Genomic DNA, 72,089 nt, shown 5'->3' with positions numbered 1-72,089 from the left:
CAATCAATAGACACCAGATGATGTGTCAAATATCCGTGTGAAAATCAATGCCAAGCCGCAAGAATGCGATACGCGAACTCATAAAAAATGTGATGAGGCCAACCGCGGTACAAAAAGTAGGGAAAACCAGCCACAGGCCTGCAAATCCCATGCATCTGGTGAGACAATGCACAATAAAAACCACAGAAAAAACACACCAGAAACAAGCCAAAGCACGTAGCAACATGGATGCACCCTGACCCAGCACAGAGGCCAACTCGAACCCCAAAACCCACACAAACTACCAGCAAGGAACAACGGGGTCGGGGAAGGCCAAGGAAAAGAGGGAAAGGAAGACGGGGTGCAGACCGCAGGAAAACCAGATCAGCGTCACAGAGTTCACAGAACACTACCAGCAACTGACCCACTAGCATACCACCTGGATTGCAGTCGGAGTGCCGAGGAGGCCAATCGAGGAGACCAATAGGTGCCGGAATGACGTGACAACCTAAACCAGGCACCAACCCGCTGCCAACAGGAAGGCAGCAATGGCGACAGGAGGTGGCAGTCCAGCACCACTGGGGGAGCTGGAGGAACCCAGGCCACAGTCATCAGTGTGGAGACGGTGCAAGGAGTAGGGAGTACGGACACAGCTCGAGAGGACCTGACACAACAACAACAGGGAGTGCTACGAACAGGGACTGGGGGGATGGGGGAGATGGGCAAAATGGCATACATGCATAACGAGGTGTAGAGCACTGCACACCCACAATCACCCAGGATCACCTTGGCACACTGCAGCACACACACATAGCAAGAACAGCACAGCCACATTGATGACAACGCAGTACTATGTGCATAACTGACACTACAGAACAGAGGACACAACTGGCTCCGCACATGCACAGAAACATGCCTGTTACATCTGACAGAGCCGGAAACTGTGAAATGGAAATGTACGTGTACAATCTCACATCCGTCATGTAGTCCAAATGTACACTGTCCCACAGAAGAATCCAGCCCCCCCAAACAGTCACAATGTACATTGTCATACAGTCTGCAGCACAATGCGCCAACATACATGTCAACACAAAGTCAACATGCATCTCCCCTTCACATCGCATAGGGGTACACAACACCTTCAGCAGAGCACAGCATACAACACATCTGTGTTGGCTGAGAGGACCACCACATTGTCGACACTGATGCCCTACAACAACCCATGGATGTCCAACGCAACCCTCCACCAGGAACCGGCCAGCCCAGCAACTAAGAGGAGTACACCAAGTCTGCAACAGACCACACAGCAGGAAGCACCCGCAAGCACAGCTGGCTCTCAATACTTCACCCACCCACACATGGCACCCCAATGTCATGTGCCAGCATGCCAAAAGGAGGTGGCCCAACAGGTGTTGGTGGCTGCCAAAGTCATGGAATGCGAACCAGGACATATACGTAGGTGTCCATCACCCTTCATTGACTACTCACACCCCACTAAGGAGACCCACACTGCCATAGAGACACATGCAGATGCACATTCACAGTACAGAACCACACCCAGGGGCACTGTAATAGCAGTCACACACCCATGTTGGCTCTGCGTACGACAGCCCTGGCCACTCCCCTTATGAATTGGGTGGGTGACGGCAAAGCTCCAACCTGCTGCCTGCAGTGACATGCATCCAATGTACACAGCACAATGTAATGTCGTAGGGCCGAGGGCCCCCATGCATACAACAAGACCACAGGGACACACGCAGATATGTTGAACTGGCTACGGGCACATGCGCCCGGCCCCTTTATTGACAGGGCCACATGTACAGTGACGCCGGTGCTGGATGTGTGTGTGATGAGTGTAAACCATTACGCACGGAATGTCTGGTGCTGGCAACCACTTGAACATTGGACACCAGTGCAATGGAAACAGAAAACACATGCATAACAGAGTCAACTGCTGAGCAACATGGAGTGAGCTGGAGGAAGTCCAGAGGACAGCCAACATGCAAATAGATATGTCCTTGAGTTGCAGTGCACTGGGGTTGGTACACTAGAGACGAGCACCCTCATGTGAAGAAAAAAGTCTCGGATTGTGTCCCTTTGATATATTCCTGATGCAGATGCAGTGGGGTGAGTTAGACCTGCATCATCTTCCCCATCAACATCCCAGGGCCTCCACACTGTTTCAATCAGCAACGGACAATGGCACCTGGAGTGCTGAGCAGGGTAGCAGGCTGATGATGGCAACTCCGTAAGTCTGTCAGGACCACCGTTTCGACTCTGGCAGATGGCGGTTGGAGGTCGTCCTTGTGGTGGTGGCATGTGCCCATTGCGGTGATGCGACGTCCGGGCCGGTCAGGACTTGCTTTGGTGTGTGAGCCCTGGTGAGACGCATTCGGGCTGGAGGCTGCGTACAGCGCAACGCCACAGAGAAAAAACGCTGATGACTCCAAGTCCAACACTTCAGGGGCCATCGAATATCTCATGAGAAGGGGTCCCTGCCCGGACCAGCACAGAGTTAGTAGCCCCAGATGCACTGCGGCCGGCACAGGCACCCAGCCACGGGATGGTGACTTGCAGTGCAGTCAGATGGGGCATGCGACCTGAGCGGGTCCCCATCAATGTTTGAGGTGTTTCTTGCGGAGGGTTGCGGGGGACAGTGGAAAGTGTCCTCCAGGGCATGATGCGGAAGGTTTGATTTTATCTGGAAGCAGCAAATGGAGGAGTGGAATGCTACAGTATTGCTGCCACCACCAATTCGGTATCAGCTACATGAGGATGAAAACTACCCCCTAGTCCGTAGACTCAAATGCCACCAAAGTATGACCAGAGAGTGTCCATGAATGTCAGGGAACGGACTTAGTGGCACCGGGGCTGAGAGGGGATGCAGTCTGCGATGATGCCGGTACACTGATATGAACTTCGCCATTGCAGTATCAAGACTCTGTGACCTACTCGAGCGCAGCCTAGGCCGAGAGCAGTGTAGGCCGGAGGCAACAGTCAGCACTGGCCATTCACCGAGTGTCACCGGCATAGGTTGGTGGCACCAGCGGCCTGCGTAGTTCAGGTTCAGTGGCACCTCGTGTTCGGTCACCTCTGTGACTTTGACCAGGCTTTCATCTGGACTGAGCTGCCCCTTCCTCTTACTCCTCTCCGTGTGACCACTGGTGTGGACTCCGCCATTCGTGATTCATGACTAGGTGCTGGATGTGAGACCTACTGGTCCGCAGGATAGTCCTGATCCCTCATCCACCTGTCGCCGGCTGGCGTTGAACAGGGTTGTGGCAGCACGTGTTACCGGCTGACGTTGAACAGGGTTTGTGGCACCACGTGCGCAAGATGCCCATATGAAACTATGCCTCATGGATCGGGGAGGGTCTGGTGCTGTGGCCACTGGACCGGTTTGGGGTCACTGCCATTCGGGAACCAGGACACAGTTTCACATATGAGACCTACTGGGCCGCAGAGGATGCCAGTGTAGTACGTAAATGAGGAAGGAGTAATGTGGGCCGACATTGTGGGGCCAGCATTAGTCTGAGAGGCTGGCAGGGTTGCGGGCCTCGAGCTTGGAGCTTACAAAGGCACGTGGTGGGCCCTCATTGAAAACACGCCTGTGTCGGCTGGTGATCAGTGTTGTCTGGCTGGGCAGGGTCGGGCCAGATGGGTTTGTGGTCCAGCAGGCCAGGGTACGGAAGGATACGGCAGGAGCAGAGGATCGCACGCAACTCCACTAACGAGGACGGCGTCTGCCTCGTTGCAGGGTGGGAAGCGCTGTCCTGGCAGAGACGTTGGGCTTTCCAGAAGAGGACCACGCCCAGGGCTACTTTCTTTTTATTCATACCCCTACGCTGGCCTGGTGTATGCCGGCCCACCTCACTCTGCTCCCGCTTACATGGGGGGCGTAACAGGCACATTTCCGCAAGGACCCCCACTGGCTGGGATGACATGGTTGCGTCCACTGTCCACTAAACTTCATACACCAGAGATATTTGTCGCCATGGATATGGGTGTGTTCTGCATACTGCAGTCTGTCCAGCACCTCGTCGCCACTCTTGGCATTGTGTACTTTTACAATCATGGTTCTACTGCATCCTTCACATATGCCTGGTTGCTACCTCTCCCCACATTTGGCTATTGTGTAGCTGAGGTGCCATGCCGTTGATTGGTCATGTTCACAGCTTGCCCAGGTTACCATTGTAAGTTGTTCTGTCGTGTCTTTGTGGGTGGGCATGTTGTTGTGCATGTTGGCTGTGATTTTGTGACGTGTGCATTGCCAGAGTTGTGGATTGCATAGTTGTGGAGTTTAGGTGAGTGGGGTGTTAATTTAGTGTAGTGTAGTTCCTATTTTCCCAATAGGCTCTGTGCATTGGAATAAGATAAACAGCAGTGTAGACGTAGGACTGAGGTAATCTAGGTCTCTACTGACTATCTTAACCTTAATTTAAGTTTGCGCCAGCTAGCTCAGAGGTCACTGGAAACTTTCTTGAATGAATAGGGAGGGACAAGCTCCCCTGGCTCAGGCAAGAAGGGATTCAGTTTCCGACAACCGCATAAACATACAACTTTGCTCCCTCAGAATAAGAGTATATCTCTAGAGTCGTGTGAAAACAATAGACAGCTATTTCACTCAGTCAGCAGTGCATACTTAGTTTCACCAGAATGCAGAGAAATAGAGAGACGGGCGTTTTCAATAAAAAGGTGTTATTTATTGAGCAGTCTTCTTTCTCATGCAAGAGAAATGAATTACCACAATTGCAATACTTAAAGTAAATTAAAGTGCGTACAGTAAAAGAAGTATTATGAAATAATACTGTAAAAGCATTGATATGGTTTCTTAGCCATATGATACTTTAAAAAGGATAAAATATATACATAATCAATCAATCAATCAATCATGGCATTTATATCGCGCACTACTCACCCGGAAGGGTCTCAAGGCGCGTGGGGAGGGGGGTCTGCTACTGCTCGAACAGCCAGGTCTTGAGCTGTTTCCTGAAGGCGAGGTGGTCCTGGGTCAGCCGCAGGTGGACGGGCAGGGAGTTCCATGTCTTAGCCGCTAGGTAGGAGAAGGATCTTCCTCCGGCGGTGGCTCTCTGGATGCGAGGCACGACGGCGAGGGCGAGGTTCGCCGATCGCAGCTGGCGGGTGGGCGTGTAGAAGGTCAGGCGGTCGTTGAGGTACCTAGGGCCCAGGTCGTGGAGGGATTTGTGTGCGTGGGTGAGGAGTCTGAACGTGATCCTCTTGTTGACAGGGAGCCAGTGTAGGTCTCTCAGGTGGCTCGAGATGTGGCTGCGTCGGGGGACGTCCAGGATGAGTCGGGCGGAGGCGTTCTGGATGCGCTGGAGTCTCTTCTGAAGCTTGGCTGTTGTTCCGGCATAGAGGGTGTTTCCATAGTCCAGTCTGCTGGTGATGAGGGCCTGGGTGACCATCTTCCTTGTCTCGGTCGGAATCCATTGGAAGATCTTGTGGAGCATGCGGAGTGTGTGGAAGCAAGATGAGGAGACGGCGTTGACTTGTCTGGTCATCGATAGGGAGGAGTCCAGGATGATGTACCCAGGATGAGGACTTCTGTCTTGTCCGTGTTCAACTTTTGGCGGCTGTTGTTCATCCATTAGGCGACGTCTTTCATCCCTTCGTGGAGGCTCGCTTTGGCGGTGTCGGGGTCTTTGGTGAGGGAGAGGATCAGCTGGGTGTCATCAGCGTAGGAAATGATGTTCAGGTTGTGATTGCGAGCGATGGCAGCTTGTGGTTTCATGTAGATGTTAAAGAGAGTGAGGCTGAGCGATGATCCTTGCGGGACGCCGCAGATGACTTCGGTGGCCTCCGAGCGGAACGGCGGGAGGCGTACTCTCTGTGTTCTTCCGGAGAGGTATGAGGTGATCCAGTCCAGGGCCTTCCCTTGGATGCCGGTGTCGTTGAGTCATTGGACTAGGGTGCGGTGGCAAACAGTATCGAATGCAGCGGAGTGGTCTAGGAGGATGAGTGCCGCTGTTTCACCGTTGTCGAGCAGGGCTCGGATGTCGCCAGTGGCTGCGATGAGGGCGGTCTCGGTGCTGTGATTGGCTCTGAATCCGGACTGCGATGGGTCGAGGGATACGTTGGTCTCGAGGAAGGCGGCCAGTTGCTTGTTGACGACCTTTTCGATGACTTTGGCCAGGAAGGGAAGGAGCGAGAAGGGGCAGAAGTTCTTGAGGTCGGTCGGATCCGCTGTTGGCTTCTTCAGTAGTGCGCTGAGCTCGGCGTGCTTCCAGCTCTCGGGGAAGGTGGCTGTGTTGAAGGAGGTGTTGATGATGTCTCGGAGATGGGGTGCGATGGTGGGGGCCGCTTTGTTGAAGATGTGGTGGGGGCACGGGTCGGTCGGCGATCCAGAGTGGATGGTGTTCATCACGCTTGTCGTGTCTTCGGGGGTCACCTCGGTCCATGTCTGGAGGATGGCGGCTGGGTGCGTAGGTTCAATCGATGGGTGCGGGGGTTGAGCGCCGAAACTGTTGTGGATGTCGGAGATCTTGCGGTGGAAGTACGAGGCGAGGGAGTCGCAGAGGTCCTATGAGGGGGTGATGTCGTTGTTGCCGGTGCTGGGGTTGGAGAATTCCTTGACGATGTTGAAGAGCTCCTTGCTGTCATGGGCGTTCTTGTCCAGTCGTTCCTTCAGAGATTTCTTCTTTGTGGTGCGGATGAGCTGGTGATGTCTGCGGGTGGCGAGTTTGAGGGCGGTCATGTTGTCGGTGGTCTTGTCGAGGAGCCAGGTCTTCTCGAGGGTGCGGCAGGCCTTCTTGGAGTCCTTGAGTTCGTCGGTGAACCCGGGAGCCTTCTTGCTTCTGGGTCTGGTGAGTGGGTCCTTCAGTGGGGCGAGGTCATCAGCACTTGTGGTCAGCCACTGCGTGAGGTTGCAGGCTGCTGTGTTAGGGTCCGTTGTCCTGACGGGGGGGTTCTGGCTGAGGGAGGTGGCGAGCTGATCGGCGGTGATCTTGCTCCAGTTCCTGTGGGGAACCTGCTTCGGGTGGTGGTGGACCGTGTTCTTTGCGAAGCTAAAATGGACGCAGCTGTGGTCGGTCCAGTTGAGTCCGGTGGAGTGACTGAAGGAGACGTGCTTGCTGGAGGAGAAGATAGGATCGACCATGTGGCCGGCGTAGTGGGTGGGGGTGTTGACCAGCTGCTTGAGTCCGAGGTTGGCGAGGTTGTCCAGCAGGGTGGTGGTGTTGCGGTCGTTGTAAAAGCATTGATATGGTTTCTTAGCCATATGATACTTTAAAAAGGATAAAATATATACATACATAAATACATTGACTAACGTACTAAACTGGTGCTTCTAACTAAGCCTACCCCGGTGTACCTGACCTAAGCCTAATACGTGGGAAAGGATAAGTAAGTAGCAATTTAAGTTAAATTGGTTAAGATTATTTTGCCAAGAATCTGCATCAAGAATTCTCTCAAGGGTTTAGTCAGCTCTGTACCTGGGTAATAGAATGTGGGAGGTCTGGTATCCCTTTCCTCAGGACTCGAAATCCCAGCAACCCTCAAGGGTAGGCTGGATATACCGGAGCTGGATTTTCTCGGCTGGAGAAAAAGACAGCATCTCTCTCAGTGCGTCAATCGGGAGGGGCGGCTTCCGCGGGCTCTCACATCAGCTGGGCTCTCGGGCAAGTAGATAGCCGCTCTGCTCCAAACCACTGTGTGTTTGCTTAAGGCAACTGATGGTATTTTATACCTGGAAGGTGCCGGGTTTGACGTAAGGTTGGACACTAAGAACTAACAGTTCTTTCTGGACTCCAGGAGTTCTTGTTCAAATCAAAACAAAAGCAGGGGGGATTTCCCGGGCTGCTGGAGGCTTAGTTTGTTTAAAGAACGCATTGTACTTTCTAGGAGTCTAAGGGGAGTAGCCATGCCGTATACGGGCTGTAAGGGCTATTACTATATTTGGATATGATTCTTATGCCTTTATAAGGATATAGTTTATTATAACCACATAAGGGCATAAATCGGGAATATCGAATTAGGGTCCTAGATAGAAACACAACACCCACTCCACAGATTAATGTCCGTTATTACTAAAAAACTAAGCAATAGTAAACATATAACGATGTATGTGTGCTTTCCAACCAACCCCAAAATTCATAGTTCACATTTGAAATGGTATATGGTAAATACACAAAAAATGAGTATTGGTACTGTATGCTTTTTTAAGCAGTATCATCATTCAGTTAAAATGCATATATTTATCAGCTGAACGAATTGCGAAAATTACACATGAAATGGCTCCGAATGCAGAAAAGAAAGTCGAGAACATTTCATCACATATTTTTTTTTTTTTTTTAATTGCTGTACATGTGCTAGAGGCTGAGGTAAAATATTGTCTCTAGTATCCTAAGAATAGAAGCTCTGTTCTCTAAGAATAGTTCTACTTAAAGCAAAGTACCCTGTGCCTAAAAAAAGTAAATATTTTGGAAGTGGAAAAAAAAATAATTTCATTTTCAGGGGAAAAATAGTTCCAAATGTTTTCAGTAGCTTTGTTTTAACAAACTGAAGGCCAAATTCAGAGTTCAGGGAACGCTGTGTGCTTATTGTTTTTAAAAGTTATTCTCGTTGGTTGTAGAGAACATCATATCAGACAGGCTTGCAAAAAATTGGTCTACAACATCAGGTGAAAGTTCGACCAAGTTCGAAAATACTGCAACAGTGCAATTCTGTGCGTGATTGCTATCATTGGTGTTTGGATCATTAATGCTCACAGAAGGTTGTACCTGTTCGGTGCTGCTTTCCTCTCATACCTCACCACCACCTACTCGTAGTGGTGAAGTCTCAATGAATGCCGTCATCAGAATCATTAGTCGCTGGGGACAACACGATGCATGAGTCGTTACAGGACCTAGCAAAGTATCGATATCCATTGGTACTGCTGATTGTAGTGTAAGACAGACGTCCAACACGCATTCTTCTCCGCATAGCAGACATCGAAGCACAGGTAAAATGCAAGCTTGCCAGATTGGTCTGAATGAAAGAAACCAAGTTGCACTCAAATCTCTTAGCCGGGCCAATCCGAGGACCTTAGTGATATGGTCTTGGTATCGTATTGCTAGGATCGTTTCTTCCATCGTTGCTAGAGTCTTGTCTGTGGATTGGCTTGACATATCGGTGCAGAAGGAGTAAAAATAAAATTCCTGCCACGAGTCCCAAGATTAAGGGAAGACAGAATGGACAAAATTTGGGAAAATGCCCAGAACTGCTTCAAAGGGTGCTAACAGTCCCGAAAAAATTGTCTTAAATACATGTGTGATGCCACTGGTATCAGACATGTTTAAAATTTGGCTTAACACTTCTACAAAATGTACAGGGGGCAATTTGTCGATAAAAGGGTATGTATCTCTGCTGCTGTCCTTGCAACTTGCAGATCATATGTTTCTTTGGATGACGTTAAAGGCACAGTTGTCTGTAAAAGAATAAACTTCATTCTGCTTAAAGTATCAATTCGAATAGAAGAGATATTCAACCGAGGCCATAACGCAGCCTCCATGTCTGTATTGCTGTGTGGATACAATACTTGCATACAGCAAACGGCCCTGGAAGTTACAGTTGTCAGATAGGCTTTTTCTGGCAGCATGCCACAACAGCTGTGGTCACTTATTAAAACGTAACTACCGTTAGAAAGTGGTCTAAAAAATGGCTCCATCCGTTTTGCAGGCGGGCCATGCAGGTGACATGAAAGGTTATTTGAAGACCCTTCGCAGGCTCCATGCAAATTAATACCTTGACACACAGGTGTACCGCTTAGTGATTTTTTACAATTTTTCCACTAAGAAATACCTCCTTGTTCCCTTCACTATAACATCTGTGTATATAAGGTAAATCCCAGGTTGATTTGATGTATTCTTTACCCAACCTTTCATACTGGCCTGCTGGTATATACTCTTGGCAGTACTTAAACTGGAAAAGTGTCATCGGAATTGTACTCGTTCCACGTATTATCCATTCAATGACAGGTCTCTCTGACATTGTCAATGGTAATCTCTTGAGTTTTTCAATGCTCAGAATCGTATAGTCTGCTCCTTTTTGTGCCAAACTGATTTGTTTATCAGTAAGGTTAAAGATACCGAATAATGACGTTGTGTTGATTAAACGCCATGGTACGTAGCCTGAACGCAGATTTTGCAACGTCCAACCAAGCTGTACAATAGAACGTAATTGAGACTGACCATGTTGTAACATTAGTAAGTCCTGCTCTATTATATCAAAAGCAGATGATACAATGCTGTCCAGTGAATATATTCTGGAGGACAGAGTCGTTAACCCATTGTCCACAACAGAAAGTGATTTTTCCAAATTTATACGATCAATTTCTCGTATTTTTCTGCTGTCTCAATTTGCATTACTTTCCATGCTTCATTGTACGCAGCATATATACCGGCCACTATGAAACATTTTTGACGCTGTTTGTGTGGTCCCATTATGAAATGTCAGCACCGTCTTTAAGTAAAGTCAAGTGTTGCTTAATTTCAGCCAGTGTGGATTTCTGTAGCCACTCAAGGCATAGTTTCCCTACACTGCACGTTGTAACTATCCCTGGATGTTGTCTCTGGGAGTATCTAGGGTCTGGTCTGGTCATTTTGAACCCCAGTGTTTTGTTCAGGAGTCTATCTTGACAGTTATTTGTGTCTGTTGGCCAGATGAACCACTTTTTCCAATCAGTATGTGTTCTGTTTTGGTGTAAAATATGAGATACGTCTATCTCCTCATCAGTAGTGCTGTCACTATCAGGTATGGGTTTCGGAATAGACGGTGTATTTAAATCTTTTATCTTAGCTAGGCCAAGACAAGTAGTTTGTTGAATTGTGTCATTCAAGAATATTATTTTTCTGGGATCCTGAAAGCCCTAAATAGTGCTTCTAGGCCTTGTACTTGCCAATCTTTGGAACCCCAGATTGGTTTTGTTTCAATGGTGTTTTTCCAAAGTTAGAAACCAAATGTAGACATTTTGTCATAACATTTTTCAGAATAAATCAGTTTAGTATTTGTCAACATAGTTTTCATTCCTGTCCTATTTAACATTTTGAAATAAAATGTTCCTGGATCACTGTTATTAAACCCTGAGAAGTATTGGAATTTCTCATAAAATATTTTCAAACTGCCTTTTGGTGGAGTTGGACAGTGTTCCCACTGGTTATAAGATAAAACATTTCTAGGCTGGGCAGTTTTATGCAAATAGTGATCACCATAATGGTTGTAACAGTATAACTCTTCATAATTCGATGAACCCTGCAAGTAATCATGTTCAGTAAATATGGCTGACATTACTAAATCTGACATCATATTATTATTTTTCAAAGTCCCAGTCATCAGAGATGGTACTCGGTGTCATAAAGTCATGTCGCAGGGTTTCCGTTCTCCCACAGAACTGTGCACAGAGATCTAGAACCTGGGTGAGTTAGGATGCCCCAAAACTCACCTTTGTTTCAGAAATCCCCTTACCAAGCTAGCTACAGTGTCTCATCGGTAGTAATAACTTACCAATGACTTAGACAATCCAGAACATGAACTTAGGGTACCTCAGGTATCGTGGAACACATGAACACTCTTTCGTTATATAATCATTACAAACCGAAACTGGGAGGCAAAGAACACACGTGCAAGTTTGAAATGTTTATTTTTCAATGCAGCATTCTCAAACGCAGTATCTTGTATAATATCAACATACATATTATAAAAATCAGAGTCAGCAGCATAGTCACTAATCCATAATAAGCAAAAGGTGATAGCATGTTATGATGCAAAAATCTATAGAATTCTGTATCACCTATATTTCGCGCACCCTATTCAATATATTATATTATATCTAAGAAGGTCTCATCTGGGTTCTAGCAGGGCGGGCCCATACCTCTAATTCTCAGTAGGAGGAGATCACATCAACAGCTACCAGCTCTCTGCATGCGAAGCATCAAGTGTGTTTTTCCTTCTCTGTAACTCTATCTTAAACCCACGTAGAGCCCAATGTTGGCAGCAACATTATTTGTGTTATGTCTAACGTGGTGCGAGGATCAGGCCTTCAGCAACCTTGTGTTAGGTTATTCTTAGAGTGCGCAGTTCTCGGTGTGCAGACAGTTGTACCAAGTGTACCAAGCACGACTGATACCAGAGCAATAACATATTATTCTCAAATAAATCACATCTTTCGTCTAGGTTGAAAACTATAATAACAATTAGGTGTCGTGTGCAAACTGAAGCAGAAAGAAAATATGGCGTTTAAACATTTAATAAGCTCATGCTAACTTAACACAATATATAGAAACGTAGTAACCATATGACACCCCCCCAATGATCCGAGGACGGTTAAAAAAGAAAAAATATAAACTAATACTCTATGAGAGGCAAAACATGAAAGCAGAGTTCAATGATATTGAGCCAAGCTAAATGTATGTAAATGTATATAAGATTTTAATAACAAAAATATGTATGAATGCCTATAGTGGCCACACAAAATATAAAAAGTCTAACTTAAGGCCTACTCCCAGTTCATAGGCCCAGAACATATGAAAGTCGAATGTTCGTGTTAAAAAAGGCACCATTCAGAATTACTAAAAAGTCACGTGCCATAATAATGAAAGTCTTCAAAGTCACTCATGGGTTGAATTAATATGCAAAATAGGTAGCTACAGCTTCCAACATGAAATCACTGTCATCATCCGAAAACAGCTCAGCCATCCAATTAAGCAATGGGAAAGAACATACGTGCTCCTCCAACACCGATTCCTCTAGCAACATCAGAGGACAACTCAGTGGGTTCTCGAGTACGCTATGCGCCAGAAAGTCATGTGCCGCTGCGAATATGTCCCACTGACCCATTAGTCCATGCATCGCTGCCACAGCCATAACCCTTTCGCCAGAACAAACAGACTCGTGAGCAACTACGGGGCTCATCAGCTGATCAAAATTGACGTCAGGAGAAGTCGGTAAGCAGAGACACAAATCAATAGCCCAGTCGAAATCACAGCTCAGGCAATGAAACACGGGCTGGACACATGTGAAATAGGAAAATCTGAACGATAATCCAAAAGCTGTGCTTAAAGTCGCAAGCGGCAAGGAGCCATAGTAATCAAACATCCGGTTGCGAAACTGCATCAGTAGGGGCTGAGCGTTTCCTTGCGCAGGATGGGCATCCATGTTTTAGAAAGCAAAATAACACCAGAACGCCTGCAGCCAAAGCCAGCAAATCCGCCAAACAGGCTAGCGAATATAGAATGAAAGAACGCAGGGATAATACCAAATACTTTTTCAAATGTAGTCACGAGACCACTGCTAACCATTTTAAAAAAATGAGCCAGGCCTGTTGTGGAGGAGGCATTGAAGATTTGATGAACCAGCTCGGAGAAATGAAACGGCAAATCAGTACTTAAAAGTGCCTGCACCTCTGTGCGTGTGTTAGCTATGTGAAGGACATAAGTTTCGCGGGCAGAGCTCAGGGCCACCTGCTTTTGAGACAATAGGGCTCTTATACGGCTTAAACCATTGAACTCAGCTTTCAAGGTTGGTATTCGTGGCCAAATTGAAACATCTGAATTCCCATGCTTGGGTCGATATAACACATTCTTGCAACAAACCACCCTCTCTGAAACGGTTACCACATAAGCGATACCGACCTGTAACCCACAACACAGTTCGTTATTCAAAAGTAAATAACTACCGTTGGACAATAAAGTGAACGTGGGAACTATTGCAGGAACCGGTGTCCCTTTCAAAACACAGGCCAAATTAGGCTTGTCCTGATTACAAGAACCATGCAACTGGATGTGTCTGCATATTAGTGAGCGGTCAGGTGACTGTGTACATTCTTCACCATTCAGATTCACTTCATTCCCCTCTTTTAGGCATCTGTAAGTGTATGGTAAAGACCATGTCTCATGGAGGAAAGTACTGCCTAATGGTTCATATCGCCCTATAGCCATATATTTCATACAATTTGTAAATTTATACAGAGCAAAAGGTAAGGTAATAACACCATGGATAAGCCATGTAGCAGCAGTTACCTCAGCCACAGAAAAGGGCAAGGATTCCAATTTTTCAATGTGTAACATAGAAAATGATGCATCTCTCATTGAAAGCATGCGCTGTTTTTCAGTCAAATTAAATGGGGCATATAGTGATGAGACGTTCATAAAATTCCAAGGCACTCGACCAGACTTCAGAGTCTGTAGTGTCCAAACAAACTGCATCACAGAACGCAATTGATTTTGACCATGATATAACACGGACACTTCATCATGTACAATGTCAACAACAGAAGACACAATATTGTTCAACGTGTAAATTCGGGAAGAAAGCGTATTAATACTGTTATCGACAACTGCAAGCACCTTTTCTGAATTTGCTTGATCAATAGCTCTCAGGCGTTTAGCAGCCTCAATTTGGGAAACTTTCCAAATTTCATTGTAAATCGCATACAGCCAACGTTTAGTTCTACCTTTAGCTGGGCCTTTTATGAAATCGTTCAAATCCACATTATCATTCAATTGAGACAGATGTAGCTTGACTGCAGCTAATGTGGAATGTTGCAACCAATTCTGACACAGCTTTCCCACAGAATAAGTTGTGACAGTATAATCTTCTTCAAAACGGGGATCGGGTCTGACTTCTGTGAACCCTTCAGCCAAACCCAGAAAACGACGTTGGCAAGAATCAGCACTCCTATGCCACATCAGCCATCCCTTGGAATCCAAACTGGAAACGTTAAAGAATGAATTGTGCAATAGAGCTTGCAACTCATGAATGGACAATTCAGTAAAATTACCCCAACCTGAATATTCTTCTAAATCTGGAATGGTAGGTGTATTTAGTTTTTTAGAAGTAGCCAATCCAAAGCATGTTGTTTGGAAAATGGACGAATTTAAAAGCAACATGTGATTCGGGATGAGACATGCACGGTGCAAAGCCTCAGTGCCTTGTACCTGCCAATCCTTGGTACCCCAAACCGATTTAAGGTCAATTGTTCCTTTCCAAAACTCGTAGCCATCTACAGCCAACCTGTCTAGAAAGGACTTCGAATACAGTAATTTTGTATTGGTAAGTCTAACTTTGGACATGGACTTTTGTGTCAATTTAAAATAAAATGACTCGGGATTAGATTGATTAAAGTCTGTGAAATAAGTGTATTTTTTCAGAAACGTATTGGAGCTGCCACCTAATGGAGCAGGGCAATGTTCCCATTGTGTATAATTTACAGCAACCCTCCTTGAATTTGTCTCATGCAAAAAATGATTACCATAGTGTTGAAAACAAAACAAAACACCATAATTAATAGAATCTAAATACAGATCCTCAGCATCGAAGGCAGCATAATATTTCAAATCAGAGAATAATGCTTCTACGGCCTGAATATCCCAATCATCAGAACGTACATTTTGTTTAATCACATCTCCCATGTTTACTCTAAGCACATTTGGAACATTAATCACTTCAGTGGGCCCATGTATCTGAAACCTTACTGCATCCCACACAATCCCATCAAGGACAGGCCAAGCAGTAATGTTAACTGTATTCAAGTTTCGTTTCAGTCTGTGTGCTGAATGTGAAGAGGAAAGGGGGGCCAATGTTCCATTAAGGTACCGAATTCCTTTTCTTTCTTTAACGTAGTGACCATCGATCAGGCGGAAAAAATAAAACACAAAACCAATAGACATAAAAAGGTAAAATGAAAATAATATTAACCAAATGTATGTCCAAGGGGGAATTAAAAAATGTTTTTTAAACAACGTGGCACATTTTGCAATAGTTGAGGGTTTCTTTGAAAGTTCCGAAACAGAGTCAAAAGAGAATCTGGACTGGTCAGCCAAACGAGTTTGTAAATCGGGCATCGATAAATCTGCAGGATAGGTGTAGTTCAGCTCCTCAATGTTAGTAACAGGAATAGTATTTAATAAAGGACTGGATATGGCAGGCATCTCGAGGGACACCTCCTGTTCTGCACCAGATGTAATAGCAAGCACAGAGTGCCTCACCATGGAAGGACAGGATACAGCCGGTGTCATGCTATGAAGAATCAGCCACCCTGTGTGTCTTGACATTGTCAATAGAAATAAATCTGTTTTCTTTACGACCTGGAAGTGGTGGTAAAATGACTGTTCTTGTGCCCTTCACTCCAAGAACTCGAACCGGTGCACGATATGAGGGACCAAACTCTTTCTTGTTATCGATCTTCTCTCGAACCAGTTCTCCAACTTGGGGTAGCCAGCCAACTACCGGGATCTGCAGCGCATCATCCGATGTGGAGGGCAAATGTTCCTTTGCAAGACTGTCTCTGGTCTTTTGTAGATTCTGTAAAACATTGCAATGTTCATCTACGTCAAAGGCCGTGGCCTGGGCCTTGCAGTCTAGCCCATCGAGGTCAGGGACATACATCTTGATACCAAAGAGCATTTCATACGGGGTCCGCCCACCCAGAGACCTTCTAGGGAGATTATTAAGCGCACGCTGCATGCCCATGAGGTGGGCTAACCAGTTTCTGCCAGTGCCTATAACTCGAGCTGTCAAAGATTGCTTTAAGTCGCGGTTTATTCGTTCAACTACACTATTGCCCTCGGGTCTGTAGGGACTCGAAAACTTGACTTGGACCCCCATCGAAACCATAGCATCCTTATACGCCTTAGAGGCGAAAGCCGGACCCTGATCCGAATGGAAGGTACCACAGGCAAAAATTCCCACAAAGGCTCGCAAATCCTTAAAAACAGTACGTGAATCAGCGCTCCGATGTGGCCATACCCACACAAAGCGTGTGCATGAGTCAACTGCTACTAAGATATATTTGTATGCAGTATCAGAAGAAAATGGACCGCAGTGATCCAAATAAACGCATCCAAGCGGTTTATTCGAGATGTACAACTGTGTCTGAGGCGGACGCGCAGCAGTTGAAGGCTTAATCTGCTGGCAAATGTCACATTGAAGAACATAAATGTCTGACATATTATCGACAGACAGAATATCGACAGGCAAAAATATCGGAGCAAAAATATCGACAGCAAAAATATCGGAATCCTATCTTCATTAAGGTAAGTACAAAAATATCGAAAAAATAATATCGAAGTACAAAAATATCGGAATCAAAAATATAGTTTTTTTAAATGTATTAATAATAATGTAAAAATAATATTTAAATACATATAATTTTACAACTATTAAATAAAAATATTAAAACAAAATTAAAACTAATACATATACATTTAAAATAAATAAAACACTTAAAAATTTAAAGTAATTTTAATTTTTTTCATCTAATTTATTTGATTTAATGTAATGTTTTTTTGTTTTTACCCTGTACGCCTGTACCCCAAAAACCCAAAACTGACCCTGAACCCTAAAAATATCCCTGTACCCCAAAAACCTAAAACTGACCCAGAACCCTAAAAATACCCCTTTACCCAAATACTGAAAACTGACCCTGAACCCTAAAAATACCCCTTTACCCTGAAACTGAAAACTGACCCTAAACCCTAAAAATACCCCTTTACCCAAAAACTGAAAACTGACCCTGAACCCTAAAAATACCCCTTTACCCAAAAACTGAAAACTGACCCTAAACCCTAAAAATACCCCTTTACCCAAAAACTGGAAACTGACCCTGAACCCTAAAAATACCCCTTGACCCATGAACTGAAAACTGACCCAGAACCCTAAAAATACCCCTTTACCCAAAAACTGAAAACTGACCCAGAACCCTAAAAATACCCCTTTACACAAAAACTGAAAACTGACCCTGAACCCTAAAAATACCCCTTTACCCAAAAACTGAAAACTGACCCTGAACCCTAAAAATACCCCTTTACCCATGAACTGAAAACTGACCCTGAACCCTAAAAATACCCCTGTACCCAAAATTAATTAATATTATTTAATTACCAATTAATTATTAATTAACAATAACAATAAAGTAAATATATTAGCACATTTGCTGTAATTAATTTAATTTAATAATTAATATTATTTTGCCCAATTAATTAATTAAGAATAACAATAAATTATATATAAAAAAATTACTATCATTAATGTAATTAAATAATTAATATTAATTAATTACCAACTAATTAATAATTATAAATATGTAAACAATTATAATAATTAATTAACTAATTAATAGAAATTAATTACCAATTAATTATTAATTAAAATATGTACAAACATATATCAATTAATTAATTATTATTAAATTACTTCCCACCCTATTCCCCTATAAACCCACAACCCGCTACAGAACATATTTATCAATTAATCAATTAATTAAAAATAATTAAAAAATAATTCTCAATTAATTAATAATTCCTACTAATTAATAATTAATTTAACATAATTAAATTACTTCCCACCCTATTCCCCTATAAACCCACAACCCGCTACAGTAGTAAAAGACAATATTTAATTAAATTACATTAAAAATAAATAATAAAACATAATAAATACAATATAATATACACTAAATTTATTTAAAAATTGATATTAGTAACATCAAAGTTATTAATTTCGATATTATTGACATCGATATTTACAACTTCGATATTACTGATATCATACCAATATCGATATTTAGACTGTCGATATTACTTACCTTCGATATTTTTGTATATCGATATTTAAACTTCGATATTTTTGTTATATCGATATTTAAAAATCAATATTTTGTCTGTGTACCAAGAACATAATCGCGCGTCTGTTTGTACAGTCCCCGCCACCAGAACCTTTGTTGTAGCTGAGTTACAGTGGCTGAGACGCCCGCATGCGCAGACGCCACACCTTCATGAGCCGCTGTAATCAAAGTAGCCCTGCGATCCGAGTTGGGAACTAGACGTTCGCCAACATCAGGGATTTTCACATAAGGAACCTTATCGGGACTTAAGTGGTATGTGTATTTAGAAGGGAACCCCGCAGGATATTTACTTCCCTTCTCCGTTGCAGCAACAGCTGCCAAGATGTCATCATCTATTTTGCTTTTGGACCTCGTGACCGGTGCAACTAAGTATTTTGATACCGCTGACTTCGCTGCTTCATCAGCAAGCGAATTGCCAACAGCGTGGACCCCCACGCGCTGATGACCGAGAGTATGAATCACAAACACGAGCGGCAGCTTCTCTTTAAGTTCCGCCACTCGGACCCAGATCATTTTATGTTTTATTGTGCTACCTTTGGAGTCACGAAATTCATTCTGAATCCAAAAGAACAAGTTCTCATTGTAAGACTGGACACAGTAGTAAGAATCACTTACGATTAAAGTCGTCACACCAGGACCTGCGTATTCCAATGCAAGCATCAGAGCACGAAGCTCTGCTAATTGTGCAGTGCAGTCCCCAAGCGCCTGCGTGTGCACGACACTGGACTTGAACTCATCGTTCACCATGGCACCAACCACAATGGCGCAAGCGGAAACGTAGGCATGTTTAGAGCCATGCGCAACCTGCGCCGATCCATCAGTGTAAATGATGCAATGGAAATCCTCCAACGGCCGCATTGCTAATGGAGCAGGATGAACAAATTCATACTGTAAATACTCCTGCGACCGTAAAGTGGCGTCAAAAATAAACGTGACATCCTGGGACGTCAAGGACGCAGCCCATTGAATCCACCGAGGGTGCAAAGCTTTGGAATTAGGTACACTGGCTTTCGTAACCGCCTCTAAGGCAGGACACGGGGTAACAACCAACATGCGTTTTCCTTGTGACAGGGCACGTTCCTTAAGAATCACCATCTGCACTGCCGTTAAAACTTTCTCCACAGTGGAAAATCGCAGTTTAGCCGAAGTGTACAAGTGTGAATTGTAAGCAATAGGTACTGTATCTCCTTCATTAAAAGTCAGGTACGTGAAACCCACCGCCCCAGGGATAATTCTTATCACGAGGTTGGTCTGGTTATCACGAGTCTGTAAGTATTCAGAAGCGAGCATGTCGGCCTGCAAAGACTGCAAAAGGGCCGAATGCTCAGGCAGCCAGCATGATTTGGACAAAGATGGTTGTATCAAAGCATACAAAGGCTTGATACACTGGGCATATTCCGGAATGTAAGTCCTCCCGAAAATCAAAAAGCCCAGTAGAGATTGTAATTTTTTCAGTGTTGTCGGAGAGCGCAATTGTGCGCACTTCTCCAGGAAGTGGGGTGCTAAACCCTTCCCTTCGTTGTTAAGCTCGTAACCTAGAAACAACACTGTGTACTCTGCAATGTGCGACTTTGCAAAGTTAAACTTGTAACCTATGTCAGCAAAGTTACAAATTATGCTATTTACTCGACACAGATGCTCCCAAAGATCGTCGTCTGTGAGATAAATGTCATCCACATACGAACAAGCAACTGGGTCGATGCCCTCCAGAAGAGAGACAATGCGGGCGGAGAATACTCCAGGACTGTTCTTATAGCCCATTGGGAGACGCCGAAACATTTTTTGCACACCGCCGCATGTAAAACTGGTCCATTGGGAACTTAGACCGTCTAATCTATGGCATAAAAACCATTGGAAATGTCAAGCGTGGTTTTGAACCGTTTACGCTCAAACTATTCACTAACGCAGAGCCATGAGTATTCTGTACTGCGCAGTTATGGCAATGCGAGTTCAAATGCCTATAATCCAAAACCAAACGATATGAGCCGTCCGGCTTGTTTACAGTAAAAAGGGGGTTATTCATCGGTGACACACACGTTTCAATTACACCTTGATATTCTAATTGTTCAAGGATAGCCGCGACCGAAGCTTTTGCTTCACGCCGTATGGGATATTGAGGTTGAGGCTGCGGCTGAGACCGTAAAGGAATCTCGTGGCTTGGTGACAATTTATCCCAGCCACACTGATTGCGGTACACAGCCGGCGCAAGCGCCAGAGCCCACTCTTCTGCAAAATGCAGCGCTTCCACTCTCGGTACAGTGTGCGCGAAACTGGGTAGGATTACCTCCTCCCCTCGCGGAGCTGCGAGAACAAAAGGTGGGGGCCAGTCAGCCTCCGAAAGCAAAATGTCATACGTAGACGAGAGACTTTCCCAAAATACCCCTTTTACAGTTCGCTGCATGTCACCTTCAATTAACAGGACAATTTCAAAAAGACGTTCAGGGGGAGCAACATGCGTATCAGCAGTTTCAATCACAACATAAGTATCAGTCGCTGTCACCCACAACAGTGGACGGAGGGCCTCTCTCACTATGGTAATCTCTGCTGCGCTGTCCAGCAAGGTCAGAGCCCACGTCAGATTCCGAAGCCGCGTTCTCACTATCTGGGGCATAACGATGCGCTGTCAGGGCGGCGACTTTCTTCGTGGCAAACTGTGGTCTCTTGGGCGTAGAGCCTTCCTGCTGCTCTCCACTGTTACGCGGGCGGGGCTGACCATGTCCTTGCTGGCCACCCCGGCCCCTGCCGCTCCCTCCTCCACCGGTTGACGGAGCCGATGAGTCCTGAAAGGAACGAGGAGAGCGTTGGTCAGAAGCCTGAAACCTCTCAGGCGATTTAATCATTGCGCGGTCGCACAAATCATAAACACGATCCGACTGCGCAGGCAACGGAGACGCAGGAGCAGAAACCTGAGTTTGTTGTTGTTGTTGCTTACCCTGATTCTGCTTTTTAGGCCAATTTTGTTTCTTGGACTTTTGTTGACCACTAGTTTCCGATGTCTGACTCTGGGGCTGCTTTTTCTCTTTATCAGGAAAAGCTTTAAGCCCCTTTGCATTGCGGCCAACCGTTTTATAAGCAGCCACAATTATCCTTGCCAACCGTCGGGGTCTCTCGGCCTCGGGAACCAACGCCAATGCGTTAGCAACCTGAAAGTTCACTGCATCCCCCTTGACATTCGCAAGGATCAGATCGCAAACTACATCAAAGGTGCCACACAGGCGCATACCCAATTCAACCGCCGACTCCGGTCCGTGTTCGTCTTGAACACGTTTAAGGACCGCACCCAGATTGGTCACAGACAGGGTGCCATAGCACCTCGAATAGAGCACTGCAAAAGTATTACCCCAGGTCTCACAGTCAACAAGTTCAGGTGCCAAATCTTTCGGTAAACTTAGTGTAAGAATCCGGTGTTTATCACCCGGACTCGTGTTGGGAAACACAGCTTCCAGTTGGCCGAATTTCTCAGCAAGCCAGAACGGAAAATCATCCTTGTCCTGGGGCTTTTTACCCATCACGGAATTCACCATGACCGGATTGATTTTCAGACCAGCATGTTCTGCACGAAGCTGTGCACCCCTAGGGGCTACGTCCTGAACATTACGGCTAGTGTAATGAACAAGCGTTCTAATCACTTCCACCGCGACTTCATGAAGCCGCCGCAGATCCGCCACGTTACAAGTGGCGCGATTAGGGTGAGGAGTGAATCCAGCCAAAGCGGGCCAAGGTGTGCCCGGAATGGACAAAGGACCTAACCTCGGAGCGGTTAAAGCGTGTGGTAGGGCGCCACCAAACCAAACTCCATGCTGCCAAGTATCAATAGGAACCTCCAGTGCTCTGTACGGAGCATACGCAGCCGGTACAGCTGAAGCAGTGTAAGAATGGAACACTCCAGAATTAGCGTCCACCGGCGGAAATGTCACCCACGAATAAAACAGTTCGTACGGGTAAGCATGTTCCGCCCTCACTACCAGAACAACAGCCAAGCCTTCCACAGGAACATCATAAGCCAGCAAATGGTCACGCACCGCAATGCGACTATGCTGCGGGATGTCCACGGCTTGTGCCATGTCAGCATAGGAAAGTGAAAAAACAAAGATTACTTTGTAGCACAACTGGGTAGTAATTCAAAGAAACCGTTTACAGATAGATTCAAGCTTGAAAAAGACCTATTTAAAAATAGGTAGGTTTTTCCGACACTGCCGTTTTCCGGAAACGGGAATGAAGGCGTTAAGGTTTGAATGATATACTACTCGAGTGTCATGATATAAGGCCAACAACGTATGGGCGCCATGTCGCAGGGTTTCCGTTCTCCCACAGAACTGTGCACAGAGATCTAGAACCTGGTTGAGTTAGGATGACCCAAAACTCACCTTTGTTTCAGAAATCCCCTTACCAAGCTAGCTACAGTGTCTCATCGGTAGTAATAACTTACCAATGACTTAGACAATCCAGAACATGAACTTAGGGTTCCTCAGGTATCGTGGAACACATGAACACTCTTTCGTTATATAATCATTACAAACCGAAACTGGGAGGCAAAGAACACACGTGCAAGTTTGAAATGTTTATTTTTCAATGCAGCATTCTCGAACGCAGTATCTTGTATAATATCAACATACATATTATAAAAATCAGAGTCAGCAGCATAGTCACTAATCCATAATAAGCAAAAGGTGATAGCATGTTATGATGCAAAAATCTATAGAATTCTGTATCACCTATATTTCGCGCACCCTAGTCAGTATATTATATTATATCTAAGAAGGTCTCATCTGGGTTCTAGCAGGGCGGGCCCATACCTCTAATTCTCAGTAGGAGGAGATCACATCAACAGCTACCAGCTCTCTGCATGCGAAGCATCAAGTGTGTTTTTCCTTCTCTGTAACTCTATCTTAAACCCACGTAGAGCCCAATGTTGGCAGCAACATTATTTGTGTTATGTCTAACGTGGTGCGAGGATCAGGCCTTCAGCAACCTTGTGTTAGGTTATTCTTAGAGTGCGCAGTTCTCGGTGTGCAGACAGTTGTACCAAGTGTACCAAGCACGACTGATATAAGAGCAATAACATATTATTCTCAAATAAATCACATCTTTCGTCTAGGTTGAAAGCTATAATAACAATTAGGTGTCGTGTGCAAACTGAAGCAGAAAGAAAATATGGCGTTTAAACATTTAATAAGCTCATGCTAACTTAACACAATATATAGAAACGTAGTAACCATATGACAGTCACTTAATGAAATCTTGAACTGGTGGAGATACTTCAAGAGCTCGACCGGGCCAAAAATGTCATAATCAGTTCTGTCCCATGCTACCCCACCGGGTATTGGATTGGCTGTGATGTTCACTGATGACAGTTCTCTTTTCTCGATGTGAGAGGATGTGTGAGGTTTTAGGACCAAGTTGATGTTCTGACTTGCTGTGTCCATTGTACTATATTTTCCATCAATGAATTGTCCCAAACATAGAACCATGATGAGCCAAAGCAGGAGGAAAAGTACACCTAACACAATCCAAAATTCAATCCATGGTGAAATTAGATATGTTTCTTTTAGTTGGTAAAAAAGTTCAATTACTTTGTCTTTGAAAGTTTTTGTTGGAGGCGTTTCTTCATGCTCGCTTTGATCTTCAGAGAAGTCGTCGAAATTGATGAAGTAGCCAGATGCAGTTCTGTCAATTGTTGGAATTGCTTCCGGATTTTCATTTGCTTTTGCATTTTTATTTGTTTCATTTGCATAGTCTGAGGTTACATCGTTGTAGACAGGTGTTTCCTGACGAACTGGTGAGATTTGGGTTTCAAGAGGCACAAGTTCCATGGCTTTGTTGCATAGTCCTTTTTTATTCACTGCAGGTTTATCAAATGTGATTAGTCTCTCAGTTTGAACCTCTTGGATCATTGCAAATTTTGGTATTCTGCTATTTCTTGGGAGTCCACTGGGCCTACTACTTATTTTTGGCCACATGATTGTGGTTTTACCAGGTCGATGGATACAACTCGGTTCTCCTTTTTACCAGCAAGTGGCGGTAGTACAACTGATCCTGTTCCGCTGATAGCTAAGACAGGTACTGCTTTTCTGTAAGAAGGCCCAAATTCCTTCTTTACCACAATCTTTTCTCTGACCAGATCCCCAATCTTTGGAATCCAGACAGGTCTTGCTGGGACAGGTGGTTTTTCTTCAGTGGCTGTCGGCTGTTGTTTCAACTTTATGTTACTCAGGTTTTTTCTTGTTTCATTTAAATCCTGTAAAACAGCCAAACGATCTTTGATATCAAAGGATTTTTCATCTACCACTGAAGTGTGACTATCAAGGTCTTGAATAAGCATTCTAGTTCCGAACAATAGTTCGTATGGAGTGAGACCTTTTAGAGAATTTCTTGGCAGATTATTAGGACTACGTTGGACACTTGTTAAATGTTTGACCCACCCATCACCCGAACCTAATACCCTCGCTGTTATAGATTGCTTTATGTCCCGGTTTTTTCTTTCCACAACCGCATTTCCCTCAGGATGGAAGGGAGAAGAGTGCCCCAATGCAATGCCCATGCAGCTCATGGCCTCTTTGTAAGCTTGAGAGCTAAACGCAGGACCCTGATCAGAATGTAGAATGCCTATTGCGTATGTGCCGATATAGACTCGCAAATCTTTTAAAACAGTTCTGGTGTCAGCCGAGTGGTGGGGCCACATTTTTAAGTGAATTAAGTCTTTATTAATTATGGGACGCACTTCTCCGACTTGATTTCTGCGCTATAGATAGCCTCATGCTATCTAATAGTGGTATCTGGGCTACAGGCTGGTCCGGTTCACAACTGCGATCTCTGTTGCAGTCATTGCAATTTTTTGCAAAATAGTAGATGTCTACGCTCATTCCTGTCCACCAGTACTCCGATTGTAGTTCCATCAGAGATTTCAGGATCCCTTGGTGCCTCAGACCCAACCCCATATGTGCTTCTTGTAGTAAGAAGATTCTCCGGTTCGTGTTTGGAATTACCCTATCCCCCACTCCAGGGATTTGAGCAAAAGGAACCGAGTTTGCATCAATTATGTATGTATTACTGAGTGGATAGTTCAGAGGTAATGCTCCGTAGTCGCCTTTTAAAGACGCTTTTATCGCAAGCATAGTTCCTCCGTCTATGTGTTTTTCTGAACGCTTTTTAGTGGCTACGGAAGCCGGTTGATCCGCTTCCGCTGTGGCTGTGTTAGCCAATGAATTCCCTGCAACATGAACGCCATCACGTCGATGACTCAGTGCGTGTATCACGTGAGTCTTTCGTTGTTCTTTCTGCAAAAGAACTACCTGTTTCCAAAGCGTTTTATGCTTTATTGTAGCACCTGTGTCATCTTTGTAACCGTTTTTGATCCATGTCTGCATGTCACTGTTGTATGATTTGACGCAGAAATACGAATTGCACACTATTAGTGTGGAGAATTCGCGATCGGCATTTTCAAGCGCCATCTTTAAAGTTCTTATTTCAGCTCGCTGAGCTGAACATTTCCTTAGTGATTCAGTTTTGATAATCATTGGTTTGAATTTACCAGAGCGCCAGCGACCTTTAACAATCGCGCACGCTGCATCGTAGGATTTATTTTCTATATCGTAGTGTTGTGCGAATCTGTCCATATAGATTACATAGGTATATTGTTCTAGAAGCAGAATTTCAGCTGGCAGAGGATATTCTCGTTCATATACTAGATCATCTCGTTTTTTCAGTATTTGGTCAAAATAGAATTTCACGTCTTCTGTAGCAAAAGAATTTTCCCATGCTATCCATTTTGGATCTAAGGCCACTTTAATCAGATTACATGGACTTAACGCCTCAAGGACTGGTTCTGATGAGAAAACAGCTATTCTTCTGCCTTGGGCTAGGACTCTTTCTTTTGCTACAGCAGTTTGAACCGCAGTTATAACTTTTTCTGTAGAGCTGAATTTCATTTCAGCTTCAGTGTACAAATGAGATTTGTAAGCTATAGGTACCATTTCTCCCTCATTAGAGGTCAGGTATGTGAATCCGTATTTTCCTGGGATGACTCGAATTACAAGATTGCGTGTGTTTTCGCGAGTTTGTAATTTTGTTTTAGCTAACATGTCTGTTTGCAATGATCTCAAAATCTCTGTGTGTTTCTGAGTCCAATTAGTTTGTTTGAAATCTGGTTTTATTAATTCATAGAGAGGTTTAACCCTCTCGGCATAATTTAGAATGTATGTTCTTCCGAAATTCAGGAAACCTAATATTGATTGTAAATTCTTCAGCATTTTTGGTGCTTGGAGTACAGCACATTTCTCTAAGAAATTGTCTGCCAGGCTTTTGCCTTCACTTGATAATTCATATCCTAAAAATAGGACAGTTAGACGGGCAATTCGTGACTTTTTGAAGTTGAATTTGTAACCCTCTGACGCGAATCCAAGTATTATGGTGTTCACCCTTTTTAAGTGAGTCTCCAGGTCATCATCTGTGAGATAGATGTCATCGACATATGATAATGCTTCATCATCATATATTTGTAGTAACTCTGTTACCCTATCTGAGAATAATCCTGGGCTATTCTTGAATCCCTGTGGGAGTCGACAGAAGTGTTTTTGTGACCCCATTATTGAGAAAGCGGTCAAATACCTGCTTTCAGGTGCAATGTTTTGACAAAAGAATCCATTAGAGATGTCTAATGTCGTTTTATATTTTTTGGGCACAATGTTATTCATTAGTGCTGCACTAAGTGAGTTTTGTACTGCAAATGTTTTACAACAGCAGTTAAGGGGTCTGTAGTCCAAAACTAGGGCGATATGAATCGTCTGGCTTGGAGACAGGAAGCAAAGGATTGTTCATTTGAGAGGTGCATGTTTCGATCACCCCTTGATATTCAAGTTGATCTAAGATCTCCCTGACTTGATTTTTAGCTTCCTGTTTAACTGGATACTGCCTTTGTGCAGTGGGCTGATTTTTTAACTGGATCTTGTGGTGAGGTGAGTCCTCATCCCATCCTACATGATTTTTGTATAAAGCAGGAGCTTGGGCCACTGCCCATTTTCTTGCCAATGTGTATTTTTTATGAATCGGGATATGATTCGAGAAGGCAGGCATAATCATTTCTTCGCCATGAGGGCACTACCTGACAAACTCCGGTGGCCAGTCTTTCTCAGCTAACAGAATATCATAGCCTTTTGAAAGTTTTTCCCAAAAGAGCCCTTATATTTTTCTAATTCTATCTCCCTCTATACGTAATGTTATTTCATATAGTTTATGGGGCACACTAACTCGTGTGTCTGTAGTTTCCACCTGAATGTACTCATTCGTGTCCACTGTCTCCAGAAGATTTTCACCACTTCTGCTGCGCTGTCTAGCATTGTTTGGGCCCACTCTCCGTTTTTCAGCTGTGTCCTCAGAATTCTCGGCATGTTTTATCTTAATACTTGCTACCTTCTTTCTGGGAAATTGTAATTTTTTACTTTGATGAGCAGGTTCTTTGTCTTTGGACTTGACGTGCTCTTCTCTGTGTTCTGACCGTCCTCTTCTTTCCGATTTCTGTGAGGAAGATCGAGAAAGATTGAGTGAGAAGGATCGAGAGGGACGTGTATCAACATCTTGATATCTGTCTGGTTTTCTTATTTTATCCCTATCTCTAAGGTAATATCTTTTTTCAGAGGGCTCCCTTTGGGAAGACTTGTTTTCTCGGCCTGGAGATCTCTCTCTACGCTGAGGAGACCTTCCTCTGGACTGGAAATGCTTTTCCCTGGGAGTGGATCGTCTATTACCATCCCAACTCTTTTTTGGAGTTTTAAAATTATTTTTAATAAATGTTTTTTCAGGATTTTCAGTTAGTTGGGTTTTACCGGTTTCCCACCTAAACTATCTCTTCCTAGTTCTTCATAGGATTTTTCTATGATTGTGGCAAGTTCAAATGGTTGGTCTGTTATATCTGTCTCCTTCAATTTCTGGCAGATCGCCACAGATGCTGCTTCACCTTTTATGTTGGCTAATAATATAGCCGAGACCAGCTTGAAGTCTTTCAGTAATTTCATACCCAGAGTTAAAGCAGGTTCTGGACCGTATTCATTTTGAATCTGTCTTAGTACATCTGGTATCACCGCCATAGACGGGACACCATGTGTTTTTGTGTGGATGGAAGCAAAGTCTGTGCCCCAAGTGTCACAGTCCTCCACATGTGGTGCGATCCCCATTGGGAGGCAGATAGTCAGAATTCTGTGTTTCTCAGTAGGAGTAGTATCTGGAAATACTGCCTCTATTTGAGTCATTTTTTGTTCTAACCAGAATGGAATTTGTTCCCGTTTTATGGGTACTTTATCAAGACATGATTGTATGTTCTGTGGTGTGATTTGGTTTGTGTTCCCCTGGTGAGGGGTCTGCTGTGGAATATTAATTGTCGGTTCGACTATTGAAGTCCGCATGACATATTGGACAAATTGTCTATGTATTTTAATTAAGAGTTTTAGCTGAGCTAAGAGTTCAGGAACTGACATTTTATCAATGTCTGGGTGTGGTGTGTAGCTGGCTAGAACCACCCACGTTGCTCCTAGTCTACCTAGTGGATCGAGCCTGGTGATGTGATTATTATGTTTTAGGGCGCCATTAAACCAGAGCAGGTGCTCTTGGTAATTTAGTGGGATTTCAACGTCCTCAAAAGGAGTGTATTCATCCGGAGGTTCCTCTATTTTGTAATAGTGGAAATGTTTTGTCACAGCGTGTGCTGCTGGAAAATGTATCCATGAATAGTATACCTCTGTCTGCCGATATTCATGTGCCTCTACCACGAATATGACTGTACCACCTCATGGTGTCAGTCCGTTTTCTATAAGTCTAAGAGTTATAGTTCTTCTTATATTGACCGGAATGATTATAACACTCGGGTCATTATCTTGGAGGGTTGTGTCTTCCTCTAAGAGTCGAGCTGCTAAGGCTTCTCTTTCTCTTTCTTTGTCACTTATGACATTTTACTGACTGAAAGTTTTCTGTTGCAGATCAAGTTTCAAGGAAACAAAGATTAGGTGCACAATATTTTGGAACACTGTATCCTTCAACGTTGATCAAACCAAAAACTAATACATAGGATTCTCATCCTACTAAGTTCCGGCGGATATTAACCTTTCACCCACTCCAGACGTCTATTGGAGTTTTTTCGGGAAAAAGGGGTCTGTGTGAAAAAGCACGACTGAGTTACTCTAGTGTCTTGCGTTAGATTATCGCCTTACCAAACGTTGGGCGCCATGTAGTGTCGTTCCTATTGTCCCAATAGGCTCTGCGCATTGGAATAACATAAACAGCAGTGTAGACGTAGGACTGAGGTCATCTAGGTCTCTACTGACTATGTTAAACTTAATTTAGGTATGCGCCAGCTAGCTCAGAGGTCACTGGAAACTTTCTTGAATGAATAGGGAGGGACAAGCTCCCCTGGCTCAGCCAAGAAGGGTTTCAGTTTCCGATAACCGCATAAACATAACAACTTTACTCCCTCTGAATAAGAGTATATCTCTAGAGTCGTGTGAAAACAATAGACAGCTATTTCACTCAGTCAGCAGTGCATACTTAGTTTCACCAGAATGCAGAGAAATATAGAGACGGGCGTTTTCAATAAAAATGTGTTATTTATTGAGCAGCCTTCTTTCTCATGCAAGAGAAATGAATTGCCACAATTGCAATACTTAAAGTAAAGTAAAGTGCGTACAGTAAAAGTAGTATTATGAAATAATACTGTAAAAGCATTGATATGGTTTCTTAGCCATATGATACTTTAAAAAGGATACAATATATACATACATAAATACATTGACTAAAGTACTCAACTGGTGCTTCTAACTAAGCCTACCCCGGTGTACCTGACCTAAGCCTAATACGTGGGAAAGGATAAGTAAGTAGCAATTTAAGTTAAATTGGTTAAGATTATTTTGCCAAGAATCTGCATCAAGAATTCTATCAAGGGTTTAGTCAGCTCCGTACCTGGGTAATAGAATGTGGGAGGTCTGGTATCTCTTTCCTCAGGACTCGATATCCCAGCAACCTGCAAGGGTAGGCTGGAAACACCGGAGCTGGATTTTCTCGGCTGGAGAAAAAGACAGCGTCTCTCTCAGTGCGTCAATCAGGAGGGGCAGCTTCCGCAGGCTCTCGCATCAGCTGGGCTCTCGTGCAAGTAGTTGGCCGCTCTGCTCCAAACCACTGTGTGTTTGCTTAAGGCAACTGATGGTATTTTATACCTAGAAGGTGCCGGGTTTGACGTAAGGTTGGACATAAGACGTCACTAAGAACTAACAGTTCTTTTTGGACTCCAGGAGTTCTTGTTCAAATGAAAACAAAAGCAGGGGGGATTTCCCGGGCTGCTGGAGGCTTGGTTTTTTCAAAGAACGCGTTGTACTTTCTAGGAGTCTACGGGGAGTAGCCGTGCCGTATTCGGGCTGCATGGGTTATTACTAAATATGGATATGATTCTTATGCCTTTATAAGGTTATAGTTTATTATAACCACATAAGGACATAAATCGGGAATATCGAATTAGGGTCCTGTTGTAACTTTGCTCTTGGTATCTCCCACGCTCCTCTTTTCCCCCCTCCTATTTCCTTCCCTCTTGGTATGGCCTGAGCTGTCACTTGAGGCAGCATTAGAATGTTGTTGAGTTTCAGTCCTGTCAAGCTGGGAGCACCTTGGTGATTTATGCTTAATAAACGTTCATGGAAACTAACCACGTGTGGATTACTTTGCTACATTTGTGGCGACGAGGGAAACGGAGCTGAGCCAGGGTCAGTGGAGTGCTCTCCCCTGGAATAAGTTGTGCTTGGACAAGGAAAAAGAAGATGAAGAAATGAAATGATAACCTACTTCGGGCGTTCTTGTGAGATTGAGATTGTGAAGAGGAGTAAGACCCGAGCTGATGAGCTTTGAAATAGGCGAAAGTTTGTGAGGTGAGCAGCTGAAGCTAATGAGGAGAGCTAAGCGGAGGTGGGGACGAAATTGGTGTTAATCGTTCTCACCGCGTTTTGAAGTTGAAAATATGAGCCTTGGTGACGAAGTTGATAAATGAGCTCTGGAAAAGGCGGAAGTCCGTGTGAAAAGGGGAGAAGTGAGACCCAAGTACATGGCGAAAGTTCGTGAGGTGAGCAGTTTCAGCTAGTGAGGAAAGCTGAACGGAGCGGGAAACGTATTTGAATCGTTGACTCCGTGTTTGAACTTGGAAAAAATGGAGCCATGGTGACAGAGTGGGAAAGCGAGTGAGGCAGGAGGGCCCAGAGTTCTCTGTTTCCGCAAGTGATATTGAGGGGAATCAGCAATATTAGCGTTTGAAAGTAAACCCTCCTCAGCCTTTCTGTGTGCAGCCAAAGTTCCGTCACGTTTTATAAAATTCTCCTCAAATCCGCCGGAAAAAACCCAAAACCATCACAGGGAAGATACTGCCACCGTGTGGACATTTTAAGCATTAAAGTGTGTGGAAAATCTCAGTTCAGCGCCTGACAGTTCAACTGTGTAACGGGGAAGTGAAGCAAAATTTTGCAGCGTTTTTCTTCGATTGTGGGAAATGCCGGAAGGAAAGAAGTGTAACTCTCCTCAGTGATTGCGTAGGAATTTAACCATACCAGAGCAAAAAAGCAGCATCAGAGAGAATCGACGGAAAGGAATAAGAAGACCCGGAGCTTCCTAGTATCTACTAATGGCAATTTGGTGAGTCATTGGGTCTGGGAGGAGGAGAAGTGAGAGGGGCAGGGAGCGATCCACTCCCGGAAACTGCATTTGGAACTATAGTGAGGCACGGCTGAGTGCAAGGTGGAGCCATCCTATGGTGAACTTAAAGGTTACAAAGGCTGATGTGATTTGAAAAGAAGCGAGAAAAGAAGCACCTAAGCGCGTAGGAGAGCGTGTTGTGGTAAAGAGACTTTGAGTATTCAACAGTTTAACACGCAGCGCGAGATCAATGTTCATGGAACAATTACATTAAAAGTGCAGCATCAGTGGTATCTTAACAGATGTGGTGGTAAAGAGACATTGAATATTCCACACAATAACACGCAGAGCGAGGGCAATGCTCATGGAGTAATCACATCAAAAGGCTGTGCATAATTGGCGTCAGGGCAGGCGTTTTCCCCCTGAGACTTTAATTGAACAAGTTGGTGAATGTAAATTTATAGAGGCTTCAAATTATAACGTGACGAAGAGGACACTGCAAGCGCTCCAGTTGAGTTCCCTCTCTGATCTCCAGTGTTCAGTTAAGAGCAACCGTCTTAACGTATTTGCGTCTAACGGCCATTTTGGGTCAGGGAGACACCTACCGTGTTTCCCAATTAAATGCACATGTGTTATCATTAAGGGAAGCTGATCTCAAATTTCACCAGTCGAGAGTATAAACTCCTACTCTTTTCACCCTTAGCGTGCTACGCTGGTAACTGTACCGAGAGAAACCTACAGGTTGTGTTCCATCAACCCGGTTTTATAGCAAAATCAGCATGGAAATGAACAAAAGGAACAACTTATCTCCAACGGAGCCATTTTTTGAAAGGGATGGCAATGATACTAATACTAGGGAAGAGTGGAAGGAGTATCTTCGTAATTTGGAAGCTATAAAAGAGAATGAGGAAAAACCATTACTTTCCAATGATATGGTGAAAATGTTGTTTAATAGATTAGGTGCAGGAGGGGAAGAAGCCTACTTTGACATTGAAAAGAAGAACCATGAGGGAGCTGAGAGTAATGTAGGTCTAGTAGTTATGGAAGATACAGTGGATCATTATATGCAAGTTAAGTCCCGTGAGGTACAAAGGAACAAAGTTATCGGAGATGACAAAGTGGGGATGAACATGAGTAAAGTTAACCCGGTGTGTACTATCAACTCAGGAGGTAGTGAAATTGAGAAAAAAGTTGATGCTAGGTCACATTATTCTATTGTGAGCACGAGTTGGTGGAAAAGTAAGTTAACTGGAGCGTTTGGATTTGTACTCAAAGGGACCAACATACCTCTTAATACGTATATAAGCGATGACAATGACATAATAGGGAGCAGAGAGCTGGAATGGAGACACATGAAAAGTGGTACTAGTAATACTATTTACGTCACAGAAATTGAACCCTTCGATCTGAGAGGGGTGGAACAAAGGAAATCTAGATTTATGATATACCTAGAAAGAAATTAACACAAGAGTAATCTGGAGAGAACCAACAGTGAACAAATCGCCAGGTTGGAGTGGTTTAAAGAAAGGAAACCACTATATAAGGGTGAGATGGCATGGAAAGGATCTGCTTGGAGAGTGGAATGGATAGAAAATGTTGTTATGGACAATCTCAAAGTAAAACGTGGTACGTTTAAAGGACTAGGAAGGAGAAAGAATAGGAGCAAGGAATTGGTGAAGGGAAAAAGTGAAGAAGGTAGGAACAAAGAAATAGAATTTGTTAGTAGAGGAAAATGTAAGGCAACCCCAACTAAAGGAGTAAAGGAGGAAAAGTATAGTCCTATTCGCCACAATGTTTGGAGAGAGTGGCTAGAAGTTTCACGTAATGAACCCATGTCAAGAGGTTCAAGTGCTGAGTGTGAAAAGAGATTCGAAGTGGGAGGATGGCCCAGACCAGACAACAAGGATGAAAAGTTGTATGAGGTCCGTGGTGTTACAAGGCGCAGACGCAGTGCTGTCTGGTCCAGGAAACTACCCAAGGTAAAGACGTTAAAGTTATAATCACTCACCAGGAGGAATCGATGATACGAGGGAGAGAGGTACGGAGCACAACAGTGAAAGAGTTTCCTAGTATCCGGGAGCAGGGTAAAGAGGCACACCATCAGGTGCAAAGCTCACTCCTCGAACTTAACTTAGGAATTGACTGGTGGCTGACTGGCATAGCAGAAAAGCAAGAGTCCTAGGAAACCTATACCCGGCAGTATCGCCTGGGCAGTCCGTGTTTCCACGTTGGATTAAGGCCAGGATATTCGGTTGGCCATCACTGATCAAAAACTCTTGTTGAAAGTATTACCTCCTGTGTAACTTTGAACTGAGGATTTCTAGAAGTTTGACATGAGGTTGGCCATCACAGAACTAGCAATTGTGGTATACAGTATACCCCATGTGACATTTGAATGAGAATAACTATAAGTTTGAATAGTTGGCCCCCACGGCCATGATTATGGGGTTGTGATATCCAACCAGTGATTGCATTATGTCCTTGAGCACAGTCACCCGTAGTAATTAGAGCATGATGTCTCAGGGTCTCTGGTTAAGAATTAGGGGGTCAGGGTGGACGGGATGTAGAGGGGTGCCCAGCCCACATTTAACCCCTCCCCACCAGATTCTACCGGGAGATTAAGGGGATCCTTAGTCTCTCTACGGTGGGTGGGAATGGGGGTGAAGATTAGACCCGGTTTCAGGTAACCACCCTCCCATCCCGGGATTTCTCCACCCCGCCCTTTTCAGTTACAGTTTATATCGTGTAATGTGGTCATCTGCCAGTCTTGGTAGAGGCCTTGGGGGTTCTTCCCCCTAGACGTCCCTGGTCCTCACCGGGGCTTAGGTCTTCTGTGTGGGACCCTCAGCCTTTCCTGTCAGCCCCCCCCGTAGCCTTCCCTTCCCTTCCCGCCATGCTCATCTGACCATCTCTCTCTCATTTTTCTCTTTTTCTCTCTTTACCCCACTTCACCCTCCTCTCCACTTCGCCCCCTCGCCCTCTCCGCTGTCCTATGCCTTTTCCCCTTTGTCTCCCTAGGGAGGATGATGTGTTGTAACTTTGCTCTTGGTATCTCCCACGCTCCTCTTTTCCCCCCTCCTATTTCCTTCCCTCTTGGTATGGCCTGAGCTGTCACTTGAGGCAGCATTAGAATGTTGTTGAGTTTCGGTCCTGTCAAGCTGGGAGCACCTTGGTGATTTATGCTTAATAAACGTTCATGGAAACTAACCACGTGTGGATTACTTTACTACAGGTCCTAGATAGAAACACAACATTAGAACTTGCCAGGGAACTGTGCATTTCCCTTGGTGCCATCCTGGGAATGCTGTGTGCTGATGGACTGTCGGATGGTGAAGGGATCATGCAAACTGGCTGTGTATTTGGAGGCAACATTGGTGAAGGTCCCACTGTGTTCTGATGTTGCCTGCACATTGATGTGTGACATGTGCTTCCTGTTATGGTGATTGTGTGCTGTGTCACCATCGGGCACAGGTGGGATATGTGTGCAGTGGATTGCCCCAAAAACGTGCGTGAATCCAGCTATGGCATATGGTCCTTGCTTGGTCTCCAGCGGTTCCTTCACATTGTGTTGGACGTATGGGACTGGGGTGCCAGGGTGATGGTGATGTCCAGGACAGGTGTGGGGGACTTGGATGTGGCTGGCTGTGAGACTCCGCCGACTCTGGCGAGTGTTGGTTAGGGTGTGCCAGGGGCCAACATGTACAGCCCAGCCAGCAGCTTGGTGTGGGGTGGGATGTTGGCCTGTTAGGCGATGATGGAAAGAATGCATCGGATGGTTTTCCCTTTCAGCCTGTAGTGGACAGTGACATTGTCAGATGTTGGGCCTGTGAGGTAGGTGCGTTTCCTCTGGGGCCACTGTCTTTGTCTGTGCTGCCTCTGTGGTGGTCCGGGGGGTGCTGGGTGGGTGTTGTAGCCATCTTGGGTGTCCGGGCTGCATGATGAGTTGCTCCATGTCATCTGTTGCCCTTCTGATGACGCCCTGGGCTGGGCTCTCTTTTGTAGTGCAGGCTGGGGTTCGACTTTACTCAAGGTCACAGCAGGTGTTAATTTCCTGCTGCTAATGCACCTTATCGCGTGTTTTGTGTTCTTATCGCTGGTCTGGCTGGTCGTTGTGAATGTTGAGATGTCGTGTTGTTGCAACTTTTTGCATGAGAACGCCTACTCTGCATCTCATTAGCGATAGTTGCGGGGGTCCTCTGTGGCGATGTTTTTTGTGCCTGCTATCACAGGAAAACTGGTGCTGTGGGCTGTTAGCACCAGCTTGTAAATGGGGGGGGGGTAAATTTATCACAACTTTGGCTGCGATAAAGTGCCGTTAATTTGGCGATAGATCCTTGTGAATATGCCCCTAATTTTTTAGGTGTACTCCTTGAGAGTGCACTTGTTTTCTTTCTCTCTGTAGTGAGGTGCTCTCCCCCGAAAATCTTGTCCACCTCGTCCTCTATGTTACTCTCTCATCACCCCACTTACTCTCTGTCAATAAATCATTGGCAAAGACAAATAGGCCAAAGAGACAAGATATAGTGGCTTTGCCAGTGCTTGTTTGTAAATGTTGGTGTGCAAAGTACCCTGTGCCCTACATTATGACAATATTGCAATTCATTTCAAGTGATAGCATAGGGTATTTTACCCCTTATAATACATGGACTTAAATATTGGGTGTCTTCCTCTTTCATATAACAAAGATCCTATGTTTGTAGGCATGACGAAAAAGAGTAGAATCTGTAGTGCCCATTAAACACACGAAAAGCAGTTACACATTTTTTGAAGAAATATATTAGAATCACTTTTGCAAATCAGATTAAAACATTCTTTTGCTCAGAAGCATGCTGAGTTTCTAGCTCTCCTGTAAAGGCCTAAAGCCACGAAAAAACAATGTTGACGTATATTTCTCCTTTCTGCTGATCAATGTTGATTTTAGAAAAACAGGTCAGAGTAAGGAAAAGTCAGTTCTCATTTTCGTTGTTTAAAATGCAGCTGTGATTATGCTCTGTGACGCCTTTTCAGTCGGCTGCTGGCTCTTAGGTCACAACTCAACTGCAATAAATTGTTACAGTTAGTCAATTCCTAGGAAATTGGAGACAAGCTTTTACACAGTGATTGAAGGATTCCATGTGTTTATTGTATATGGTATAAAGTACCCCTTGTCATACTTTATTTGAAAATCGTTGGTCAACGAAGAGTTGTATGACAATAGAGAGGAATTAGGACGAAGGCCGAGTTACTTTATAAGGTTATGGAATTCTGAGGTGACTTGCAAGATTCCTATTGTGAATGGCAGGGGATACTTTGTTCCTTATCATGCATGGTCTCACCATCACCTTTCCCACAAAATTATATAAATCATTGGCACAAAGCTCTTTAATGTAAAAGAGAGAGCATATTTACAAACATGAAAAAAAATAGAATCTTTATTGCAAAATTAAACTGTTAGATATTTATTGGAAAAAGATATTAGAAGAAGAAGTGTAATACGAGTCATTTTCTTTTTTAAAAGGTGTAGTAGCTTGTAATGTGTAGATATATGCAGAAAGATTCTAACTTTTCTATATTTACCTAAGGAGTGCAAAAAAATTCATTACCATATATGTTTCTTCTTTCTGCTTGTCACTGCACAGCATGACAAACTTATCGAAAGAAAGAACATCCACGTTTTGCTTTTTTCTTAAAACCACTGCTTTGATTATGCTCAGGGACTTGACCTGGCTTTCCCCTTGGCTGCCGCATTCAGCAGAAGGGATTGTAACGTCAAATCTCAACTGTACTAAGTTGTTACAGTGGAGCGGCTACACCATTTCTTTATAATAGGTGACTGGGTGCGACACAAGTCGCGTTTTTAGATATATATAATTAGAGATGGGTAACAGTGAAATATGGGGATATTTTACGCTGAGGGGGTCTTAGTGACATCAAATAGGCGAAAGCCAAGCTTGAGTTGTCTATGATGTGTCTCAGGACCCTGAGGTTAGAAACATACCTGCAGTACTGGTTTTACCTATCTATAATTTTATGTTATGGATTGCCCTCTACAAATCACCAGCCACTGCCCCTTCAAGGCAGGGGCCAAAGAGTAATGAGCTATACTTAACATGGACTCTCCTTAGTGGTGTAGCAAGGTGGGATGGGGGAGGGTGGTCTGCCTCTGGCAGCACTTTTTGGGGGGCGGCAACAAGCGCAAGGTAAGTTTTCTTTATTTTTCATTTTATTCTCTCTCGTAGTCGTCTTCGATCCATCCTCCCCACTCTTACCTGCACACCAGCCATCACTCAGCAGCAAACTCAGGGACCACCCGGGGTGGCAAAAGCTCAAGCTACACCACTGCCTCTCCTCCATGACACAGATGTGAATAATAAATACATTACCTGTCATCTATAACCAGCCCCTGCCACCTTCCCTGCCTTCAGTCCCCCTCCTCCAGCAGTGCTTTCTGCATTTCAGTCAAAGCAGACAGACAGTGCTGCACTGACAGGCTCTCAGGGAGGCCAGGCAGCCCGGCCTAGAAGGCCTTCATGATCTAGCAACAGTGGTAACAAGTTTTATTATCAGCTGTTGATGTTTCATAGCAGTGAGATACCAGATTTTTTATCTGCTGTAAATGATAGATGCTCTTGAGGAAAGCCATACATAACAAAGAAATTAGAGACAGGCTTTTATACAGGGATTGCATAATCAAATCTGTACTAACATAATAAAGAGAGAGCCCAAACCTTTGAGGCGGGTAATCTCAGGAACCAAAGCACCAATCACAACACCCAATACAGCGTTGGAAAGGGCAGGTGCAGCAGAAGGACATAGGCTATGCAGACGCCCACCATATACATTTAAAAGGTAAAAGAACCGTGCCAGCAAAGTAGTCCCTTGTGGGCGTGTCTGCGTTGTGCTGTGGGCGTGTGCTGGGGCGTGACAAACGCTGGGGGCGTGTGGTACGTTCCGCCCTTTATGCCATGTCTCATATCGTGTACTGTGGGCGTGTGCTGGTGGCGTGGGCGTGTGTGGGGCGCGGGATTACGGGAAAAAATAGTGAGCGTTGTGCCCAATATTTCATTTTTTTTTCCTCCCAGGTTCTGTACATTCCAGCTCCGGGTGTCCACCCTGCTCCCTTTAAATACCCCTGCACCCCATAATCATAACCCACCCTTACTCCTTAAAATACCCCAACACCCTTAAACACTAACCCATATTAACCCTATAAATATACCCTGTACCCCAAAACCCAAAACTATCCCTAAACCCTAAAAATACCCCTGTACCCCAAAACCCAAACCTAGCCCTGAACCCTATAAATACCCCTGTACCTCAAAACCCAAACCTACCCCTGAACCCTAAAAATACCCCAGTACCCCAAAACCCAAACTTAGCCCTTAACTCTAAAAATACCCCTGTACCCTAAAACCCAAACCTACCCCTGAACCCTAAAATACCCCTGTACCCAAAAACCCAAACATAGCCCTGAACCCTTCAAATACCCCTTTACCCCAAAACCCAAACCTACCCCTGAACCCTAAAAATACCCCTGTACCCGAAAACCCAAAACTAGCCCTGAACCATAAAAATAACCCTGATCCCCAAAACCCAAACCTACCCCTGAACCCTAAAATACCCCTGTACCCCAAAACCCAAACCTAGCCCTGAACCCTAAAAATACCCCTGTACCCCAAAACCCAAACCTAGCCCTGAACCCTTAAAATACCCCTGTACCCCAAAACCCAAACCTACCCCTGAACCCTAAAAATAGCCCTATACCCCAAAACCCAAACCTAGCCCTGAACCCTAAAAATACCCCTGTACCCCAAAACCCATACCTTTCCCTAAACCCTAAAACTACCCCTGTACCCCATAACACAAAACTATATCTGAACCCTTAAAATACCCAAACACCCCAGAACATATACCTCAGTACCCCAAAACATATACCCCTATACCCATACTTACCTTATCCAAACATTAAAAAAAACATGCTTTTACCATTCATGCATTACAACGAATTTCATTGTAAATGTATGCGTGTTAAAAGCATATAAAATGTAATGCCATGCGTTATAACGGCATTGCGGAGTCATGGTACTTTCGTAATGAAAGTATGCGGAGTGATGGTATGCGGAAAGAAAGTTGCGGAATAATGGGTGTTTATCCTCCCCCGGTAAGTACATTGGTGGCACGGCGGCCCACATCTCCAGCAACATACTCATATTTTTTCACCACCGATTTGAAAAATGCACAGGTCTCTCTTATTGATGGCCAGCACCGACATACACTTTTAGACACACCTCCCGCCACAAGTTCTGTAATTGCTAACTTTAGAGCTGGGGACCTACGTTCGAATCTCGGCATCAGGTCAACATCCTGTGATTCCAGGCAAATCGTTTCGTCTCCCCGTGCCTACCACAAATGAATGTGTTCTTCTGTAATGTAAATTGTGCTCATGCCATGTTGTCGAGTTCGCGCTATGTAATATTGCAAGGAAAAATAAAGTAGGGAAACTCGAGTTCACACACTACTGAACGTGCACTCTAAAGTGCATCAGCAGTGCACTGTGAATCGGAGCGTTTCACAGGCCTGTCACAGATAAGAAATGCTATCAAAACAAAATCCTACAAAACAATATACTACTGGCGGGCAGCAATTCATACCCGGACAACGTCGGGACGGGCTGCGAGTCTAATATACAATGATAAAACATCTGACATATAATTAACCCTAACTCTTTAGTGTTGTCTATGTTTATTCCTTATGAAGCACTATATAAAAAATAAAACATAATGACATCTCCTATAAAATTGTCAATAAGATGCACTCAGCAGCTCAGACATTTACTTTCAGATCCTGCATGCAGATTCCATATTCAGGTGAGACCAATCGATGCGTCTCAGCCTGATCCAGGAAGTGGTAAAACAACACAGCGATACGCTCGGTGTGCTCAAACTGAGCCTGGAGCAGGCCGACCTGTTTACAATAATGCGTTGTGAAGGCAAGTGGAACCAGTTGCCTTACAAGCCAGTCGCCTGTTGTTTTTTTTTGCATGAACACTAATGATGCATGCCTCTCTTCCGAGAAAGCTATTCAGTTTCCTAGGAGGCTGGCTGTTAACATGTCCCCTGAGTGTTGCATCAGCTTGGGGCTAGACTGACACAAAATTGGGCGAATTAGATAGAAAACAGGGTCGGCCTGACTACTGGGCAGTTTGGAATGCTGTCGAGCTGGGGGCTGATTTAATTGCAGTGGGGGCGGATTTCGTTCATGGAGACATGCGTGTGCTTCGAAATAATGAAAGCGAAACAAATTTAGTTTAGTACACGCAGGTCCCCATCAACGAAATCAGCCCCCAGCTCAGCAGCATTCCAAACTGCCCGGTAGCCAGTCCGGCCCTGATGGAAAACCAGCTAGGAAAGCTCACAGGCAAAATGATGCCAAGGTTGTGTGAGAGCCCAATGACTGGCAATGCATCCCTGCTGTTCTAGGTAATGAAAGTGAACATTTAAGGGCCTTGATGAAAGATCTAATTGTGAGACTCATCTGGGCTCATAGAAGATGAAGAAAACTGTTAGGGGCTGGAATGCAAGGGAAGAGCATGTCTCACTATGTACATTGATCATGCAGTAAGATTCACGATCCCTGCTTCTCTTTATCCTCCCCTTTGAAGAAGAGAGCATCTTTGAGGTATACTGACTCAGGGCCAGCTTCACAGTTCATGAAGATGACACTGTCTCTTCTTTCGTCCTGACATTTCATTAGAGATGCACCAGTTATCCCTTTAGACTACTGCTGGGGAGATGTTGGATATCTGTTATCAAGGCTGCAAGTCGTCCAAAATACGGCGGCACGCCTGGCCTTTAACAAGCCCACACTAACTCCATAATGACCCTTGTTACGAGCACTGCACGGGCTCTCCATCAGGAAAAGATCAGTGTTTAAACTTCCATGCCTGGGGCCTCATTTATGAAAAGTGACGCATCGCTGCGTGAAAACAGCGATGTGTCACTTTTCACTGCGCTCTCCCTGCGACACTAACGATGCGTCAGATTTACAGTATGACGCATCATGTCGCAAGGGGTTACAGATACGTCAGTATTTCTGACGTATCTGTAGGCGCAAAAGTGACGCATTGCTGGAGTGTGTCACAAAACGGACGCAACTCCAGCAATGTGTCCTTTCTCATGGGGCAAGCCCCATGTTGTTAGTGCCTGCGTCAGTCTTACGCCTGTCATGAGGCAGGCGTAAGATTTTGACGCATTAGCTTCCAAGAAATGGCGCAGTGAAATCTTATAGATTTCACGGCGTCACTTCTATGACTCTTTATTGCGTCAAAACGCCCCCCTTGCATACATTTTACCTGGGGCAGGTATAATGTGGCGCAGGGGTTTACAAAGTGACGCATAACTTTGTAAATATGGCGCAACAAGGAGCATTTTTTACGCCACTGGTGCGTCACAAAAAGGGACGCACCGGCGGCGTAAAGGTGACGCACAGAATCATAAATGAGCCCCCTGGTGTTTAAATCTCTCCATGGCTAGGCCCGGCATACCTAACAAAAAAACTAGAATGATATACCCTGATGCGCCATCTGAGATCTATCAGTCAAAAGCTGCTTTGCACCCGGAGAATTAGTAAAGTCAAGATGGGTGGCTGTGCCTTTTCTCATCTAGCCCCCAACCACTGGAACAGTCTACCAGAGGATCTTCGGGCATGCTCCAATTTGGCACTATTTAAAAAACGTCTTAAAACTTGGCTGTTTTAATGAGCACCCTCCAACTATGGTATCTGCTACCCAGGCACCGAGAGATCCCCGTGGGGATGATTCGTTGCGCCCTACAAATAATAGTAATAAAGAGCCGGTGTGTGAAAGAGAGTGCTTGAGAGAGAAAGAGGAGGTAAATCTGAAAGCTAGAACGAGTGGGTACGAAAGACAGAGTAACAGAAACAGTGAGTGTTTGTCAAGAGTGAGGGCGAGTGAAATTGAATGAGTCTTAGCGTGTGTCTGACTTCCACAAACTAGTCTTGCACCTGACGGTGGACCACGAACATTGTGATCAAGTTCTTCTTTCAGGTCATACTAATGCCTCACATAAAACTACATATCATTAATACTCACTCAATCCACAAACACTCTCTGCCCACCCTCAACATTTTTTCTGAAGCTAGCTGTCTGTCATTCAATCAGTTTCAAGAAGACCTGGATCAACAATAGCGCTTCCACAATCTTCATCAGTCTTCTCCTTCTGAGCCATAAGATAATCCTCAGTGCAGCTATTCAGCAGTACAGTCTGGTTTGGAGTGGTCTGATTAATGCCAACAATCTCTCTAGTTAGTGGTTGGTACCTAGTGGCAGATGGGACAGTGCAAGTGCCTTTAACATGTATTCAGATCCAATTTCTAGAGCTGGACAACTATCTTGTGGCCTTGCGCCCAGTGATGTTGAGTAATGGGAAGGGGTGAGGGCATTCTCAAGTGTGCATACTGCAGATGGAGAGCCCTTGAATCTTGGTATCTATCACAGCCATGGCATGCCAAGTGGCATTAGCGGATATGTAGTTAGGCATTAATAGCTATTGATTAATACTGGCGGGGTCTTTTATCGCCATGATTGGTACATGCATCTGGAAGGAGATGAGCAGAGCAAATGAGGTTCTTTGACAGTTCTAGCTTACATCTCAGGTGTTTCCTACACCCCAGAATACATGGCCTGTAATATGTACACGTTGGAAGCATCAGAGCACAATTGAAACTAGTGCAGCACTATACCACCTAAAAAATCCTGTGGTGGTGAAATCTCGCTTTCTTTTAACCTGGCAGTGCCCCACCTAAACACATTTATCCCTCTGATATTAGGAACCTCAAAGGAAAATAAGAATAGCTTTTCTAGCTGCTTCATTATGTGTCTACTGTGTTTTCTATTTTCATCTCTTTGAGTGTCTCTAAACGAGTAGGGAGGTAACATTCTCCCTTCTTTTTATCCCCTGGTGACTTGACCTCATGGAATTAATGCATTTTGCATGAAAATAAATAAATTTGTAAGAAACCATGTGTGCGCCTATTCCAACCATCTCTGCTCTGACTGTTTGTTCCAGGGGTAAATTAGATATCAGATTATCTTTCTACTCCATCAATTCACCAACAGTATGTGATGCAGTTCCATTGGCCCTGATCTATTTTTTCACTGCCATGTTCATCTGCTGGTATTTGGTGGCATATTTATGAAGGTTTTGCGTCGCCCTTGTGCCACGCAAGGGGGCACAAGGACCACGCAAAACCTAAGTCAGATGTATCAAGCCACACAAGACCACCTTTGCTGCGTTGCATTACTCTGCCCTAGTGTTGTGTAGTTCCTAGAAAACCTATATAGGAAACTGCACGTTTAGACAACATATACTGTAGGATTGGTGTCAGACTTATTCTAGAGAACCCCATCGGGTATGTTGGCCTGTGTACCAGCTAGCTCACAGTGCCACTAGAAACTCCACTTACCAGGGGGAGAGAATAGTTCTTGGCAACAATCGAACATTACAACCCTGATCCATCAGGACCGTGGAAACAGCGTACTACTTTTTGCTCAGTCACTCATGCTCACTTAGGGCCAGATGTAGGTAACCAAATACCGGTCGGTAACGGCCGAAATTCGGTAATTTCACGCCGTTACCGACCGCTATTTGGTAAATTAGATGGAGGATGCAAAAATGTCCCGATTCGGTAAATATGAGTCAGTCAGCCTGATTCATTAAAGGTAAATGCGCTCGCAAAGGGCCAGATTCTGAGAATCCGGCCCTTTGCGAGTGCGATTTTTGCATTTGGGATTCATCATCCCAAATGCAAAAATCGGTAATAGAGAATTCGCAAATTTGCGAGGAATTACATTTAAGGAATCTCTATTTGAGATTCCTTAAATGCAATTCATCATCCATTTTCAAATTGCGAAATCGCAATTTCGGGCCGCTATTTACCGCGTGGTCAAACCTCGTGGTAAATAGCGAAAACTCAGAAAAATGCTTTTAAAAGCATTTTTTTAAGTTGCATGTTGCATGTGTGCGCAACACCTATTTAAATTAGCATTTAAGGGGTGCTACAGGGTGTCCTCTGGACACCCCTGGCACCCTTTAAATCGCTTTCTTATTTGCGATTAGCTAATTGCTAATCGCAAATAAGGAATACTCCCCATTCATTCCTATGGGCCTTTTGGCCCATAGGAATGAATGGGGAGTAATTCCTTATTTGCGATTAGCAATTTGCTAATCGCAAATAAGGAATCTGTAGGAATCGCAAAAAATTTTGCTATTCCTACATGAATACTGTTTTGCGAGTCTGGAATAGCGATTCCTTATGATTCGCTATTTCAGACTCGCAAAACCTCCCATTGATGAATCAGGCTACCGATTCGGTATTTACCGAATCCCTATTTAACGAGTCCTCATTTACCGAATCGGTAAATAAGAAACGGTAAAAAATGTCCATCGAGATGTAGGAAACCCAAAAAATACTGAATTCCATGAAATTCGGTATTTAAGAGTCGGTATTTACCATGGTTTGAAAGCAGGTGGTAACCAGGTGCAGGCTATAAAAGAAGGTTCCAAAATGCAACAGTGCAAGCAGAATGGCGGCATTCTACGTCATAGCAAGGCGGCTATGGCTACAGGCAGCAGGAGAGAGGGTATGGAGAAGGGAGGAGCAAGTCTACAGGCAGAGGATAACGCTCTTCCAACTGACTGAGCCAGAGATACTGCAAAGGTACAGGCTACACCCCAGAACCATCCTGGACTCGATCAGGGACCTCCACCCACACATGGATCACCCAACACCAAGGGCCCACGCCATCCCACCCCATGTGCAGGTGCTGTGTAGCCTACACCTGCTTGCCTCTGGGAGCTACCAGAGTGTGATTGCTGCAGTAGGTGGTGTGTCCCAGAGCTGCCTGTCCCGTTTCTTCAGGAAGTTCATTGAGGCCATGATGCAGAGAATGCATCATTACTCGCAACGTAGTGGAACGCACATTTGGACTCCTCAAAAGCAGGTTCCGTAGCCTCCACAAGAGCGGAGGAGCACGCCAGTATATTCCCATTCTGTGCTGCAAAATGATAGCGATAGTGAAACCGAAGGCTCAGACACACGCGCAGCTGATGGCAGCCTCGGACTTCAGCTGGGCGTTCGGATGACCGCCTCTCTCTTTGTGTTTTCTGGAGCCGCCTGCGGGGGAGAAATGAGCGGAAGTACCCGGGCTGTTGCGGGGATGTCACTGTTGTGAGGAAATATAAATTTTATGGTCAAGTTGTGTTCCCTAGCGCGTACCCCACCGTCTCCATGTACCAGCTTAAAGTGCATGTAACTTCCCTCCTGTGTCAGTTATGAAGACGCAAATACATTTGCGTCCAACGTTAACTTGTCCTCTTTCAGATCCACCCTGAATGGATTAAATAGCCCGTTCCTAAGTATGCTATGCCAACGTCTTTTTGTAGTGTACTTTACATGTTTTCCTGCTCTGGCAAAGTAGGCCCTGAATTTCTGCCATCGAGCCTCTTTTCTGGCTTCTGACTCTGACAGCCTCAGCCCAGGCTGCTTCTGTACCCGTGAACTTACTTCCAGCGCGGCCCACCGCGCTCAGCTCAGCCTGCTTTCTGCCAAGACTGACTATAACCTTCGAGTTATCTGTTCCGCTCTTCGAAAATGCATTCCTGCCTACTAGCTCCAGTAAACATCCTCCCCAGCTGCAGAGCCAAAGGGCCGACCTGTCTCAGTGCAAGTAATTCATAGCGTCTGTTGCCATGCTTCCATGGAAGGCCCCTTGCCCCCACGCTTCTCATGCAGACACTTAGGCGCTTATACACGCATCCACGGTTAGTATAGAATGGCTTCTACCCTAGAGACCTTTCCGTCCAGATAATATGGTTCCTAAACACCAGATATCAGATATGATAGAAGTACAAGTTGATCTGACATGCCAGACTTCTGTCTCTTTCCGTCAGTGTAAATGTCAAGTCCCCTGCACCCCTCCAGTTTCACGTCTATCACACGTCATGCAGCTGCGCGCGCATCCAAGCTTCCGATTTCTGCTGACATTGCAAAATTTCTGTTAGTGCCACCCCTTTGTGACACCCATTTGTGACGTTTCTAGCACACACCCCCAGTTCACGCCTAGTCCACGCCTTCTGATTACGTACTAGTAACACGTGTATACTGTTATCTTGTCTTCTCTCAGCTGTTACGCCTACTATACTGTTTCCTATGACCTGAATTAAGTATATAAGCTATGTACTGTCAATAAAATAGAGCGCGCTCTATCCCTTCTTCCACCCCTGCGGTGGGAAGAACATGATATTATGGTCCTGACCATTCCTTTTTGAGGAATAAAACCCCTAAGAACTCTAACACCACGGACTCTGGTTCTTTCTTTCCGATTTGAGTTATTATTGATTAAGTACTTACCTGCATAGAAATTAAGAGAGTAAATTATATATTTACGACATTTTGGCGCCCGAATAGGGACCCCTCCCCCACCTCACGCGCCGGTTGGTGCGTTGCAAGCTATGTCCCCTGCCATCAGTTAGATGGAAACTACGCGTACCGGCAGGATTTCCTGCATCTCCCTCTGACCCACGGAGGTGACGAAGACTGCGATCAGTGCCCAGACGAGGCGGTGAGGAGTGCGGAGGATCCCGACCAGAGCCTAGCCGAAAGAAGCAAGGTCCGAGGTGTCAAGAGGCCCACCAGTTTTCCGAAGTTTTCCGAAGTTTTCCGAAGTCGAGCCGAGTCGAGTCGAGTCCAGTCGAGTTTTCCGAGGCCTTCTGTTTCCGTGCTTCCCGGTGAGTACCATTGCTGGGACGTATCTAGACGGGTTTGGGTACACAAGTCCGGTCTGCACTGTTTCTAGGCAGTGTATCTGTACTGTTTAGCAGTATATCTAGTATTCTGAATTTCTGAATTTCTGCACTGTTACATCAGTGTATCTGTACTGTTTAGCAGTACATCCAGTATAGGGGGTAGTCATCTATGTCTCAAAATGTCTTTTTCATGTGATTAATGTCGTGATATGAATGTGACCGTTTTTATGTGCATTATTGTGTTTCTTGTGTAAACTAGCTGTATCCAGTATTAAGTAGTAAGGATTGAGCATTCAGTAATAAGTCAACAAGATGCCGTTTTTCAACAAGCTAAAGCAGATAGGAACTAGGAAAGGGATACTGGAGGAAGAAATTCCTATTCCCCCTAGGGACACTCCAGGTAACTTTATGTATCACAAACATGGCATAGACGCCATATTGTATCTAGAGTTATGGGCCGACTATACCAAGCATCTAGACGAAAGACACAGATGGCCTGTTACCGGAACATGGGATGCCGAGTGCATCATGAAGGTAGAGGAAGTGCTATGGAAGAAGAAAGCTAGACAATCTCAGAAAGACGCCATAGAATTTTGGCGTAAGGAATCACACAAGCGTGCTGAGAAAGCACTCCGTAGAGAAGACAGACTTAAAGAATCAGAAAAAGCCCAAGAAAATGAATTAGTTACTGAAGGGATCCGAGTAAAAACAGAACAAATAGATCGTGCCCGAAACAATCTCGTGAACGGTATGTATCTCGCGGCCGAGGGTACACCTGAGGCCCTATCAGAAATACCGAAAAACTTACCGCCGCCATTAATTCCAACTAAAGTAATGCATAAGACTACTAAAGACATATTCCTAAATTCTTATCTAGAGGACGTAGCACCGGCTTACACCAATCTGCCTGTTCGTACCTTGTCTACTGACAGAGACGGGGGTGGTAACACGCCCCCAGATCATGTTCCGCCGGTACCGCGACAGACCTCCCCCGTTCCGCCAGCCCCACCACTTCCCGCACCCAAAATTGACCTACCGAAACCACGTCTACCTGATCCTACTAAACGACAAATTCAAGTTCAGATACAGACTCCACAGGGAGATAATGCCCAAGCCTCCGCTTCAGGAGGTGCGACCGCGGGTCTACGGACCCCGCCATTAACACACAGATTCAATCTCAGGGATGTGCAGAGTCCTCTCACGTTCCGGTCACCCCGCCTTGACGCATTAAAAGAAAACCTTTCAGTTTGCAGATATGATCCAGTACCCGGAAAAGACGATCTAATGATATTGGCATCACTACGGTTAAGATCTGCTACTGATATCTTGTTATGCTATGTAGGAATGAAGGACCGTCTAGACAGAATATATGAGTTTGTTCAGACAGGGAAAGACCCTGACAGTATCAAGGATGCCATGGAGAAACAGAAAGTTGACGTTCAAGCACAGCTACTACGATTTTTCATAAATTGTCTAATAAGAGAACGAGACAGGCCTGGAACAGATCAGAGTGAATTAGATGCACTGAACAAGTGGGGTCAAAATATAGCTGAAGGAAAACATGACAAGCGGACTTGCATAGCCAGTATGTACAAGAAAATTAGAAAAGCAGTGATAGCAGTACACCAAAAAGAGAAAGAAAAAGCTTCCTCCGAGGAGGAAGAAGAACTTGAAGAACCAGAAAGGACTACAGATACTATAGCGTATGTAGGTAAGGGAACTTACCTTAGGAAGGGCATCCGTCCGGAAAACAAGAGAGTTTTTCTCTCTGCTTTAACAAACCCGAATTCTTCTGAACATCAGTTCCAGGAGACTGATAAAAGACTACGAGAAAGAATGGGGTACCATGTACTCAATTCAATGGATGAACAAGAACTAGCCCGGTCAGCCATATTATGGGCTGAAAATGCAGACATATATAATGATGACACGTTAGCACAGACGTTTCTGAACCTTTCCCCAGACGAACAGAAATTAGAAGGTGTATACATGATTCAGCACCTCCTCACGAAATACAGAAACCAACATTCCGATCCAGGTCCCTTACACGAAACATTAGAAGCATTACTCATGGATAGATGGAGAGGTTTCAGTACTAAGTTAATACAAATAATTCTAGAACAACGACATAAATATAACACTTTCGTAAGCTCTGAATATGTTCCCGCCCCGCCTCCAGAAAGGAAAATGTACCACATGCAATGCGGGAGTGGCATTGAAAGCCAGAACCCCTTACGAGAAGTACACCCAGTTATGGGTGCGGATCACCTCTTGAAACGTGTATATGTACACACGCCACTGACTAAGTTAGAACTGTTAGAAATGAAGAAACTAGTCCCGTGTCATGATAAAGATCCTGCAGGTTTTCACAGAGAGCTTAAAGACATGTTACTAATGGGGGATTACACGTATGAGGATATCATGAAAATGTTGAAGGTACTGTTGCCTACGGGCATCTACGAGAAATTAAAGGAAAAAGAATGGGAGGTGGGGGACACAAAGATTGTATGGGCAGAAATAGAAGACGAAGAAAGCAAACGAGTCCCAGGGGTAGGCCTTGGGGATAAGACTAAAGCATTACCCGGTTTGATAGTACAGGTCCTGCCAAGATTATTGACAACTAGAAAGGAAGACTGGGACGCCATCTCGTCCTGTAAACAGAAACATGATGAAGATACTAGTGACTTCTATTCAAGATTCGAGAAATGTTTCATTATTAATAGTGGCCTAAAACCAAGTAGCGAGTCATATCCACACCTTTTTGTATCAAAACTAGTCGAGAACTCTCTACCATTAGTTAAAAACCGAGTGTACAAAGTTGAAAGTACTTGGCAGGCAAATACGCCATCCCAGATGTTACAAATGTTACAATACCATCAGAACAGAATTAGAGAAGAACAGGATCAGGAACAGAAGCGCATGAAAGACACGAAAATGAAAATGTTAGTAGCTCAGACGGTCCCAGCCGACGGTCAAAGGAAGGGTGGGACCCAGACAAGTCACACTACAGCTCCCGTTAAAGTGACATGCAATTACTGCAAGCAGCCAGGTCATTACGTACATGAATGCCCCGTCCTGAAACATAACATAGCAACAGGTAAAACTAAAGAGAGACCGCATCCACCTAGACAAGATCAGGTCCAGCATCAGACCTTACAGAACGTACAGCCCATGCAGAACACACAGCCTATGCATGCCCCATCTCATACAGCACAGACAATAGCAGTACCACAGCCCATTGCCGCGACTCAGCAAGTTTCACAACAGATGTACCAGTATGCCCAATCTGCATATCCAGATTACCCCCGATATACATGAAACAGCCTAGAGAGGGAAGGTGGCTTGCCTCTTATTGAAATTCCTGTAGATCAAGAAGGTCCTTATGTACACAGTCACGTATTGGGAAAAGACAGAAAGTTTTTAATTGATACGGGGGCAAGTCGCACCACAATCAGCCATAATGAAGTTCCAGGGGCACCCCTCTCAGGCTCACAGAATGTTTCCCTTGGTTTTTCAGGACAGCCTATTGTAAATGAAGTATCGGAACCAGTACCCTTGGCTGTGGGTCCATTATCACGAGTTACAGATTTGTTACTTACGAACTCATGCCCAGAAAATCTGTTAGGAATTAAAACATTGAAGGCTCTAGGAGCTATAATCTGCTGTTCCCCGGAGGGAGTTAGACTCTTTCTACGGGATTTCAAGGGTCACTATATGTTGCGAGAATTTGATGTCAGATTGAAAAATGTACCAGATCACCTATGGGCAAAAGGCCCAACTGATGTAGGTTGTATGCATATCACACCATACCGTGTTACACTTAAGACAGGAGTTGTTCTACCACGAATTAGACAATACAAGTTACCACCCGTGCTGTAGTGGCTTTACTGGAAATCATTGAAGAGCTAATAGCACAAGGAGTGGTCGTAGAGACTGACTCCAATATCTGTAATTCACCTATCATTCCAATTCTTAAACGTACTGACCCCAATGCACCGCCAGTATATCGGCTGGTGATTGATCTTCGAGAGCTGAATAAATGTATTGTACCACAGTACCCTGTGGTCCCCGATATCTCTTCCCTATTGACTGCTATTGATTCAGAAGCAACGTTCTTTACTATTAATTGATCTCAAGAACGCTTTCTTCAGTGTACCTATTGATCCGGAGAGCCAATATCTCTTCGGATTCAGTTTAAATGGACGAAGTTTCAAATTTTCCCGCGCACCTCAAGGATTCACAGAAAGCCCCAGCATCTATAGCCAAGCACTGAAAAGGCAACTAGATTGTATTCAAATGCCAGTTAACACAGCCTTACTGCAATACGTCGATGATCTGTTGATCACCGCACGAAGTGAGCCCGAATGTGAACAAGCATCGCTGACAGTTCTACATTTTCTGGCAGACAAGGGACACAAGGTGTCTCCTTCGAAGCTACAATTCTGTGTTCAGCAAGTTGTGTACTTGGGTCACTTGCTGTCCAAAGTGGGGAGACAGCTCACTCCCGATCGCATTCAGTTAATTGTAAATATGCCACGACCCCAGACACAAAAGGAAGTGCGGGCCTTCATAGGCCTCACCTCGTACTGCAGACAATGGATTCCTCAATATGCATTTCTAGCTAAACCACTCATCCAGTTAACAACGCAGGAGGCAGCAACCTCGACTGTCCTCCCTTGGACTCAGGAACATACACAAGCCTTTGAGGAATTAAAGAAAACATTATGTCAAGCACCAGTTTTAGCGACACCATGTTACAGCAAACCGTTTACACTTTTTGTTACAGAACGTGATGGTACAGCATTGTCTGTCCTCACTCAAGATCAAGCAGGTTCACATAAGCCTTGTGCTTATTTCTCAAGTACATTGGATTCAGTAGCCCAGGCACTCCCTGCATGCTTAAAGTCAGTAGCAGCAACAGCGTTAGCAATAAGACAGAGCGATTCAATTGTTTTAGGCCATCAGTTAACAGTACAAGTTCCACACTCTGTAGAGGTTCTTTTAAACAGAACTCAGACTCAACACTTGACTATAGCACGACTGACAGGTTATGAATTAACGCTATTCCAGCCACACATAGAAATAAGACGCTGCAGCATTCTGAACCCCGCAACACTGTTACCTACAATTATGACAGATCCAGCCCCGCATGATTGCATAGAGATCATTAATGCAGTAACAAAGCCCAGACGAGACTTAACAGATGTTCCATTGACAAATCCAGACCTGACACTTTATGTGGATGGTTCATGCATGCGAACAAGTACAGGAGAATTAGTGGCCGCATATGCCGTGACCACTGAAACCGAAGTTAAAGAAACACATCGTATCGATACACTGTCCGCTCAAGCGGCAGAGCTTATTGCTCTGACCCGAGCCTGTATACTAGCAAAGAGCAGAAATGTTAACATAAACACTGATTCCCGTTATGCGTTCGGAGTTGTACACGACTTCGGCATGTTAGGGTAAGAACGAGGTTTTCTGACCTCTCACGGTGCCAAGATCCAACATGGTCCCCTCATTCAAGCGCTGTTAGAAGCAATACATCTGCCTTCAGGCATATCCATCATGAAGTGTAAAGCACATACTAAAGTCACAGATTCTGTTTCCCAGGGTAACGACCTGGCAGACCAGACAGCAAAACATACAGCATTGACTCACACTCAGACAACTGACATGACAAAGACAACCGGACCGACACATTGTATGCCAGTCAGAGATCCCACACTAGATGTTATCGATATTCAGACACATGCTACCCCAGAAGAAATAAAGAAATGGATTGAACTAGGAGGGATCCAGACAGATCAAGGTTGGATGACGAAGGGAAAATCTACATGGTTTCTTCCTGACTCTATGGTTCAAGTCATGATTAATACAGCACATAGTGCAGCACATCTAGGAGAGAAAGCGATGTTAGACAATTTACAAAATCTTTGGAACAATAAACACTTACGAGCAGCAGCGAAACAGAAAGTGCGTACTTGCATGATCTGTTGTCAGTTCAATCCAGGTAAAAGCGTCCCTGTAGAGCAAGGTGGATTTCATCCTCCCGATCACCCTTTTGAAGTCCTCCAGATGGATTATATCCAGATGGACCGTTGTCGAGGATTTAAATATGTTCTCGTAGTTGTTTGTGCTCTGTCCCGCTGGACCGAAGCATACCCAGTCCCAGATTACACTGCTCCGACCACTGCCAGGCAGTTGGTTCGTGAATTTTTCCCACGGTATGGCTTGCCTCGTGTCGTGTACTCAGATAACGGTCAGCCATTCTCATCCGCATTAATGAAAGAAGTTTCTTTATTGCTAGGATACCAGTGGAAATTCCATTGTGTCCGACACCCCGAAGCCGCAGGCCTTGTAGAGAGGCATAATCAGACATTGAAAATACGACTTGCTAAAATATGTAAAGAGAAAGGGGTCGACTGGATAGTCGCCCTGCCAGTGGCACTATTCTATATGAGAATGGTTGCCCATTCAAGATCAGGGCTATCCCCGTACGAAGTGGTTTTTGGCAGACCACCGAATATGTGGGGGACGCCCATTCCGAAAAGAATTACTGATGTTGATTGCAATATGTTGACAGATTACCTTGCCTCCTTGATGTCTGCACTCCAATCATGTCGTTCACAGGTTGCCGCAGCCTTCCCTGACAACACTGATGTAAAGCCACATGATGTCCGTCCTGGGGACCTAGTATTGGTGAGAAACTTTGATAGGAAGAGTCCGTTGGAGCCCCGCTGGAAATCACCGAAGACCGTCCTTCTCACCACGAGGACCGCCGTGAAGATCGAAGGGAGAAAGGGGTGGGTTCATTCGAGTCATGTGAAAAAATTCCATGAACTGAAACCAGACCGAGACTCGTCCACCCCCACCAAAGACTGTGTTGAGCCAAAAGACTTTACAGCACCCGAACGAGAAAAAACTCCCCAAGAGGAGTACAGAACGAAACTCCGATCTAGCAAGTCAGACAGTTTAATTGTTTAAGTCCTCCCCTAGGTGAATCGGTTAAATAGTTTCTGACATGTATCCCCTAGATCGAGATAGAGAGAGAGAGTTCAAGAAACGTACATACTGTAATTCACTGCGTAGTCACTGTATAGTGACATTGTTAATAATGTTTTTTCTAAGTCTTCTGATCATAGTTGCCAGTATACTTCTCCCTATCTACTACCCTATTTTCAGGCGTGAACAATCTGTTTACAATGTCTCTGCTGAACACACTTTTAGCGAGTTGCCTCCTCATGAACTCTCCTACAGACTTGCGCTGCGCAACAACACTTTCATTAGTATGCTACATCATTCCCATCAAACTAACAATGCTACAGACTGCTGGATATGTGGCCGACTCCCTCCCTACCAGAATTACAAGGGAGCTCTGCCCCTCTTTCTGTACCCGTTCACTCACAATGGCTCCTGTGGTGCATGGTTTAAAATAATTAATTCCTTAGATCCTGATATTGCTGTTTTCGACGGGGGTTGGGTTTGGGGAAACCTGAACTTGGTCCTGCTCGACGTCTGTTACCCTGATAAGGAGGGACTCCCCACTAGAATAGGAACTGATCTAGAAAATGAAGTGTATGGATTAGGTAATTATACAATTAGCCTTATGATTCTTACTGTTGAATCCGAAGCCGCACCTGTTATACCCACTATGTCAGTATTGCCAGTCACTGGCGAATTATGTATCAGGAAGAAAGGTTCAGTACACTTAGGTCATAGTAAATGCACTACTGTGGTCGAATTCAGTGATCATGGAAAATCGTCCTTCAAAGCTATCAGTCATTCCTATTTTGTTTGTGGTCATACCGCATACATACGTCTACCTCCAGATTGGGACGGTACCTGTTATATTGCATTCCTTCTGCCACCTGTTTTCCTAGCTCCTCCTGATTACCACAGAAATACAAACCTAGTAAAGAATAGACCCAGAAGAGATATCCCACTTGTCGACTACACAGAAACGGCATGGGAACAGTACACCGATTTTAATAAAGGATTCTTTTTCTTTTTAGGACCTGTTCAAAATAGTAAACTAATACGCAGATTAACTAGAACACTCGAAGCAGTAGTGAATGAAACTGCCTCCGCCTTAGGTAACTTAACAGAAGAGCAGTCCGCCATGCGGGTTGTTGTCCTTCAGAATCGTCCTGTTATTGACGTCATCTTGGCAGATAGAGGTGGAGCCTGTAAGGTCATCGGGTCAAGTTGCTGTGTTTTCATACCACAAAACGCACCATCTGTATATCAAGCTATTACCCATCTCCACAAAATTGCAAATCAGATACATCAGAATCCAGGCACCTGGACTTGGTCCGGTTGGTTCTGGACAACGTTAACCGCTTGGGGATGGAAGATCCTATCCTTCCTAGGCATTGGCCTAGTCCTAGTATTCAGTTGCTGCCTGTGCCTGCAGTGCGGGCCAGCGATTTGTGGACTGTGTGCCACCTCTTGTATTGAACATTCCAGTTTCCTTTTAAGCCGTCAAAGAAAGAAAGATGAGCAAATGATGCTACAAGAACAAACTGATCGATTCATGAGGATCGAGATTTCATGAAGGGTCCGTAGGGAACAAGGAGGGAATGAGGAAATATAAATTTTATGGTCAGGTTGTGTTCCCTAGCGCGTACCCCACTGTCTCCATGTACCAGCTTAAAGTGCATGTAACTTCCCTCCTGTGTCAGTTATGAAGACGCAAATACATTTGCGTCCAACGTTAACTTGTCCTCTTTCAGATCCACCCTGAATGGATTAAATAGCCCGTTCCTAAGTATGCTATGCCAACGTCTTTTTGTAGTGTACTTTACATGTTTTCCTGCTCTGGCAAAGTAGGCCCTGAATTTCTGCCATCGAGCCTCTTTTCTGGCTTCTGACTCTGACAGCCTCAGCCCAGGCTGCTTCTGTACCCGTGAACTCTGACTTACTTCCAGCGCGGCCCACCGCGCTCAGCTCAGCCTGCTTTCTGCCAAGACTGACTATAACCTTCGAGTTATCTGTTCCGCTCTTTGAAAATGCATTCCTGCCTACTAGCTCCAGTAAACATCCTCCCCAGCTGCAGAGCCAAAGGGCCGACCTGTCTCAGTGCAAGTAATTCATAGCTTCTGTTGCCATGCTTCCATGGAAGGCCCCTTGCCCCCACGCTTCTCATGCAGACACTTAGGCGCTTATACACGCATCCACGGTTAGTATAGAATGGCTTCTACCCTAGAGACCTTTCCGTCCAGATAATATGGTTCCTAAACACCAGATATCAGATATGATAGAAGTACAAGTTGATCTGACATGCCAGACTTCTGTCTCTTTCCGTCAGTGTAAATGTCAAGTCCCCTGCACCCCTCCAGTTTCACGTCTATCACACGTCATGCAGCTGCGCGCGCATCCAAGCTTCCGATTTCTGCTGACATTGCAACATTTCTGTTAGTGCCACCCCTTTGTGACACCCATTTGTGACATTTCTAGCACACACCTCCAGTTCACGCCTAGTCCACGCCTTCTGATTACGTACTAGTAACACGTGTATACTGTTATCTTGTCTTCTCTCAGCTGTTACGCCTACTATACTGTTTCCTATGACCTGAATTAAGTATATAAGCTATGTGCTGTCAATAAAATGGAGCGCGCTCTATCCCTTCTTCCACCCCTGCGGTGGGAAGAACATGATATTATGGTCCTGACCATTCCTTTTTGAGGAATAAAACCCCTAAGAACTCTAACACCACGGACTCTGGTTCTTTCTTTCCGATTTGAGTTATTATTGATTAAGTACTTACCTGCATAGAAATTAAGAGAGTAAATTATATATTTACGACAGTTGTCTACCTCCCGGTCTGTGTCGTGCTGAGGCGCTGTGCTGTGGCGCTGGACGGCGTTCGGAAGTTGTTTGGGACCTGCACCCGCGGGGACGGTTTGCCGCATTGGGACATTTGGTTGGCGGGGCTGTTTCTCCTCGTTGTTCTGTCGCACCGCGTCCCGTTGATTTCTGGAGTGAAAGCCGCGCTGCATAACGTCGGACAGCGGGCGGTGTTCGGAACTTGCTCAGGACTTGTGGCCACAGGAACAAATTGCCACAGAAACAAATTGCCGTATGGTAAAGGAAGCCGTCTGCACTGTTGTTGGTGCACTCTGCTGCATTGTGCAGGGGGGAGACCTGACCCTGGACTGTGTCTCCCTGCCTCAAAGCCTACCTCTAGCCGCTCCGCGGGTGCTGCGTCGTTGTTTTCAGGAGCTGCAGGAGTTGCCGGGGAGAGGAGCACTTGTTGCTCGGGACGCTGTGTGGCTGGGCTGATCGGCATTCTAAGAAGGCAGCATTGTGAGCGGTGCTGCAGGGACTCACTTTCCCACGAGTCCCTGCCTGAGCCTCACCACCTGGCTTTCGCTGCCTGGCTGCCCCGCCCCCAGGACGAAATACGAGCTATAAAGTTCCCTAAGGATTCTGCAGCGCAGGAGCGCCCGGGGTTAGGCCCTCTGACCTTATTTGCAAGAAGGAATAAAGACTTACCCCTTTTGTCTAAAAACACCAATTGACTAATCTAAGGGAAATATTACCTGTTCATGAAATTTATATATCATAGTGCCCTTTTCTGTTAATTAATCATTCACCCATATCTTAAGATGAATCGGAAGGGGGTACCTAAAACAATTGTTATCCCGCTGAGGGATCCGTCCAAAGGGACACTGGTTCACTACCCAAACAAGTTAACCCTGACATCTCCACCACTAACAGATATTAATGAACTTTTTCCTCCTATAGAAATTATAACTAGTAAGCAATCCCCTTTACCCACAACCAACTCAGGGGACACCTTATCATGGTTAGAGGAACTGAGTAACTTGTGCGGAACTAAGTATGTTCCAGTGGTAAGCAGTCCCGAACCTACTACCCCCCCAAATCATTGTATAAAAAACACAAGTGCACTAAACCCAATCAACAGCCCGCGCGATCTTACTTTACCTGTCATATTCGGTGTACTAAGTACGCCTCCATCCCGCCCTGTATCTGCCAAAGGGAAGTGTGATGAAGCCGAACACAACGGTAACCATTCCAAACAATCTAAATTGTGTCTAAACCCCTCACTGTCTGCCTCCATTCCCCCCCTAACTCCAGATTCGGTTGAGTTTACGGAAATATTGGATGACCTAGCGCCTCCATCACAGTTGGCCTTACTGTCTCTTGTTAAACGGCTGATTAATTCCGTCGTTTCACCATTGATGGAAAAAATAACACTGCTTGGGGATAGGCTCACGAAATTAGAGGGTGCATTTCAAGTAAATTTGGCTTCTATAAAGTATCAGGTACCCTCTAACCTCTCTCACCCCCCTGTTATTGTTGAACCCCTTAAGTCATCTGCACTAAGCATTAATGCACATATTCAAGTACCAACCCCATCACACCAGTCCCAAAGGCCCCCAAAGCCCATCCAAAACGTGTTCCAGCACTGCGCAACTTTGTTAGAACAGGGTCGATCAAACCACCTCATATCCACCTACCACCGGAGGCTGACCCCTTCGTATTTGTCCTTTCGGGAGTTCCCACACTCGAACAGGAGAAAACTGAAAGTCAACTAGACCTACAAAATAAGGCTACATATTGACTATCAAAGAATAGACCTTTGCCAGCAGATCTTGACGGTAGAATTTTAAGTGTTAGAAGGGTGGGCTGGTTGGGTCCCTTCCGAAAAGACACGCCCGGGGATTTGGTCTTAGTAAAATTCAGAAGCAGACGTATCATTCCGTACCTCCAAACCTGGCAGCGTCAAAAAGAAGACGGCCCCATAAGTACTGGGGATCTACATGACTTTTATCCCAGCTCATTATATACTTCATTATTAAGGCCAAAGGCAGGATCTTTTTATCCAATGGGTATAAGCGCCTTGGAAATGAATGGCAGTAACTTTTTTCCACGTAATTATTCTGACGCTGTATACAACAATCATCTTTATGGAAGATTTTATTAATTGCCTACGTGAAGGTTCAATCTAAGGAATTGTCAGGTCTGCTTAAATGCTGAATTTTGTGATAAGTGCATTTCTAACAAAGTACCTATGTTTATGGGCAGGTTACTTTTTCTTCTTTCTTGTTTTAAATGTGTTAGTATTCTGTGTTATCATTTGCTAGTTCTACTTTTGTTGGTTTTTAATTTGTATGTTTTTTACTTGTACGCTTTTATGATTTGCATTTTCAAATCGAATAAAGCTAAATGAATGATAGCGACCTGTGCCATGTTGCACAATCTTGCCACCAAGGAAGGCACAGAGGTGGAAATCACACATCATGAGGACATTGATGATGACACAGAACAGGCAGGCCCCCATGCAACAGGAGCACCAGCAGCAACAGATGGGAGATTGAGACGGGCAGAGATCACACGCCGATATTTCTAAGTAAGTAAGGAGACACAGAATGGCGTAGTATGTGAAGTATGTAGTTTAATTGTCACTACAACACATAACAGATACCACACCATGGTACTACAATGTCTATTTCCATAACTGGGTGGTCACAGTTAACCTCACTGTGACCTGTCCTGTGGGATGAGGGCATTTTCAACGTTTGCGCCCACGCACTACAGTGCGGGATGCACGAAGCTGGGTCTCAACACTTTCGGTGGTGCCTGGGTCAGACAATTGGCGCCTGCTGCTCCTACGCATGTCAGTGACAGGAGTGCTAGAGCCACCCCTGCTGGTGGAGTCTTCTGTTTCCTTGAAACCTGTGTCTCCAGCAGTGCCTGTCTGGTTTGTGAGCATCTGCTCCATGGCAGAGGTGATTCTCCCCATCCCCCTTGACAAATTCGTACAGCAGTGCACAATTGTATCCTGCATGGCCACAGAACGCCGACACAGCACTGAGGTTGCTGTAGCAAAGCGGTTCAAGGCTTTTGACTGCTGCTGTATACACTGTTGCTCCCTGTGCCGCTCTGAGTGGTCTCTATCTAATTTGTCACAGAGAGCACTCATGTACTGTGTCATGTCTGTCATCCCCTTTGCAATGGACTGCATGCTCTCTGCCATGTTGCCAATACCATGGTCAATGTTCTACATTTTACAATTGATACTGCGCACCTGCCTGTGCACTGCTAACATTGCCTTTGCCTGCAGGTGCTGGACCTTTACAATGGTGGCCTCTAGTCCACAGAAGACACCCTCTCCATCCGGGCTTCACCTTCCGCCTCGGACGCTGGCCCGCACAGCTCCTACAGTACTCTGCTGCCCAGCGTTGTCAGCCACAGGTGGATTATTTTGAATTTCACCCTCCTCATCTGAGGTTTGCAGGATCCTCAGAGGGGGCACATCAAGCCTCCTTGCCCTTCCCTGCACAGATGAATGTGATGTTGGTGTTGGGGAAAGTGCTGCTGGTTCCAACTCTTCTGTCCCAAACAACAGAGGTGACTGAGGCTGTGGTGTGGTGGGTCGCTCAGGTGTTGTAGCTTCCTGCGCTGTCGTGTTGTTTTTTGGAACAGCGCTGTGACCTGCTCTTTTTTTGTGTTTTCCCTTCTCTCAGTTGTCAGTGCCCTCTCCTCCCTTTCTTGTGCTGTACTGCGTAATGCCTCTCCTGTGGACAGATATGGACATTGGGTCAGTGGTGTAGTTCACCTGTGTGTCATGATTAAATAACATTTCTATCACACAATTGTATATTCTTCATCAGCTTGTGGAAGTAGTGTGTGTCATGCCTTGCTGAATTCTATGGTGACTGCATTGCATGTATGTACCTATGACTACGTCTCCCATGATGCATTGCTGGACATAAGTAAAACCTGTTCTGGAGAGTAAATGCTTAAACACACAGTGGGGAAGAGGGACAGGGAAATGGGTGGGGATTACTGTCCATGCATCTTACCTTGCTTCTTTACAGCTCTGGCTGAGCTGTCAGCGTCCCCAATCCCATGGATGCTTTCAGGCTCCAGGGTGGATTCAGCCAGCTCCTCAAGGTCTGTCAGTCTTGGTGCTCTGTTCCACCCTCCACCTGTGGCTCCAGCTTCCTTTCTCAGTGCTGCAAGTTTTTTGTTGTTGTGATGATCCGGAGATCGTACCATCTTTGTTTGAGGTCATCTATCTCTCTGTGTGTGACCCCAATGGCATTGACCTTGGTCTGGATGTCAAGCCAGGTATTACGTTTGACAGACTCTGCAACATGCAGAGACTGTTTTCCAAAAATTTGGGTGTGGTGCTTAACCACCTCTTCAACTAGCACCTGCAGTTCTGCTGGGCTGAATTTTATTTTCCTCCTGCTCTCAGCTGTATCCTTCTGGCCATCCTGGGACTCCATTCTGATGATCGGGTATGCTCAGGGAAGCCTACTCCTCTCTCTTTCCTCCTGCTCTCCAAACAGCTCAGTTGCTCTGCACCTGCATGGGTGTGGCCACTCCCAGGTACTGGGGAATGGTGGTTGCATCTGATTGGTTGGATCCTGTGTAGCTTTGTTGTGGGGTGTGGTGGGTGTTCCTAATTGGTTCACAGGCTCACATGGGTTCTTTTTCAAATTCCCGATTCGGTATTTACCGAATCGGTATTTTCCTAATCTGTAAATACCAAATCGAAAAATACCGATTTAGTAATTCCAATTAATTCCTATGGGCCAGGAGGACCATAAGAATGAATGGGTATTACCGATTCGGAAAATAGCGATTCGGTAAATACCGAATCTGTAACTTTTTCCGACTTTTTTCCTACATCCCGATTTCAGATTCTTAAATACCGATTCGGTATGGGTCAGTATTTAAGAGTCGTAATCAGGATTTACCTACATCGGGCCCTTAGTCTCAGAATAAATGCTTTGGACATTTTTCAATAAGCATTTATTGAACAGTCGTTATTCTAGTGTAAAATAGGTGTGCTGAAGCAACCATTAGACAGTAACAGATATAAATGATTAGAAGCACTAGGAAAGTAGAAGGATGGTAGATTTCTACCATTTTGCTATAACCATGAATACAGGCAAGTATATAAACACATGACAGTAAAATGTGTACTCCTACAAAGCTACCCTAACTAGATGTACCTAAGTGTACCTAGCATGTATGTAGGTGTTAAGCCAAGAATCCCTCTAGGATAAAGTCAACCTGGATGAATGCCTCCTCAGCCCCCGACATCGCCATAGCCATCCCGGACAGCTACAAGATCATCCGGAGGGACCGCACCAACAAAACCGGAGGAGGCATCGCCATCATCCACAGAAACACCATCCGCATCACGACCAACGCGGAAGACACCCTCACAGCCGCCGAACACCTGCATTTCCAGATACACACCGACCCCAGGACTACCCTCAGAGGCACCCTAATCTACAGACCCCCGGGACCATGCACTCAATTCACCGAAGCCATCACAGATTTCATAAGCCCGCACGCCCTCACCTCCACTGACTACATCCTCCTATGGGACCTCAACTTCCACCTGGAGAACAACAACGACAGCAACACCACCGCCCTGCTGGACAACCTCGCCAACCTAGGACTCAAGCAACTGGTGAACACCCCCACCCACTACGCCGGCACATGATTGACCTCGTCTTTTCCTCCAGCAAGCACATCTCCTTCAGCCACTCCACCGGACTCCACTGGACACACCACTGCTGCGTCCATTCTCCATCAGGAAAACCACGACCCACCACCACCCGCAACAGGCCCCCCGCAGAAGCTGGAGCAAGATCACCGCCAACCACCTCTCCACCTCCCTCAGCCGGAACCCTCCCCCTACCATGATGGACCCCAATGAAGCAGCCCGCAACCTCGCACAATGGCTCGCCACCTGTGCCGACAAACTCGCACCACTAAAGAAACCACCCAACAGAACCCACAGCAAGAAAGCCTCGTGGTTCACGGACGACCTCATAAACTCAAAGAAAACCTGCCACTTCCTGGAGAAAACCTGGCGCCAAGAACAGACCATAGAGAACATGACAGCCCTCAAGTGCTCCGTCCGCAAGCACCACCAACTGATACGTACCACCAAGAGAACTACTTACAAACAACGTCTGGACAACAACACCCACAACAGCAAGTAACTCTTCAGCATCATTAAAGAACTCTCCAACCCCAGCGCCTGCAAAAACGACATTACACCCTCGCAAGACCTCTGCGACTCACTCGCCTTGTTCTTTCACCGCAAGATCGCTGACATACACGACATCTTCGGCGCACAGACCAACCACCCAACCACCGAATCAGCGCACCCAACCGCCACCCTAAGCGCCTGCACCCTGGTCAGCACCGAAGACACCGCCTACACTATGAGCACAATCCACTCCGGCTCCTCTACCGACCCATGCCCACACCACATCTTCAACAAAGCCGACTCCATCATCGCACCCCAACTCCGGGACGTCATCAACAGCTCCTTCGCATCCGCCACCTTCCCGGAGAGCTGGAAGCATGCCGAACTCAGCGCCCTCCTGAAAAAACCCACCACAGACCCCACGAACCTCAAGAACTTTCGACCCATCTTGCTCCTCCCTTTTCCTACCAAAGTCATCGAGAAGACGGTCAACAAACAACTCTCCGCCTTCCTCGAGACAAACGAAGCCCTCGACCCGTCGCAGTCCGGTTTCCGAGCAAACCACAGCAACGAGACCGCCCTCATCGCAGCTACCGACGACATCAGGTCCTTGCTCGACAACGGGGAAACCACCGCACTCATCCTCCTGGATCTCTCAGCAGCCTTCGACACGGTATGCCTCCACACCCTGATACAACGCCTCAGCGACACCGGGATCCAAGGCGCGGCTCTGGAGTGGATCATCTCATTCCTCTCCGGCAGAACCCAGAGAGTCCGCCTCCCCCCATTCCGGTCCACGGCCACCGAAGTCATCTGCGGCGTCCCACAAGGATCCTCGCTCAGCCCCACCCTCTTCAACATCTACATGAGCCCCCTCGTAGCCATCACACGCAAACACAACCTCAACATCATCTCCTACGCCGACAACACACAGCTGATCCTCTCCCTCACCAACGACCCAGACACCGCCAGAGCCAGCCTCCGGGAAGGAATGAAGGACGTCGCGGAATGGATGAAGCTCAGCCGTCTGAAACTGAACTCAGACAAGACGGAAGTCCTCATCCTGGGACTATCCCCATCTGCCCGGGACGACTCCTGGTGGCAACCTGCCCTGGGCACCGCCCCCAAACCCACTGACCACGCACGCAACCTGGGCTTCATCCTGGACTCATCCCTCACGATGACCAAGCAAGTCAACGCCGTCTCATCATTCTTTTTCAACACCCTGCGCATGCTCTGAAAAATCTTCCGATGGATCCCCACCGCAACCAGGAAGACGGTCACCAAGGCCCTTGTCACCAGCCGCCTGGACTACGGAAACACCCTCTATGCCGGAACCACAGCCAAGCTCCAGAAAAGACTATAGCGCATACAGAACGCCTCAGCAAGAGTCATCCTGGACATCCCTTGCTACAGCCACATCTCTGCCCATCTGAAGGACCTGCACTGGCTCCCCTTCAGCAAGAGAACCACATTCCGACTCCTCACCCACGCACACAAGGCTCTCCAGGACGCAGGCCCCATGTACCTCAACAACCACCTCGCATTCTACACACCAACCCGCCAACTCCGCTCCGCCAGCCTCGCCCTCCCCACCGTCCCACGTATTCACAAAGCCACCGCCGGAGGAAGATCCTTCTCCTACCTGGCAGCCAAGACATGGAACTCCCTCCCCACCCACCTCCGGCTGACCCAGGACCATCTTGCCTTCAGGAAACAACTCAAGACCTGGCTGTTCGAGCAATGGCGACCCCCCCCCAGCGCCTTGAGACCCTAACAGGTGAGTAGCGCGCTCTACAAATTCCTTGATTGATTGATTGTTGGAACCCCATTACCTGAAGTGAGAGACTGTGGGACCCTGTCTTGGTCTCGAGTTGGACACCCCGCAAAGGGATGTTAGACCACTGCGAGCTGGAGTATCTGCATGTAGGAACCTCAGTGTCTTACGTCAGTATGTCGGCAGGGAAAACCTGATCTCCTCTCTTTGTCTTAGCAAGATGTGATGTTTATATACCCAAAGGTCTCCCAGGGGTTCTACCTTGCTGTACCACTTGTTGTACTTAGGATGACGGTGGGAATTAACTTTATACATAGACATTATACAGGAGATGGTAGTCCTGATAAGATTCCAAGAATCCTCATCTATAATGTATGAGGCTTTTACCAGGGAAAATCCTGCGTTCTGTGTGCATTGTCGTATCTAGGTAAAAGGTCAGTCCCCAAGAGCTGTTATGTGTGTAATGTAGGGCAGAGTATTAGTGAAAGGGTACGATGTTACCTGATCCTTTATTGGGGTACCTATAAGGAATATAAGACCAGGGAGGTGTTCCGTGGCTGGAGCTTGAGTGTTCACATGCATCCACCCAAGGATTGTGGTTCATTCACAGATTTACCATTACTGGTAGACCCTGAAATGTGTCAACATGCTACACCTCCCCAGGTGAGGCATAATATCCTTATTTCTCCTCGTTACTTCCTCTGTCTCTGTGTGTTGCATTCTGCAGCACACATAGAAAGGGGAAATTGTCTCTCAGGATTGTTATTGTGCAGGAAGGTGTCCTTTCATGCCAAAAACAATCCTGATACAATGCAGGCATCCTTGCACCATGGTGCAAGGGTGCTTGCTTTGGTGCTCGGCAGCACACGGAAATGACAGGAATGCAATGTGTATTGTCAAATACGGCGCATTCCTGCCCTTTCGCGATCATGGAGCACAGCACAGCAAGGTGGCATGCTGTGCTGCTTTGCTAAGATTCCTAATAAATATGCCCCTTGATCTTAAACTATGTGCTTCCTCTGTTGTGTTGTGCGTGCAAGCTGAATCGCTTGCACATGTCATCCCTTATGGAGTTCTGGAAGGTTCTTGGCTGTTCCGCACAAAGGTAAAAAGAACAATTGATGGACATAATGCAGAACAATGTCATACATTCACCCCAGTGCAGAGATCTGGGCCTAAATCCATCTTTTTTTTGCTCACCATGCCATTCCAGATTGGACCCAGCCATATACAAATCAGTCTTGACCCTGCACCCAATGGGAACAGTCCAGGCCAGGTCCTCCCTGGACTGAAGACAAGCATCCTAGGACTGGTTTCGGGCTTTCAGCCCTCATCAGCCAGGATATCTTGACTCCAGTGGCATGGAGAGCACGGGACTTATGTCTGAGCATACCCGTCCCACTCAGGGTGACAAATGCAAAAACCACAGTTGATGGACAGAATGCAGAACAATGTCATACATTCACCCCAGTACAGAGATCTGGGCCTAAATACATCGTTTTTTTGCTCACAATGCCATTCCAGTTTGGACCCAGCCATATGCAAATCAGTCTTGACCCTGCACCCAATGGGAACAGTCTAGCCCGAACTGCCAGGCCAGGTCCTCCCTGGACTGAAGACAAGCATCCTAGGATTGGTTTTGGGCTTTCAGCACAAAAGTAGCGCAGCATCACAAGAGGCTGTAATAAGTGTGTTATGAGGACAATGTTACATTTGGTGAATTCATTCAGCTTGATTCCTCTGAACTGTCTGGCCCTGCAGTATTATACTTCTTAGATGTCGGCTACCTCTTTAATGTGTGTTCTTCATGTGTTTTCAACTGCATCGACCACAATGCTGATGACCCTTCAGCTATATCATCCTTACTACACTAACAATAATTTAATTAATTGCATTTCATTTTTATATGTAATTAACATAATTGTAACACAATTCTAATCACAATCCTGAATCATATTAAATAACATTGTATTATTAACCTCACCAATAATACTTCAGACAACTTCGACCCTAGCCATTATTCAGTATTAATTAAATGAAATCAAATAAATATCCATACTCTATTTTTAACATTTACTCTTTTCCTAATTTAATTCGTTTTTTAAAAAAGTTAACATTAAGCTTAACATACTGCTAACCATTGCCTGAACAACTGAAAACAAATGTATATGAATAATTAACCCTAATCCTACAGTGTTTCCCAAACTGTGGGTCAGGGGGCCCACTGGTGGATCATCAGCCGAATGTTGGTGGGTCAATCAAGCAATCAATTAGGCATTTGTTGAGCGTGACTACTCACCCGTAAGGGTCTCAAGGCACTGGGGTGGGGAGTTGCAGTTTGCAGTCCATCAAGGAGGGGGTCTGTCGAAGAGGCAGGTTTGGAGGTTTCTTGCGAAGATGGAGCTGCTCCATCTGCTCAAAGTGTAGCCAGGTAAGCCTCAACCTTCACCCGTCGACCTCGGCGTTACAGCCCTCAATTGTCCCGCTAATGGTAATGATCTTTTACCATACAGCAACCAGCTCCAAGAGCCGGAAAGAGAAATCAACATCTTTCCCAACGAGGAACAATCATGCCATCACGACCTTGATCCAGGACTCGTGAAGGTAATTGTCCTGACCTCGGCTTGATGACTGCCCATAGACAGTCCCATGGCCAACCTTATCCCTCACCAACTTTCACCACCACCGCACCTCAATTGAATCCAACTCTGCCCCCTTATCCGAACCACGGAACCACCTCGCACGTACCACGAATTGCGCGCAACGAAGATGTCACTACCTACACTGATACAGCACTTTAGGACACAATTAGTAGTGGATGACAAATCTATCACCTTGTCACTGCGCCGTTTTTTCACTCCGTTTTTTCACTCCATAAAAACGATATGAATATCACAACTCACCTTCACATTAGTTAATTGTCCGTGAGTAGTAACAGAGAAACAGCCTTTTTAACTTGCACTTGGGCCCTGTCGAATGGTTTTAAATTCTTATCATTTCAGGCGGATGCCTTACTTTGTGTTTCCATTTTTTCCCCCCCTTTTTCCTTACAGGCGTTCGCATTGTAATACAGGCAGTGATCTTAAATTGTCCTGATGATGATCCCATTTTACTAAGAGCCCTTAGGGATCGAAACGTCGACGCTTTAAACAGTGTAACAAATGACTCAATGTGTATATCTAAGTGTTGACACTGTTGGGTGTATTTTGCGAAACTGCTTATTGAAATCGCAAGCCACTCTTTGGCTCTAAAAAACTTTTTTCATGCCTGAAAAACCTCTTTCCTTCCTTCTATCTTTCTTGATTCTGTTGGTTTTCCTACCTTCTTGGGATAGGTACAGGACCGTACCCTATCTTGATGTTCATATTGGACCCTCTCCAGGTCAATGAAATTCTATGTTATTTCTAAATAAATTACTCCACGCCCGGCTGGGCGTCGAAAAATATAGTACTGATTGTGGTCTATATTATCATCTCTTGCTAAATCGTAACTCCTTAGGACCCCTGTTTCCTATAATAAGTAAATTAACCCATGGTCCGAAGGCCCCTTTTTGGGTTTCCTTGTGTTCCAAAATGTATTTTAGTACTGTAGCGGGTTGTGGGTTTATAGGGGAATAGGGTGGGAAGTAATTTAAATATGTTAAAATAATTATTAATTAGTAGGAATTAATAATTAAATAATTGAGAATTATTACTAATTAATTTTAATTAATTGATTAATTGAGAAACATGTTCTGTAGCGGGTTATGGGTTTATAGGGGAATAGGGTGGGAAGTAATTTAATAATGTTGAATTCAATATTAATTAGTAGGAATCATACATTAATTTCAATTAATTGGTAATTACATTTAATTAATTTGGTAATAATTTTTAACTAATTGATTAATTGATAAATATGTTCTGTAGCGGGTTATGGGTTCGGTAGCAGCCTAGCTATCGCTGATTCTACCTCTTTGATGGTAATGGTCTCAGTATTTCCCTGGCCTAGCTCTACCACAAATCCCTCCCCTTCCCATGAGCTATCCCAGCCGGCGGCCCTCCGCCGCCGGCACTCAAGCGGAGGACCTTGGTCTAGTAAAGGCTGCCGTGTACTGACTGGTTCAAGTGTCCTAGCCCCAGTCGGGCAAATTGTGATGTCGAATTCGGGGTTAGAGTAGAGGGCCGCAAAGTGCGCCTGCCAAACAGAGGGGGCAATATTTGGCAAAGATATCTCCCCACCCTTGCTTGAACCAGTGCATACTAATGCCCAAAATAATTTGGAGTCCCTTGCCTGCAAGGCGCCTCTCAATAGTTCCCATCTCTCCTCCTCCCACTCCCTATTAGCCCTGCTTAATTCTTCTTTGTACCTAGTCCTAATTGCCCTAATTTTGGCCATATCACTAGATTTAATAGCCGCCAGAAGCAGAATTTTCTGCTTCTTGCAAGCGGCATCAAACCAGGGGTGTGTCCTAGGCACAGGTCGTTTGTTCCTACACGCAGGGTAGAGAACTTCCCCCAAGGCCACTGCAAGTTGCGTGTGTATATCGACTGGGTCCCTGGCTAGCCTTGGCTCGCCCATCTGCGTTAGTAGAGGGAGTGCACACTGATATAATTTCGCAAGCTGGGAAGGTGATTCAACAAGGTGGGTCCATTTAACCCTTCTTTTATTATTAGTTGGTACCAATTGGGGTGAAATCATGCCAAAATTAGCGGCCGGATTGGCGAAGCCAAAGGAACCGGGTTATTAATTAGTAGGAATCATGCATTAATTTTAAAAAATTGGTAATTACATTTAATTAATTTGGTAATTATTTTTAATTAATTGATTAATTGAGAAATATGTTCTGTAGCGGGTTATGGGTTTATAGGGGAATAGAGTGGGAAGTAATTTAATAATGTTGAATTAATTATTAATTAGTAAGAATCATACATTAATTTTAATTAATTGGTAATTACATTTAATTAATTTGGTAATTATTTTTAATTAATTGAATAATTGATAAATATGTTCTGTAGCGGGTTATGGGTTTATAGGGGAATAGGGTGGGAAGTAATGTCATTATGTTGAATTAATTATTAATTAGTAGGAAGCATACATTAATTTTAATTAATTGGTAATTAATTTTAAATAATTGGCAATTAATTTTAAATAATTCATTAATTGATAAATGTGTTCTGTTGCGGGTTGTGTGTTTATAGGGGAATATGGTGGGAACTAATTTAAATGTAATTAAGTAATAATGATTTAAAAATCATTGTTAAGTTAATTTTATAATTGTTAATTATTTATTAATTGGTAAATAAATATAATAAAATGGTATTTTTTAATGATTATTTTTGGTTACATATATTTAGCTAATCATGTTTTTAATAATTATGTATATGTATTGTAAATGGTTAATATTTAATTAATAGTTCATATTTGTGTTATTAAAAAAAAGCATTTTTTATAAGTATGTCATTTTAACCCCTACACTATCCAACATTTTCCCTACTGTTGCACTCTCTGGAGTTGGAATAGTAATTTTTACCCCTACGCTATCCAACACTTTCCCTACTGTTGCACTCTCTGGAGTTGGAATAGTAATTGTTACCCCTATGCTATCCAACACTTTCCCTACTGAAGCACTCTCTGGAGTGGGAATAGTAATTGTTACCCCTACGCTATCCAACACTTTCCCTACTGCTGCACTCTCTGGAGTTGGAATAGTAATTGTTACCCCTACGCTATCTAACACTTTCCCTACTGTTGAACTCTCTGGAGTTGGAATAGTAATTGTTACCCCTACGCTATCCAACACTTTCCCTACTGTTGAACTCTCTGGAGTTGGAATAGTAATTGTTACCCCTACGCTATCCAACACTTTCCCTACTGTTGCACTCTCTGGAGTGGGAATAGTAATTGTTACCCCTACGCTATCCAACACTTTGCCTACTGTTGCACTCTCTGGAGTTGGAATAGTAATAGTAATTTTTACCCCTACGCTATCCAACACTTTCCCTACTGTTGCACTCTCTGGAGTTGGAATAGTAATTGTTACCCCTACGCTATCCAACACTTTCCCTACTGTTGCACTCTCTGGAGTTGGAATAATAATTGTTACCCCTACACTGTTGTACTCCCTGGAGTTGGAATAGTAATTTTTTCCCCTACGCTATCCAACACTTTCCCTACTGTTGCACTCTCTGGAGTTGGAATAATAATTGTTACCCCTACGCTATCCAACACTTTCCCGACTGTTGCACTCTCTGGAGTGGGAATAGTAATTTTTACCCCTACGCTATCCAACA

The sequence above is a fragment of the Lissotriton vulgaris genome, chromosome 3_2, assembly GCF_964263255.1.
Source record: "Lissotriton vulgaris chromosome 3_2, aLisVul1.2, whole genome shotgun sequence".
Lineage (NCBI taxonomy): Eukaryota > Metazoa > Chordata > Amphibia > Caudata > Salamandridae > Lissotriton > Lissotriton vulgaris.
The sequence above is the reverse complement of the archived record's forward strand: the minus strand, read 5'-3'. Positions refer to the sequence as shown.